Genomic DNA, 71,019 nt, shown 5'->3' on the forward strand with positions numbered 1-71,019 from the left:
GCTATGGTTCGTTACCAGTTCCTTGAGAGGAGCGAACAGCCCCTCCAGTACCGACTAATCTTTGACAGGGAGCGCGTCTTCTATATTACGCTTCCTGCTCCTACCTTCTTTGACTTTCAGGTAAAACGAAGATACTTCATAACCAGAGAGGAGGCAGACGGGTATGAGAGAGCAGGGGAGCCTGCTCACCTCCACATGACAGCTCTCCAAGCGGTAGCGGCCGCAACTCAGTACAATCCCAACTACGACTTTGGATACTATCTAGGCCAGTCGTGGCCCTAGACAACTTAGGCCAAAAGCCTAAGCTTGGGGGAGTATGTATCTCTCACCAACCTTACATTCATCTTCACGCATTCATTCCAGTTGTCAGTGTTCATACATTTTCATCGTATTATCCATCTTAGTTTATTTTTCTTGCTTTCTTCTTGTGTGTTTGAAAAACTTTTAGAAAATCCAAAAAAATAGTTATCGCTTCTTTTTAGTTTCTCTTTCCAAGTTTATTTAGTTGTAGCATTAGAAAGAAAACCCAAAAAGATTTCTCGTTCTTCTTTTGCTTGTTGGGAGCTTTCCCATGTAAATAGTTTTTCTCGTTTTTGTTCTACTTTCTTCAGAAAAACAAAAACTCCAAAAATATTTCACTGTGTTTCTTTAAAATTCTTTTCCTTTTCTTTGGGTCGTAAGGAGAAGACCACAATGAAAATGTTGAGTGGCTCTCATATGCAGATCCCATATTACCTTGTCTTCTCCTTTGAATAAATGTTTGCAGATTCCAGCTTAGTCCAATGCACGCACACTCTTATTATTATTCACACTGTTCGGTCATGCAAGTGAAAGGCAATAACGACAATATATGATGAAATGATTGAGATGGAGAAAAGCTAGTACGAACTCAACCTATTTTGTTTTTGTAAATATGATTAGCTCATCATTCCTGATTCAGCCCATTATGAATGAAACATGTTTGCAATGACAACTAGCGATTATAATTACTCATGCCATGCTTAATTAGCTAGGAGTGGATAATGGTTTATCTTGCGCGCCAACATGCATTTAAAATGCTTATGATGTAGTATGATAGGATGGTATCCTCCTTTGAATGATTCAAATGGCTTGACTTCGCACATGTTCACGCACGTAGTTGAATCAAAATCAACATAGCCTCCACGATATTTATATTCATGGTGATTTATATCCTACTCATGCTTGCACTCAATGTTGGTTAACCTCAATGCATGTTTATGACCGTTGTCGCTCTCTAGTTGGTCGCTCCTCAATCTTTTTGCTAGCCTTATAAGCAAGAATACTGCTTGCGCATCCACTTCCTTAAACCCAAAGTTATTCCCTATGAGTCCACCATACCTACTGATATGTCTCCAATGCATCTATAAATTTTTATTGTTCCATGCTATTATATTAACATTCTTGGATGTTTTACAATCATTTTACAGCAACTTTATATCATTTTTGGGACTAACCTATTGACATAGTGCCCAATGCCAGTTGTTTTTTGCTTGTTTTTTACTTCGCAGAAAGTCAATACCAAACGGAGTCCAAATGAAACGAAACTTTTTGGAGATTTTTTCTGGACCAGAAGACACAGATGGGCCAAAGAAGTACAGAGGGGTGCCCCAAGGGGGGGCACAACCCACCTGGGCGCGCCTGGGAGCCCACGCGTGCCCTGGTGGGTTGTGCCCACCTCGGTGGCCTCCCGCACCGCCTCTTTGCTCTATAAATACCCTGAAAATCCAAACACCCTTGGGGAGTCGACGAAACACAATTGCAGCCGCCGCAAGTTCCAGAAACACCAGATCCAATCTAGACACCATCACGGAGGGGTTCATCAACCTCATTGGTGCCTCTCCGATGATGCGTGAGTAATTCATTGTAGACCTTCGGGTCCGTAGTTAGTAGCTAGGTGGCTTACTCTCTCTCTCTTTTGATTCTCAATACAATGGTCTCTTGGAGATCTATTTGATGTAACTCTTTTTGCGGTGTGTTTGTTGGGATTCAATGAACTTTGAGTTTATGATCAGATTTATTTTATCCATGAAAGTTATTTGAGTTTTGATCTCTTATATGCATGATTTCTTATAGCCTCGTATTTCTTCTTTGAATCTTTGGTTTAGTTAGGCCAACTAGATCGATTTTTCTTGCCATGGGAAGAGGTGCTTTGTGATGGGTTCAATCCTAGTGAGAGAAGGGGACATGACACGTATGTATGATTGCTATTAAGGATAACAAGATGGGGTCTATTCCTACATGAATAGATCTTGTCTACATCATGTCATCGTTCTTATTGCATTACTCTATTTCTCCATGAACTTAATACACTAGATGCATGCTGGATAGCGGTCGATGTGTGGAGTAATAGTAGTAGATGCAGGAAGGAGTCGGTCTACTAATCTTGGACGTGATGCCTATATAATGATCATTGCCTGGATATTGTCATAATTATTTGAAGTTATATCAATTGCCCAACAGTAATTTGTTTGCCCACCGTATGCTATTTTTCTCGAGAGAAGCCACTAGTGAAATCTACGGCCCCCGGGTCTATTCTTTATCATATTTGCCTTTGAGATCTATTTTTATTCGCTTTTATTTTCAGATCTATTATTGCAAAAACCCAAAAATACCTTTCTGAACTTTTCCTTTATTTATTTTATTTTGCTTTATTACGAGATCTATTTATCCAATCTAGTACAAAACAAATCTATCTTTTACCCCGAAGGGATTGACAACCCCTCTTACGCGTCGGGTTGCAAGTATTTGTTCTTTGTGTGCAGGTACCGTTTACATACTGTTGCTTGGTTCTCCTACTGGTTCGATAACCTTGATCTCATCACTGAGGGAAATACCTACCGTAGCTGTGCTGCATCATCCCTTCCTCTTTGGGGAAATACCGACGTAGTTCAAGCCGCATCAAAAGGAATTTCTGGCGCCGTTGCCGGGGAGACATCATCAACATCTATCACATTCCTAATCAAAAATCTCATCTCCTTGCAATTTACATTTTTTTTGCCTTTTGCCTCTCGTTTTCATCTCCCCCGCTTCACAAAAAATGTCGTTTTATTCGCCCTCTTTTTCGTTTGCTATCTCTACTTGTGTTACCATGTGCCTTTTATTTGCTTGCGTCTTTGTTTGCTAAAAAACTATTGATATGGATCCTCATCCACTTGCTAATCTTTTTAAAAGATCCCGTTATGGTGAACCAATTGCTAGTGAATTGAGTGCACTTGATTATCTATATGAAGTTTTGCTTGAAATTGATGAATCTGAAGATTCTGATGAAGTGCTGGAAGAAGAAATTGATAAAGTGATTCATGATATCTTTTTTAATGAAAAGCATGATTGCAATGACGTTATTATAAATTCTATTAATGTCAATTGTGTTAATGACATGCAAAACGCCAAGCTTGGGGATGCTAATTTCGATATGTCCACTACTTATTGCAATGATCATGATCGGGTGATTCTCCTTATGATCTTGAAAATTTATTTAAGCCTCATGATGAATATGGTTGCGATAATATTGAAAGTGGGTTTGGAGGAGTGTCAACTCTAGGTAATAATGATCCCACTACTTTGGAGCATGATCAATCTTATGAAAATTTTGATAAAAGTGGGCTTGGAGAGGTCATGACTTGATTTGATGATCTCACTATTTTGGAAGACTGTCAACTTTGCATGCATTTGGATCTTGAAGAGAATATTTTATGTGATAGTTACATTGTTGAATTTTATTATGATCCTACATGTAATTATTATGAGAGAGGAAATATTGTTGTAGAAATTTTCATGTTACTAAATTACCTCTCGTTATTGTGAGATTGTCAATGTTTTATTCCTCTTCTTTGCATATGTTAGATGTTTCTTGTCTTGATAATTTGTTTGCTTATAAAATTCCTATGCATAGGAAGTATGTTAGACTTAAATGTGTTTATCTTATGTTTTGTGATGCTCTCTTTGTGTTTCAACTCTTATCTTTCATGTGAGCATCATAGAAATCTTATGCCTAGCTAGAGCGTAAAACAATAGCGCTTGTTGGGAGGCAACCCAATGAATAAAATTTGGTTTTGTCTTTTTTCTTTCTATTCTTGAGTGTTTGCACAATTATGCTACTATATGATTATTTTTTTATGTTTCAATTAGTGTTTGTGCCAAGCAAAGCCTTTGGGATCATGTTGGGTGATAGTTGCTTCGATCTTGTTGAAAAACAGAAACTTGGTGCACCGGAAACATAATTGTTTAGAAATTAACTTAGTGCCCAGTGCGAGTTGTTGTTTTTTTACTTGTTTTTGGTTTCGCAGAATATCAGTACCAAATGAAGTCCAAATGCCACAAAACTTTTTGGAGATTTTTTTCTGGACATAAGAGACACTAGAAGCTTCGGGAGAATACTAGACATGGGAGCATGGGCGCACCACCCACCAGGGCGTGCCCTGATTGGTAGTGGGGCCCACGTGGCTCTGTTTGACCTAAATCCACCTCTATAAATACCCTAAAATCAGAAAACCCTCGGGGGAGTCCACAAAACACTTCTTCCACCGCCGCAAGCCTCTTTTCTCGAGAGATACCATCTGGAGGCCTTCTCTGGTACTCTGCCGGGAGGGGGAATCGATCACGGAGGGGTTTGCCCCTCCGATGATGCATGAGTAGTTTGCCACAGACCTACGGGTCCATAGTTAGTAGCTAGATGGCTTCTTCTCTCTCAATGTTTCTCAATGCAATGTTCACCTTATTATTCTTGGAGATCTATTTGATGTAATGACTTTTTGCGATGTGTTTGTTCAGATCCGATGAATTGTGAATTTATGATCAGATCTATCCATGAATATTATTTGATTTTTCTCTGAACTCTTTTATGCATGATTAATATAGCTTCGTATTTCTTCCTTGATTTATTGGTTTGGTTTGGCCAACTAGATTGATTTATCTTGCCATGGGAAGAGGTGCTTTGTAATGAGTTCGATCTTGCGGTGCTCAATCCTAGTCAAAGAAAGGGACATGACATGTATGTGTCGTTGCTATTAAGGATAAAAAGATGGGGTTTATTCATAGTGAGTTTGTCTTGTCTACATCATGTCATCTTGCTATGCATTACTCCGTTTTTTCATGAACTTAATACACTAGATGCATGCTGGATAGCGGTCGATGTGTGGAGTAATAGTAGTAGATGCAGAATCGTTTCGGTATACTAATCTTGGACGTGATGCCTATATTTTTTATCATTGCCTTGGATATCATCATAATTATTTGCTTTTCTATCAATTGCTCAACAGTAATTCGTCTTCCCACCGTATGCTATTTTCTCAAGAGAAGCCTCTAGTGAAAACTATGGCCCCTGGGTCTATCTTTTATCATATAAAAATCCTAAAAATACCTTGCTGGAACTTTATTTTATTTATTATTTTTGTTTAATCTATCTATCAAAACCTATACAATTTAATCTTGCTCGTAATCGTTGAGGGATTGACAACCCCTTTACGCTTTGGGTTGCAAGTATTTGTTGTTTCTGTGCAGGTGTTGTTTACATAGTGTTGCTTGGTTCTCCTTCTGGATTGATAACCTTGGTTTCATAACTGAGGGAAATACTTATCTCTATTGTACTGCATCATCCTCTCCTCTTTGGTGAAATCCCAACGCAGCTCAGAACTAGCAGGAAGAATTTCTGGCGCCGTTGCCGGTGAGACATCATCAACATATATCGAGTACCTTCACATAAACTTTCATCTCCTTTCAATTACTTTATTTGCCATTTTCCTCTCGTTTTCATCTCCCCTACTTCTAAAAAGTACTACAAAAATATTTTCAATTTGCCTTTTTCTTGTTTGATCTTTTATTTGCTTGCGATCTTGTTTGTGTAGTCATAATGTCTCAAGAAAATACAAAGTTATGTGATTTTTCTAATACTAATAATAATGATTAGTACTCCAATTTCTCCTCCCGTCGCTAGTGCGGAGTCTTATGATATTAATGCCGCTTTATTGAATCTTGTTATGAAACAGCAATTTTCTGGTAGTCCTAATGAGGATGTCGGATCCCATCTAAACACATTCGTAGAATTGTGTGATATGCAAAAGAAAAAAGATGTGGACAATGATATTGTGAAATTAAAATTATTTCCATTCTCCTTGCGGTATCGTGCAAAAAATTGGTTTTCATCTTTGCCATGAAATAGTATCGATTCTTGGGATAAGTGCCAAGATGCTTTTATTACTAAGTATTTTCCTGCTGCGAAAATTATTTCCCTTAGCAATAAAATTATGAATTTCAAGCAACTTGAACATGAACATGTTGCACAATCTTAGGGAAGGATGAAACTAATGATAAGAAATTGCCCTACTCATGGTTTAAATTTGTGGATGATCATATAAAAAATTTATGCGAGATTTAATTTTGTCTCTAGAAATCTTTTAGATTCCTCCGCGGGTGGTACTTTTATGGAAATTACTTTGGGTGAAGCCACTAAATTACTTCATAATATCATGGCAAATTATTCACAATGGCATGCCGAAAGAACACCTACTAGTAAAATGGTTAATTATGTTGAAAAGATTAGTACTTTGAGTGATAAAATTGATGCACTTATGAAAATGGTTGCTAGTAAAAATGCTCCTATTGATCTTAATGATGTGCCTTTGTCTACCTTGATTGAGCAAAATAATGATCCCATAGATGTGAGTTTTGTCTCGCAAAACAACTTTAATAATAATGCTTATAGGGGTAATTTCAATCCTAGTCCGTTCCCTGGAAGTTCCTCTAATAATTATGGCAATTCCAATGGTAATTGTTATAGTAGTAATAATAATAATAATAATAATAATAATAGAATAAATTTGCTTTCCTTCCCTCCATTGGGGCTTCAGGGGGTGTTTTGGTAGCATGGAATGGCTCTTTGTTTGAAGGGGAAGTCATTGCCCAAAACAGATTTTCCCTCTCATTGCAATTCACAAATCTAGAATCTAATTAGTCTTGGGTCCTCACAAACGTATATGGCCCTTGTGAAGTGCAAGACAAGATTGAGTTTATTACTTGGTTTCACAATATTCATATGACAATAGATACAGACTGGATACTAATGGGTGATTTCAACTTCATCGGAGCTCCCTCTGACAGGAGCAGACCACGTGGTGATGTTAATGAAATGTTGTTATTTAATGAAGCCATAAGTAATCAGGGTCTGGTGGAACTACCTCTACATGGGAGGAAACTTAGTTGGAGTAATATGCAACAAAGCCCACTTTTGGTTAAGTTGGATTAGTTTTTCACTTCAGCTTCTTGGATGACCTCTTTCCCAAACACAACTATCCTTCCTCTGGCAAAACCTATCTCAGATCACCTTCCATGTGTTATTAAAATAGGTACAGCAATCCCAAAGGCCAAAGTGTTCAGGTTTGAAAATTATTGGCTACAACACTCTGACTTCAAACAAGTAGTAGTTGCTGCTTGGAACACTCCAGTGGGAAATATGGATGTCGCCAACAGTATTAACGCAAAATTCAGGAACCTCAAAAGTGCTCTCAATCAATTGGCTAGGACCCTATCTTGCCTGAAAACTCAAATTGCAGCTGTCAATGAGGTGATATTTCTGCTGGACCTTTTTGAAGTATTTATGGATTTAGGAGATTTTGAGTGGAATTGCATATTAATCCTCAAGGAGCACTTACTCACCCTCCTAAAAAATCAAAAGATTTACTGGAAGCAAAGGGGTAAAAGTAAAAGGATAAAATTTGGTGATGAGAATACAAAAAATAATCACACAAAGGCTACCATTAATCATAGACACAACCATATTGCTCTCATTCAAAATGATGATCAAGTAGATGTCTCAGATCATGCTGGGAAGGCAGCAAACCTACGGGAAGCTTTTAAAAACAGAATGGGGACATCTAAAAAAATTCCATGCATTTTGATTTGGACTCTTTATTTGAACCTATCTGTGATGCTTCAGTATTTCATAACTTGAAACTCCCATTCACAGAAGAGGAAGTTAATGAAGTGGTCAAAGATCTGCGAAATGACAAATCCCCTGGACCAGATGGTTTCAATAATGAGTTCTTCAAGGCTTGCTGGGAGATCATCAAAATTGATGTTTTCAGACTAATCAATGATTTCCATGATGGACAAATTTCTCTGGGGAGCATCAACACATCATACATCACTCTGATTCCTAAAGGGCCAACACCTTTAACAGCAAATGATTAGAGGCCAATATCTCTTTTGAATTGTTGCCTAAAACTCATCACCAAATTATTGGCTAACAGACTCCAGAAAGTGATTCTTTCAATGGTTCATATCAACCAGTATGGCTTCCTCAAGGAAAGAGAAATTCATGATTGTTTAGGATGGGCCTATGAATACTTGCACCAATGTCATAAATCAAAGGAAGAAGTGATTGTTCTAAAATTATATTTTGAGAAAGACTTTGATATAATTGAGCACAAAGCAACCCTAGAAATTCTTAAAGCTAAAGGTTTTGGAGACATGTGGATAAACTGGATTAAAATGCTTTTTACATCTGCTTCTTCTGCTGTCATGTTGAATGGGGTGCCTGGGAAAAATTCTATTGTATCAGTGGAGTAAGGCAGGGTGATCCATTATCTGCACTGTTGTTTGTATTGGCTGCTGACTTGCTCCAATCAATCATAAACAAAGCTATGCAACTTGGGCTTTTATCACCACCACTTCAAGTGAACTCTTGCCTTGATTTCCCCATTGTGTAATATGCTGATGATACTTTGGTTCTCCTTCAGGCTGATGCAAAATAATTACACTGCCTCAAAGCATTCCTTCACACTTTTGCTGAGGCCATAGGACTTAAGGTGGATTATCAAAAATCAAGTCTCATCCCAATCAATATCTCTGATGATAAAGTGGATATATTGCAAGGACATTTCATTGCAAGAAAGGGACTTTCCCTTTTACCTACCTGGGAGTGCCACTAGGACTTCATAAACCTACTGTAGAGAAGTGCTTACCTCTTGTGAACTGGATAGCCAAAAAATGGTGGGACTTTCTTCCTTCACGACTCTTGCTGGCAGAATATTACTAGTCAAATCAGTTCCCAATTCCTTGATTATCTATTTCATGGGATGTCTTGATGTACTAGTGACTATCAAGAATCAGATTATCAAATACTTGAGGCATTGTCTTTGGAGGGGTCCTAACCTTGATGATCACAGACCAGCTATGGTTGCTTGGAACACTGTATGCAAAAGATCAAAGTGGACTTGGGGTGCTAGATATTTTTTAGCAAAATAAAGCTCTACTGCTTAAGAATCTTCACAAATTTTACAACGGACTTAATATTCCATGGTCTAATTTGATTTGGGAATCCCACTACAATGATGGAACACTGCTAGGAAACAATTGGATTGGATCATTCTGGTGGAAAGCAAATCTAAAGCTCATTGAAGATTACAAATCCATGGCCAGATGCAATGTGGGGGATGGCAGGAGTGCTCTTTTCTGGTCTGATATATGGCACAATGCTTGTCTGCAAAACACACTACCTCATTTATTCTCATTTGCCAAGGATCAGCACTATACTGTGAATTCAGTCTTGCAGCTTGAATACTTAGAGGACTTTTTCCACCTACCTCTCTCAACACAAGCATATGAAGAATTTGAAATTCTAGAAGATATTTGTGAAGATTTAAGAAGATCAGAGCTCTTGGACTGCACTGACACATGGAGCTATATATGGGGCAATGAGAAATTCATTGTAGCCAAGGCCTACAAAACAATGATGGGAATAAGAGTGGTGCCCCAACAATTTCAATGGATCTGGAATAGTTCCTGTCAACCAAAACATAAGTTGTTCTTCTGGAGACTGCTGCATGACAGACTAAACACAAGGAACTTGTTAAGAAGGAAAACTTTTCAACTGGAAAATTATAATTGTGCAATTTACAATTGTCAGCAAGAGGAAACACTACAACACCTTTTCTGGACATGTCCCTTTGCCACACAATGCTGGGATCAACTATGTCCTAATAGACAAAACAATGTCTCAGTGTTGGAGGCATTTGCTGGCTTAAAGCAACTGTTGTAAGTCCCTTTCTTCATGGAAATTATCATATGGGCAGCATGGGCTATTTGGATCACTAGAAACAATCTTATCTTCCAAAACATTCAACCCAATTTACAGAGGTGGAAGGACACTTTCAAGGCAGAATTGCACAACCTCAAATTCAGGATTAAGAGAAAGTATGCTAGGGAGTTCATTCAATGGCTAAACTCTATGCATTTGTAATTTATATGGTTCTACTTTTACAACCGTTCTGCCTCTCTTGGCTTAGTCTAGTTTAGATGTATAGTCCCTTTTTCCTTTCTTCTTTCTTTTTCTTTTTCTGGCTTAGCTCAAGCCTTGTAATTTATTCAAACTTTAATAAAAATTGCAGTGGGTTTTTTCCCTACTGTGTATAGTCAAAAAATGCCCTCTGATCTCGAGAATAATATTAAAAAAATTAGTAATGCTCAAAAAGTTTTCAATACTACGTTAGAAGAAAATTTGAGTAAAATTGATGATATGTCTAGGAGCATTGATAAAATTACACATGATGTGGAAAATCTTAAGATCAAAATTTTGCCACCCAAAGTTGATATCAATGAATCAATTAAATCTTTATATGTCTCCATGGATGAGTGTAAGAAGAGAACCACTATGCTAAGAGCTAAACGAGAATTTTTAGAAAAGACAATTCCGCCCGATTTTTTCCATAGTAATGATGAAGATGTTAAAATGATTGGTGTTTCTTATATTGATTCCTTGTTTATTAATATTAAACTTGATGATAAGGGGACTGAACAAGAGTCAACTTTAGTTAGAAGGCGTCCCCATAGTTCGGAGGGCGAAAATCTTGTTGAGAAAATTGATAAAAGTGGGTCTGGAGAGGTAAAAACTTTAAGTAGTGATGTGCCCACTCTCTTGGATTACAAAGACTATAATTATGATAGTTTTCCTTTTATTGAATGTATTTCTTTGTTACAATCCATGCTAAATTCACCCAACACATATGAACAAAATAAGGCTTTTACCAAACATATTGTAGAAGCTATGATGAAAGCCTTAGAAGAAAAGTTAGAATTAGAGATTTCAATTCCTAGAAAAAATATATGATGAATGGGAACCCACCATTAAATTCAAGATCAAAAATTATAAGTGCAACGCTTTATGTGATTTTGGTGGTAGTGTTTCCACAATTCCGAAATCTCTATGTGATATACTAGGTTTGACCAATTTGGAAGAATGTTCTCTTAATTTGCACTTGGCGGATTCTACTATTAAAAAGGCTTTGGGAAGAATTAGTGATGTTCTTATTCTTGCAAATAGGAATTATGTACCCATAGATTTTATTTTACTTCATATTGATTGCAATCCGTCTTGTCCCATAATACTTGGTAGACCGTTTTTACAAACTATAGGTGTCGTGAATGACATGAAACAAGGGAATATTAAATTTCAGTTTTCGTTAAAGAAGGGTATGCAACACTTACCTAGAACTAGAATTAATCCACCATTTGAGTCATTCATGTGGGCAACCTATGGAGCAAAAACCAAAGATGACAACACTTGAAACTACGCATTATGCCTAGCTAGGGGCATAAAATAATAGTGCTTGTTGGGAGGAAACCCAATAGTTATCCTTTAAATTTTGTTTCTTTTATTTTATTTAATATATACACAATTATGCTACTATTATGATTATTCTTTTCATGTCTTAATTAGTGTTTGTGCCAAGTAAAGCCCTTACGATGGTTTGGGTGATAGTTGACTTGATTCTGTTGAAAATAGAAACTTTTGCGCCCAGTTCTGGAATTTTTTAAATTTAACGAAACATGATTTTGATCTGAAATTTTTACACATAATTTATATACCAATTGCCCATGTTTTAATTTTTTTCAGAATTTTTAGAGTTATAGAAGTATGGTCACACTTCAAATTACTACAGACTGTTCTGTTTTTGACAGATTCTGTTTTCGTTGCATTGTGTGCTTATTTTGATGAATCTATGGATTGTATGGGGGGTATAAGCCATGGTAAAGTTAGAATACAGCAGGTATAATGCAATAATAAAATATGAACGCGTTTGCAACAGTACTTAAAGTGGTGATTTGCTTTATTATACTAACGGATCTCACGAAGGTTTTGTTAAGTTTTGTGTGATTGAAGTTTCAAGTTTTGGGTGAGATCACGATGGATGAAGGAATAAGGAGTGGAAAGATCCTAAGATTGGGGATGCCCAAGGCACCCCAAGGTAATATTCAAGGACTCCCAAGCAACTAAGCTTGGGGATGCCCCAGAAAGAATCCCCTCTTTCTTCCAACGACCATCGGTATATTTACTAGGAGCTATATTTTTACTCATCACATATCATGAGTTTTCCTTGGAGCGTCTTGTATTATATGAGTCTTTTCTTGTTTTGATTTTTAGTTTTTCACAATCATCCTTGCTGGACACACCTATTGTAGAGAGCCATAATGATATCATGATTTGTTAGAATTTCTCTATGTGCTTCACTTAAATTTTTTGAGCTAGGCAATTGCTCTAGTGCTTCACTTAAATCTTTTTTAGCACGGTGGTGTTTTAATTTTGAAGAAATATGCTCTCATACTTCACTTAGATTATTTTTTGAGTTAGTAAATTTTAAAGAAATGCATTCTCATGCTTCACTTATATTATTTTGAGTCGGATTTTTTTTTGAAGAAATATATGCTCTCGTGCTTCACTTAAATATTTTTGAGAGTTGATAATAGCAATGGTAATTTGCATAAAATATGAATTTGTTCCCAAAGTGGTAGATATTCAATAGGGATATAATAAAACTTTCATGAAGATCACTGGATATTACAAACTTCATTCCTTGCAATAGTTTTGTGATTTGGAGACAGTGATATGTGAGTCATGTTGGTGAGTAATTATGCTTTAGTAAGAATATTGATGGTAAGGTTTGTGATTCCCTATGAAAGCACGAAAGTCAATAGTTATGCAACAAAGTTACATACTACTTGTGGTGCATTATTCAGTGTTAGTTATGTTTAATGCGTGTTTATGGCCGTTTTCATTTTTTGGGTTCGTCGCTTCTCAATCTATCTGCTAGCCTTCATTTCTACTAAGCGGGAATGCTGCTTGTGCATCCAAATCCCTAAACCAAAGATGTGCCAAATGTGTCCACCATACCTACCTATATGCGGTATTTTTCATGTCGTTCCAAGTAAATTTGTATGTGCCAACTCTAATATTCAAAATGAATTTCCGTTTTGTGTGCCCGTACCGCTCATGAAGCGGCAGGGGGTGGCCAATATTTTCCATGCTAGGTATGTTATGCTCAAGATGAGTGTTTATTCACTTGTGATTGCACGAGAGTGTGGTAGGTAATAGGGATGCCCAGTCTCGAAATGAAAAAAAATTACATATGTTGTTCATAATTAATTCCTTGGAAAGTGTTGGTATGGAAGGCACCCATGCATACGGCTAGCCATGGATTGTGTAAGATGGTGGAAAGGAAATAAACTTCATTTTATGTTTGGGAACCGCCTATGATTTGTCTAGCATGGAAGATATTGGGAATTCTTGGTCGTTTTCGTTGACAGGAAAAGCATGCCTCTCAAAATAATTTTATCTCCCAATTTAAGCTATCAGCTCTGGCACCTCTACAAATCTCTGCTTCCCTCTACGAAGGGCCTTTCTATTTACTTTTATGCAATTTTTATTTTTATTGAGTCTCCATCTTCTCTTATAAAGCACCAACTAGGGAACACTATCGGCATACTTGTGCATTGGATGGAAAATATTTGAGTTTGGAAAATATTGAGAGGCATGGAAAATATAAAGCACCAACTATGTTATGCTCAGGGAACACTATCGGCACCAACTAGCTAATATTTGAGTTTGTTTCATGAATGGATCAATGATTGAGCATAATGGGCTAGGGATAACCTTCTTTAGCGTTGATATTTTGGAAGACATGGTTGCTTGTTGATATGCTTGAGTATTGATTTCTTCATGTCAAATTATAGACTATTGCTTTGAATCATATAAAGTCCAAATATCCATGCTACAAAAGAAAAGAATATGTGATGAACATGTTAGGTAGCATTCCACATAAAAATTGTGTTTTTATCATTTACCTACTCGAGGACGAGCAAGAATTAAGCTTGGGGATGCTTGATACGTCTCCAACGTATCTATAATTTTTGATTGTTCCATGCTATTATATTATCAATCTTGGATGTTTTATATACATTCACAAGCAACTTTATATCATTTTTTGGGACTAACCTATTAACTTAGTGCCAACTGCGAGTTGCTGTTTTTTGCTTGTCTTTGGTTTCGCAGAATATCAGTACCAAATAAAGTCCAAATGCCATGAAACTTTTTCGAGATTTTTTTTCTGGACATAAGAGATGCTAGAAGCTTCGAGAGAAGACCAGACATGGGAGCATGGGCCCACCACCCACCAGGGCATGCCTAGGGGGCAGGCACACCCTGATGGGTGGTGGGGCCCATGTTGCTCCGTTTGACCTAACTCCGCCTCTATAAATACCCTAAAATCAGAAAACCCTCGGGGAGTCCACGAAATACTTTTTCCGCCGTCACAAGCCTCTGTTCTCGAGAGATCCAATCTGGAGGCCTTCTCTGGTACTCCGCCGAAGGGGGAATCAATCACGGAGGGGTTCTTCATCAACCTTGCTGCCCCTCCGATGATGCGTGAGTAGTTTACCACAGACCTATGGGTCCATAGTTAGTAGGTAGATGGCTTCTTCTTTCTCGATGTTTCTCAATACAATGTTCTCCTTGTTGTTCTTGGAGATCCATTTGATGTAATGACTTTTTGCGGTGTGTTTGCTGAGACCGATGAATTGAGAGTTTATGATCAGATCTATCCATGAATATTATTTGAGTTTTCTCTGAACTCTTTTATGCATGATTAATATAGCTTCATATTTCTTCTCCGATTTATTTGTTTGTTTTGGCCAACTAGATTGATTTATCTTGCCATGAGAAGAGGTGCTTTGTAATGGGTTTGATCTTGTGGTGCTCAATCCTAGTGACGGAAAGGGACATGACACATATGTATCATTGCTATTAAGGGTGAAAAGATGGGGTTTATTCATTAGTGAGTTTATCTTGTCTACATCATGTCATCTTGCTTAAAGCATTACTCCATTTTTCATGAACTTAGCTCACAAGTAGCTCTCTCTCTCTCTCGTTCTTGATTTGGCACGATCTTGATGTACCGCGAGCTTTGTTAATATAGTTGGATCATATGGTGTTTTTCGCTCTTTATCTCGTTGTGATGAATTGATTTTTACCTTTGAGGTTTCACTATTATCGGATTGAATACTTGTATGGATCTGAGAACACGAAAACCTACCTCTACTATCCATACTACACTTGTATCACGATCTCTTCGTCGAACTAGTGCACCTATACAATTTTCCATTATATTGGGTGTGTTGGGGACACAAGAAATTTCTTGTATTTGGTTGCATGGTTGTTTGAGAGAGACCATTTTCATCCTACGCCTCACACGGATTGATAAACCTAAGGTCATCCACTTGAGGGAAATTTGCTATTGTCCTACAAAACTCTACGCTTGGAGGCCCAACATGAGTCTACAAGAACAAGTTGTGTAGTAGACATCATAGAGCAATCCTTGAAGTACACGCCAAGTCTTTGGAGGCTTCCATCTTGATCACGCCGAGGTTCACAACTTCGATAGTCCTTCTTTTTAGTGATCGGTGGGCCATAAGCCCGGCCCGTGGACTGCAAGCCGTATGAATTAGTACCCCTTAGTCCAGGACACCGTCACTAATCAAATGGAGTCTGGCAGAACTATTGGTGTTGATCCAGACTTCAGAACCCCTCTTAGAACTGCTAGTAATCACTTTTCTGCTAGTTTACATGCTTGCTCTTTACCTAGTTTCTCTGAAGGTTTGTGGTTTGTAGTTTGTAAAAATAGACAGGGCAAGCACCCTAATACAGTGGTTTCTTCATGAATACTCTCTTGTGGAATGTTAGAGGCATTGTTGCACCTAGTAGGAGACCACTATTAGTTGATAGCATTAATAAGACTCATGCTACAGTGCTAGGATTTAAGGAAACCAAGAACGAGAGTTTCTCTGACTCCTACATGAAATCTCTCATTGGTAGAAGAGATTTTGCTTGCCATGATTTACCATTAAAAGTCTATGCTAGTGGCATCCTAATGGGAGTGAATTTAGATATTTTTGATGTTATCTCTTGGTCTATTTTGAATTCTCTGTTTGCTATACTGTTGGGATGAAGAGAAATGGTAAAGAGTTTAGAATTATTACTGTTTATGGCTCACCTTATGAAGAAGTAAGAGAGGCCTTCCCTTCTGAGTTGCATAAACTTTTCCTAGAAATCTCCCTCCCTACCCTTATAGGTGGTGATTTTAAGCTAGTTGATTGTGCTAGAGAGAAAAGTAATGGAGATATGAACCATAAGTGGAGTGAGAAATTTAGTTCTTGGATTGAAATCTGAAGCCTGCTAGAAATTAAGCTTTCCAACTGGAAATTTAATTGGGAAAATAACCAGGCATATTTGATTATGTCCACAATAGATAGGTTTTTCTATAACACAAATATAGATAAAATATTTCTACTTGCCTCTTGTAAAACTCTACCTAGATGTGGTAGTGGTCATACCCCTTTGATCTCGGAGTCTAGGGTTGATCAACTGCCAAAAAGCAGCAGCTATAAGTTTGAGAAGTGGTGGCTTCTAAGGAAAGATTCCTCTAAATTGGTTACTAAATTCTGGAATGAGCCCACCTCTGTTTCAGTCCCTATGTCCATTTGGCAGGAGAAATTTAGGAAAATTAGGAGAGTTACCAAGGGTTGAAGCTAACTTGAAGAGGTTTAAGAAGATTTTTCTTAGAGGAATATCATAATTTAGATGTCAAATCGGAAACCTCATACCTCAGTGAGGCTGACTTTACCAGATTAAAATCATTCTGAGCTTTAGAAAATCTGGCTTCAAGAAGAAACAAAAGCAAAACAAATATCTATAAATAGAGATATTAAAGAGGGTGATAGGAACAGTGCTTAATTTCATGCAGTAGTTAACCGAAGAAGAAGGAAAACCACTATCCATTCTTTAAATAGTCTTTCTGGTCTTGTTAGTGATATTAAAGATATGTTGAAAGTAGCTGGTGGGTATTATAAAGATCTTTTCAAGTTTGAAATAGAAAAGGTTTTGAGTTGAATACTGAATTCTTTCTCGCTGAAGACATGGTGCAAGACAATGAAAATGAGTTATTGGAGGCACGTTTCTGTGAAGAGGAAGTTAAAAAGGCAGTATTTGACTCTTATTTTGATGGGGCCCCAGGCCTTGATGGAATACCCTTCTTTTTCTACCAACTATTCTGGGATCTGATCAAACTTGACTTGTTGGCTATGTTTGAATATTTCCACAAAGGAGAGCTAGATATCTATAGACTTAATTTTTCCATGCTAGCCCTTATTCCCAAGGAGGCTAAAACCACTTCTATGAAGAAGTTCATGCCTATCAGTCTGCTCAACTGTAACTTTACTTTTTTTACTAAGGTACTTCCAAATAGACTTGCTAGTGTCCTGCAAAGATTAATTGCTGGCAACCAATCTGCATTCCTTAAAGCTAGGTACATATTGGAGAGTGTGGTTCTATGGTTAACCTTTAAAAGGACAAGGGTTGGTGCTTAAACTTATGAGAAAGCATTTGATAAGGTTAACCTTGAATTCCTAGCTGGACTCCTTAGAATTAGAGGGTTTGGAGATAACTGGTTACATTGGATACATCAAATTACACATCATGGCTCAGTTGGAGTCAAGGTGAATAATGTTGAGAGTAATTTTTCATCACTGGTAAAGGGCATATGCAAGGAAACCCTCTTTACCCTCCTATTTAACTTAGTAGTAGATGTCCTGATTAGGATGCTTTCCAAGGTTGCTAATCATCACCTGATTAGAGGGCTTTGCCTTGAGGTTTGCCCCGGAAGCATAATTTGCCTCCAATATGCTGATGATACCATCTTATTTCTAGAGAATGATTCTACTCATGCTCAGAACCTAAAGACGGTGTTGAACTGCTTTGAACAAGTCTCTCGGATGAGAAGCAATTATAGTAAAAGTAAACTTATCCCCATCAACATTGAGGAAGAGTTGGTCAAAATGTTCCTTTATTGTAATGTAGTGAAAGAAAGTTCCCTATTAAATATCTAGGGATCCCTCTAAATCATGATAAACTCGGGAGGGAGGACATTCAACCTCTAATTGACCATTTTTTTTAAAGAATTACTAGTTGGAGACGTAAACCCCTTTCTTATAAAAGCAGACTTATCCTCATCGAAGCCTGTTTAGCCAAGATCCCCATATATTTGTTTTATTTCTTTAAGTTTCCTAAATGCGCAATTGATATGATCAATTCCAAGACAGCACATTGCCTCTGGAATGATTTTGAAGGACATAGGAAACTTCACTTGGAAAATTGCAAATTATTTTGTATGAAGAAATAATTTGGGGGCCTAGGTATCCCAAACCTTCAAGTTGTGAACATCTGCCTTTTGGGTACTTGGGTTAAGAGGTACTATGAGAGTGAAGGGAGACCTTGGAAGAAAATCATATATCATAAGTACACTGGTAAGCCTAACCTTTTTGTCCCAACCTCAAATCCAAATATCTCCAGGTTTTGGAAAGGAATCAGATCCACCAACCAAGCCTTGAAATTTGGATATAGATGGAAAGTAGGTAGGAGATAAGATTAGATTCTAGGAGGATACTTGGTTTGGTTGATCCCCTCTAGATGTGCAATTTTGGTATGTTTGTGCTATTTGTAAGGAGCAGACTAAATGCATTAGTGAGGTTTGAGATGGGCAAGAACTAAAGCTCTCTTTCAGGAGAAACTTTTCTGACAAACTCATGGAACTCTGTCACCAACTAGTAGAGATAGTCTATAGGGTTTCCTATACTGAAGACCTGATGCTTTGATCTGGCAATTGGAGAGTAAAGGTCAACACTCTGCTAGTTTTTTGTACCATGTCCACTATTTTCAGAGGAGTGTAACCAGTTTTTTTCCTTGCAGTGTGGAATCTCAAGGTTCCCCAAAAATTTCATGTTTTCCTCAGACTGCTCTCACACAATAAGTTGATGACAAGTGATAATGGTAGGAAAGACACATAATCAAGCCACTAGATTGTGTGTATTGAAACGAGGAGGAATCTATCTTCCATTTATTTGATTGTGTTGTCACCAGGAACATTTGGCCTTTTGTTAGAGCTTATTTTAAAGTTTTTGTTGGGCATGATTTCAAATCATTAGCTTCTTGATCTCCAACAATAAGAACTCTGCTTTGAATACTGTCAGTCTGACATCGTTTAATGTTTGTGGAAATATATGGACTCGATGATTTTTAACAACACCAAATGGATCTATGTTACTCAGTGTATCGACTGATCTGGAGAACCATCAGGTTCTGGGTAGTCCTGTCCCCAGAGCAACACGGTGTGAAACTGGTGGCTTTTTCAGAAGCTTTGATGGAATTCATTCACAAATTTCTTATGATCCTGGGTTGCTCAAATAGCAGATACAAGACACGCCCGGATCCCTGCTTCCCCGCGACTTTTTGAGTGGGTTCAAGATCTCTGATCACCCTGCCTGCTTCACGCCGATTAAGAAGAGGGACCCAGAGGATGAGAGTGTTGTGTCCAGTCTAGTGTCGACCTTGGACAAGTGCTGGTCTCATCAAGTTGTGTTCGAGCCGCCATTGAAGAATAGAAGGTCTGGCTCGGAGATCGCCTGAATGGCATTGTGATGTGCCCACCCCTCTTTCTTCCTTTTAGAGCATCTACAGCCAGGCACCCCAAAGCCTCATCAACTGCCCGGGCGGGCTGCCTGGTCACTTACCGGTCACAAAATTTTGACCCAGTCGGGCGCCTCAAACAGGCCTCAAATGCCCGGGCTGACCGGCACCCCTCATATCCAGCCCAAATATAGGGCAGATATGGGGGCGCCCAGGAGCACCCGGGTGCGCCCGCCACGTAGGACTAACAATGGGGTCCCATGCGGAATCGCCCGAAAACCCAGTGGTCTGAAGGACGCCTCCTCCGTTGCCATGGTGTGAACGCCACGTGGCGCCGCTTAGGCTCGCCGCCCGAGGCTAAATCCAGCTATTTAAGCCGACCGGCGTCCCCCAACCCTAGCCCATCCACCTCCTCCCTCTCTATGCTACCACCTAAGCCCGTCCGCCTCCTCTCCCCCGCTCTCCTATCCGGCATCGGCATGGTCTGGTGAAAGATCACCACGTACGCTATGCTCACGCCGGAGCGCCGGAGGCAGATCGCGAAGGAGATCCAGGCTAGGTGCGTCGCCCGCATCACTGATGGGCTGCCTCCGGACTTGCCGGAGCCGAAGGAGCAGCAGCCAGTGGAGGACGAGCAAGAGCAGCTGCCGGAGCCGATGGAGGTGGCGGATCTGGAGGAGGACGAGATGGAGCAGCCTGCTCCGAGGTTCAACATGGAGGAGGCGGAGGCGGAGTTCACCATCGCCCAAGCCGCGGAGATGGCGGAGTAGCAGTCCATCCTGGAGTCCATCTAGGATGAGGCCTATGTGGAGGCCAACCGGCAGTTCCTCCGGCAGGAGCATGCGGCGACCGACACGCTCTTCGTCGAACTCGATGCGGAGATAGAGGAGGCCAGAGCGGAGCAGACGAAGGCGCCGAGGAGCCGGAGCTACAGTTGCCGCCCATGTTCCTGGAGCCGGACACAGAGATGGTCGACATCTCTGACGAGGAGTAGTTAGATCATCTACGTAGTATGTAGGTTTTTTCGTTTGCATGCTTTTGTATGGATTTGAGAATCTAGTATGAGGTGTCCGGATACAGTTGTGCTAATTTGAGGAGTGTCCGGTCACTGTCCGCGGACGCGTCCGGGAACGTCCGCAAGCATCTGAGAGTCATATTTGTCATATGTGGTTGTAGATGCTCTTAACTTCATATTATGTTTGTGCTAAAATCCTATGAAGAATTGCACGTATCAACCGGTTCACTCAAAAGTTCAAACTGACGAGAAAAGGTGGGCTACGAATTTATTCGTCTAACACCTAGTTCATGGTAGTGCTCTTTAGTGAGCTGATGTATGAATTATCTGATTTCATTCTGGTAATGAAGCCGACGAGGAATCTCCTAGTTTTTTTTAAAAAAAAAAAACTTTAATGCTCCATGTTGGATGATCATCTATTTGATGCTCCGCGTTGGAGTGCCACCCAAACTTTCGAAAGCGTTGAAAAACTAGCTGGGCACCCTTTTGAGCATACGTACGTACCGGATGAAAAGGCAGAGAGAATCTCAACCCTGAATACTCTCATCTACCACTCCACTCCACCGCGGGTAGAGTGTCTCAAAGTCTGAAGCACACATGGATGCATGCATGCTTTTGTTGACCCTGACGAGTCGGGTCGACTAGTCAAACCTTATCATGCACCCATGCATGCGCGCCCCTCCGACCACTCTTTTCTAGATTCTATAGCTAGCTAGCTAGCTACCTATAGCTAGCTTGCAAGGATCTTCTACCAAAAGGAGTCAGTGTGGCCCAGGCGACCTTCGGTTCCAAACCTGAACATGGTTGAGTAAATTGTTACTGGATAAGATGGTTAAAATTACGAGGAATTTCTCCTGTCAATCGATTTTCAGGGTGAAATGATCAGCGCATAAACCAGAAAGCCAGGTGCATTTTTAAAATTTTACTGAAGAGAATGATCTACATCCAAGGTGACAGTCACGTCGGCGGCTTTCCCACTGATTGGCACAATCAAAGACGCTAGTACGTTGCCGCACCACAGCGCTGTTGGCCCTGCAGCTTTGCTGACAAAGCCATCTTTTCCCTCAAGTGGCACATGACCTCCTTTCCTCAACAAATCTCTCCATCTCTCCCCGCGCGCGCGCGCGTGTGTACAGATTTCACCAATCAGACAAGTAAATACGAACCACCTGACGCTGCACGCAGTCACGCACCACACTGTGCAAGTGTACATGCACGCATACAGTATGCTGCCAAGCCATGCTCCATCTGCACAGCGGCGTGCTGCACGTACGTACTGTCAGGGATTTTTTTCTGGAGGTAAAAAACCTTTCACCAAACTGCTCGTCGCCATGCCATGCATGCATGCATGTCGAGAGATTTAATGCAACATGTGGTGGCTAGCCTCTAGCTCTTCAAGTGTTCACGTGTGGGTCAGTCGGCCGGTCTCATGCATGCAGTGCATGGCCCCTTGCAGCAATATAGCTGGGGAATGAATGCGCATGCAGTGGCTGGCTACTAGTGCATGTGTGGATGCAGTGGTGGTAGATTTCTAGTCTCAGGGGGTTGCCTGTATCGTGTGTCTACACCTGCATGCGCTAGCTAACAAACACATGGTGTGTTTTGGTGCTGAATCTGCCTAGGGCAGATGCATCGTGTAACATTTTGCCAATCTTGAGTAACTTGCTGCTAGGGCTATGGAAATGTTGCCATGTGCTAGTAATTAATTTGATAGAGCATTTTAATAACTTTTATACGAATTAATATTTCAAGCAAAAAACATGGAGTTTGTTAGTATGAGTTTGCCTCCTGGGCTAGAAATAATTGCTTGTCGCGAGGTTTTATTTAGCCATCCATGATGTGTTGGGTTCTGATAGTAGGTTGTAGTGTTACTTTGTTCTCATGGTAGTATGTGTCTCATTCATATAATGAAAATCAAGGTACAGGTCACGTAGACACCAAACTGAAAGGGCATTAAAACACTGGCCCTAGTACGACCTTTATCTCACAATGGCATTTTCTTACCTGGAGGCTGGAGTATGTATGTACACGCACGTTGCGTTCAACATGCAATGATCCACTGGATCTACCTAATTATTTAAACGGTTTTGGAATTTCTCAGACGTCTGTTTCTCATTTGACGCTAATTAAGAACCATTTCTCCAATCTACACACTTAGATCTCTGGAAGAGATAGAAAAAGATCTTGATCGAATGGACACGGATGGTGGTTCGGAAATAACTCTCTTAGGCCTTGTTTGGTTGAGGTGGTTTTTAAAGGGGAATGACAGGGTTTGAGAGGGATTAGATCCCTTACAAGTCAAAATCCTCTTCAATCCCCGAGGATTAAACGAGCAAGGCCTTAATCGTGGACGTGGACCAAGAAATAGTCGGGGATTTGGACATGCGTGGGATACCCATTGAGTATCCAGATCCTAATCACAAAGCTTTGGTTCATAATTTGACTTGCTGCGGACCCCATGCCTGATTTACCCTCAAAAAACAAAAGAGCCAGCAGTGTTGATCATTTCCTCCATCATCACTCACCATTCACCACCACATCGGTCATTACATTCTCCTTTGCATGCGTGTAGCAGCACGAGCACAAGCTGCTGCGCAAGTCTACACATGGCGTATCTTTGATCCCTTCTTTTGCCATCTTTTACTTTCCCCCTTTTTCATTTTTACAGCGTATTCGGCCGGCAGGGCCTCCTTTTTGTTCCTTTCAATTCGTATCTGCTTTAAGTTTTCTTTTTCTCTCTCGGTATACTTTGCGCAATCTCCAAAGGTTTTGAAAGAGGTGCCAATCTGCATGATTAGCTCGACTGAATTACTACTGTATGAAATATTTTTAAATGCTCTTGGATTGGGGAATAAAGATGCACATTGGATCGAGCAAAAGGCGTTAAATCAGCACAACACCTACTAGATCATACAACACTATATCCTTGGTCCGCAAATAGGGTCTTTGCCTGCAGAAAATAGGTGGCGTAGGTGACATACCGTTGATGACAGGCATTGCGTATGGGTTTCACTTCTTAAGCTAATTCTTTTTTTTGCGAGTACTTTTTAAGTTAATTCTAAAAGTAGGGAACTAATTCTGTCTCTTACCCTTAATTTAAATGTTCAAGAAATGAACACATGAATGAAGATATGTGTTCCCGCAAGTTTTTTTTAAGATATGCGGTTTATGTTTTCCATATAATATTGGCAAGACCACAAGAGTAAATTGAAGCAGAAAAATGATGGCAAATAACTGATAGGAGGCATGAATATTATCCATTAATAATATATAAACATTTAATGGTTAAATAGCTGTAGATTTCTCACTAATTCTAAACTTTTGCAATACACATGATAAACAAAGTTTTCCCCTCTCTTTTTTGGGTAAGGTGGCGACGAGCACCACCTTCGATATAAAGAGAAAATGAGTTATACTTACTGTAGATATGGTATACACTGACAAGGCCGGTCAGTTAGCCGTCCGAAGAATAATGGAAGAAGAGAAAATACTTAATATACATTTTTTTGAGAAGACTTCCGATCTATTCATCAACTGTCAAGGTAGTACAAAGAACACCAGAAGTAAAAATTACATTCAAGTCTGTAGACTACCTAGCGACGATTACAAGCACTGGAGCGAGTCGAAGGCACGCCGCCATCATCGCACATCCCTTATCGGAGTCGAGCAAATATTGTTTTAGTATACAGCCGGGAAGTCGACGTGCTAAGGCCCCAGAGGACCAACGCACCAGAACAACAACCGTCACCGATAAAGAGAAGTGTACATCATAAGGATCCAACCTGCAACGAAGATCAGATACAGGCGCATCCACCGAAGACAAACGCCGACTAGATCGCACAAGATCCGCTGGAACACACCTCTACACGCCCTGCAACGACGCTAGAAACATCACAGGAACAGGGGATAGATGGGGAGAATCTGATTCTATCTTCAAAAAGCCGTTGTCGCCTCGTCTTCTTGAGCATGACACAAACCCTGAGAAAACTCAGAAAAATACCTAAAAAGAGAGTCCTCCGCAGGCAAAGGCCGGGACCAACCTCACCTCGATGGTCTAAGGACCACAGGAGACGAGGCGGACCGGCAGCGACGTCGGCGAAAGGCAGGGAAATGAGAGTTTGCACAAGGCAGGAGCGAAGGGGTACGTCCTTGCCTGTTTCTAAGATACATTGTTCATTGACCGCCATCCAGCGGCATCCCCTTACGTTTCTAAACAAAAGACGAATATTGCAAGCTCTATAATTTTATCGAAAGCAAGTACCTAGGTTTACCTACCCCTGAGGGGAGGATGAAGGAGGACCAATTTCAGCCTATCCTGGATAGATTTGGTAAGAGATGCAGCGATTGGTCTGAGAAATTTATGTCTTTTGCAGCAAAAGAAGTTCACGTGAAATCAGTCGTGCAGGCACTTCCAACCTTCACAATGAGTGTATTTTTACTCTCCAAAGGCTTTTGTGACAAATATGAGAAAATGATTAGGAACTTCTGGTGGGGAGACACGGAGGATCAAAGAAAGGTTCATTGGATGTCTTGGGATCGTATGACAAAACCAAAAAGAGCCGGAGGTATTGGTTTCAGAGACTTGCATTTATTCAACCAAGCTCTTTTGGCCAAGCAAGGGTGGAGGCTCCTGCAAAATCCAGATAGTCTGTGTGCAAGAGTCCTAAAATCTAAATACTACCCAAATGGGAATCGGTTGGATACGGTGTTTGCACATGATGCCTCGCCGGTGTGGAGAGCTATTGAGTTTGGCTTGGAACTATTGAAGAAGGGGCTCATTTGGAGGGTGGGTGACGGAAAAAGCATACAAATACAAAGGGATCAATGGATCCCGAGAAAGGAAGGCCTTATGACAGCCGCCTTTGTGAGGCGTTCCCGTATCAGATGGGTCAACCAACTTATGGAGCCAGATAGGAAAGCATGGAATGAAACACTCATCAGACAAATTTTCCACCCGTTCGATGCTGACGAGATCTGCAAGCTCAGCATCCCATCCTCGGAGGTGGGTGATTGCATTGCCTGGCATCATGAGAAAAACGGTGTGTTCTCGGTCAAGAGCGCTTACAAGCTGGCTGCGGCCATGCAGGATCAGTCGGCTCAGAATCCTTCGAGTTCTACTAGGGATCCGTATGACAGAAGCATTTGGGATCTTATTTGGAAGGCAAAAGTCCCTGGGAAGGTCCGTATCTTTGCTTGGAGGATTGCGACTAATACTCTGGCTACCAAGAAAAATAAATGGAAGAGAACCTTGGAAGCGGATGCCACATGCAGCATTTGTGGCAACGGAGAGGAGGACGAGCACCATGCCGTTATTACCTGTACCAAGAGCCGGGCCTTGAGGGCAGAAATGAGAAAGATCTGGGCGCTACCGGCTGAGCATAAACTAAGATACACTGGAATAGATTGGTTACAAGTTGTCCTCGATGCGGAAAATGAGGAGGTGCGCGCCAAGTTACTGTTACTCCTATGGCGATGCTGGCACCATAGGGAAGATTGCATGCGCCATGATGGTAAAGAATCTATCATGGGTTCTGTGATCTTCTTGCAGAAGTACGAGGAGGACTTGAGGTCTGCTGTCAGGACCAATGACAACCAGGGCGACCTCCTGAAGGCGGGAGTGGAGAGGGAAACTCGAACCGCTGGCCCAATTCCCAAAGCAGATAAGTGGTCGGCGCCCAACCGGGGAACGGCCAAAATAAATACCGACGCTGCTTTCAATACTACCACCGGGGAGAGCGCAGCCGGCGCAATTGCCAGGGACTACAGAGGACTGGTCTTTCTTTCTGTCTGCAAAAAGCTGCCGGAGTGTAGCAGTGTTAGTGAGGCTGAGGCCAGAGCTGCCCTGGTTGGGCTCACGTCGATGAGCAAATACTATAATGGGGAGGTGGTACTGGAGATGGATAATCAAGACGTCATTGATGAGTTAAACTCAAAACTCCCCCCCCCCCCCCCACCCTCCCCGGTCGGACCGATATGGACTCATCATGGACATCAAATTTGCGATGAAGAACTTCGCCGCGTGCAGAGTTCAGTATGTGAATCGGAAGTGTAACGAGCTTGCGCACGGCTTGGCAGCTCTATCCAGGAGTACGGGTGACCAACTGGTGATTGCAGATGTTCCACCGAGTCTTCGATCCCTGATGTTGGCAGAATCTTATGCTCCTCCTGAGTAGTCTGTACTACTCTGACCTCAAAATTTTTTTTTTATGAAAATACTAACTCAACGCCGGTGTGTTGCTACTGACACTCAAGCCAACGTGTATGGTCCATTGAGTCGGCTGCTGGGAGATCGATCCAGGAAACGTGCGTGCGGCCGGTCAGTGACGACCGAGTAAAAATGTTGGCACGTGCGGCGGGACATGCATACGTACACAGATCACAGAATCACGGACCTACGCACACTGACGCCCGTAACATGCAAGCAAAGGAAATCCAAGGGCGGGAAAGTTTCCTTGTTTCTTTTTCTTTTTTGAGGGCGGGAAAGTTTGCTGAATGCTCGAAGGAACTTGACAACTTGTGGACTGTAACAGCTAGCTACTGTGGACGTGCTAATTTCTCTGTCAAATAAAATTTTATCTAAGCTCGAATTTATGTGCAACTAGCACTTGTTTAGATTTTTTTTTGAGAAAACTAGTTTAGGAATGTACGTTCAGCTGCATATGTCTTCTTTGAAGATGTATGAATTGCACGATGTATTGATTCGGTGCAATGTGCACGGTATATATAAGTACAAGGTGGGGCCTCTACCTCAATCTATACAACAAACTAGAGAGGTGGGCCTAGTCAATATACATGCACAAAAAACATACACAACACCCCCCCCCCCCCCCCCCCCGCGCGCGCGCAGTCGAAGCGGCACCGCGACTGACGCAAAGACTGGACCGGAACTCCTCAAAAGACGCCGTAGGCAAGCCCTTGGTCATGATATCTGCAAATTGTTGGGAAGTAGGGACGTGTAAAACACGAATATGGCCAAGAGCCACCTTTTCCCGAACAAAGTGAATATCCAACTCAATATGCTTGGTCCGGCGATGATGTACCGGGTTAGCAGAGAGGTAGACCGCCGAGACGTTGTCGCAGTAGATCACCGTGGCACGGTCAACAGGGCAGGAAAGCTCCTGAAGCAGCTGGCGAAGCCACGAACACTCGGCGACGGCGTTGGCCACCGCACGATACTCAGACTCAGCACTGGAACGAGAGACCGTAGGCTGCCGCTTGGACGACCACGAGATAAGTGAGGGTCCAAGGTAGACACAATAGCCCGAAGTGGAACGCCGAGTGTCAGGACAGCCCGCCGAGTCTGCATCGGAGTAGGCGGTGAGGGCGGTGTCGGCGGAGGCGTGAAGCGTGACGCCAAGATCCATAGTGCCACAGACATAGCGGAGAATCCGCTTAACGGCAGCCCAGTGGACGTCTCGAGGAGCATGCATATGAAGACACACCTGCTGCATAGCATACTGGATCTCCGGTCGAGTCAGGATGAGGTACTGAAGAGCACCAACGATAGACCGGTAGAAAGCAGCATCTGAAGCAGGAGAACCATCCGTGGCAGAAAGCTTGGCCTTCGTATCAACAGGTGTAGTGGCGGGCTTGCAGTTCAGCATGCCGGCGCGCTCCAGGAGCTCGTGAGCGTACTTCCGCTGATGAAGGAAGAAGCCATCTGGACGGGGCACCACCTCGACACCGAGGAAGTAGCGCAAAGGACCCAAGTCCTTGATGGCGAACTCAGCGCAAAGACAAGCCCGTGAGCTGACTGAGGAGACCAGCCGTACATGCCGTCAGGATGATGTCGTCGACATAGAGCAGCAAGTAGGCCGTGGCGGAGCCCTGACAATAGACGAAGAGCGAGGCGTCCGAGCGGGTAGAGCGAAACCCAAGCTGGTGGAGAAAACGCCGCGATGCGCTGGTACCAAGCACGCGGAGCCTGCTTGAGTCCATACAAGGACCGTGAGAGCAGGCACACGTGATCAGGAAGCGCCGGGTCAACAAACCCAGTGGACTGTTGGCAAAAGACCTGCTCCTCGAGGTGACCATGGAGGAAGGCGTTGGAGACGTCCATTTGGTGCACCGGCCAAGCACAGGAGACCGCAAGGTGAAGAACCATGCAAATCGTGTCGGGCTTGATGACCGGAGCGAAGGTGTCGGTGAAGTCGATGCCAGCACGCTGTCTGAAGCCCCGAACGACCCAGCGCGCTTTATAGCGATCAAAAGTACCATCAGGACGGAGCTTGTGTTTGAAGACCCACTTCCCGGTAATCACGTTGGCATGCCGGGGACGGGGAACAAGCTGCCACGTCCGATTGCGCAACAGGGCGTCAAACTCCTCTTGCATCGCAGCCATCCAGAGCGGGTCACGAAGAGTGGCTCGGACGGAGGATGGCAATGGCGACGGCTCAGAGGTGGACGCCGCATGGACGTAGTCATCCGCGGTGTAGCGCGAGCTCGGGCAAAAAACGCCCGTACGGGCGCGGGTGACCGGACCGGCCACAGGTGCCGGAGGCGCGGGGGCCTGGGGCGCCGGGGACGCTGGGCGCCGGGGGCGCCGAGGGGGCCGCGGAGGCCAGTGTCGCGGCTGTAGGAGGCGCCGCATGCGAGGGACGCGCCTCAAAGCCAGGGCGGGCCAAGAGAGGCGCGCGAGCGCCCTGGGAGTGGCGTCGAGGAGCCCGCGTCACCGGTGGTGGGAGGAACAGCCGGGGGTACCTGCTGAAACGGAAACACATGCTCATCAAAGTAAACGTGCCGAGAAGTGAACACACGGTGGGAGACGGGATCGTAGCACCGATATCCCTTGGAGTTGGAAGGGTAGCCGATGAAGATGCAAGCGACAGAACGAGGTGCGAGTTTGTGAGGAGCGGAGTCCGCAGTGCTAGCATAGCAAAGGCACCCGAAAATACGCAAATCATCATAAGATGGGGGCGTACCGAAGAGAAGATGGTGAGGTGCATAGTTCCACCGTGGGCGGCAAGGGCGAAGGTTAAGGAGAAGTGAAGCAGTAGCGAGTGCATCCGGCCAGAAATGAGGCGGCACATTAGCATGGAACAGGAGCGTCCGAACGCAGTCGTTCAGAGTGCGAAGGACGCGTTCGGCTCGACAGTTCTGCTGTGAAGTATACGGGCATGTGAGACAAAAAACTGTGCCGTGGTGCGACACAAAAGTGCGGAAAGCAAGATTATTGAACTCTTTTCCATTGTCAATCTGAAGAGCAAGGATGGGACGCCCAAACTACGTGCTGACATAGGAGTAAAAAGCCAACAAAGTGGAGAGTGCATCCGACTTTCATCGTAAAGGAAACGTCCACACGTAGTGAGAATAATCATTAAGAATAATCAGATAATATAAATAGCCCGAATTACTAGGAACCGGAGAGGTCCACACATCGCTATGAATCAACTGAAAAGGAAAAGAAGCTATGGTGGTGGAGTTATTAAACGGAAGGCGAACATGTTTGCCGACACGACAGGCATGGCAGGTGTGATCCTCTATCTTATTACAACTGAAACTGAAACTCCTAAGAATATGACGAAGTGTGACGGGGTTGGGATGACCCAAACGAGCCTGCCAGAGATCGACGCCGGCGGAGAGAGCAACCGGTGCGGTGGTGGAGGTGGACGACGGATGCACTGGATATTGCTCGTCGAGGTTGTCACATCGGTGAAGTACCATCCTGGTTCAAGCGTCCTTGACACAAAAACCAAGCTCGTCAAATTCAACAGTAACAGGATTTTCACGAGTTAAACAACGAACGGAAACAAGATTCTTAATAAGATGAGGTGACACAAATATGTTAGACAAAGTAATAGGCATAGAAGTAGAAGGAAAAGAAGTGTGCCCAACATGTGTGATAGGTAGTGTGGAACCGTCGCCGACAATGATGCGGCGGTCGGTGGTGACACGAGTGAAGGAGGCAAGATTATCAGGATGAGCAAACATGTGAGCCGTAGCCCCGGTGTCCATGTACCAATCACCGCCTCCAGTGTAGTTGTTCGGCGTAGGCGCAACGTGCAGCGCGGCGAGGAGCGCCGGATCCCAAGGTGCCGGCGGCAGGGCCAGCGAGGGCGGCGGCGAGGCCACAGGGAGATCGTAGGCGCCGCTCATCTGCGGCGGTGGGTATCCTCCGTACGGCTGCGGAGCCGCGTAGAACGCCTGGTGCACCGGTGGGCGCGGCACCGGAAGCGTCGGTGCAGGAGCCCGTGGAACCGGCATGGTGTACGCATAGACAACACCGGTCCAGGGGTTGTAGCCGGAGGTCCATGGGGGCGGCACCTGGAGCTGCTGTGGCGCCTGAAACTGCTGCTGCTGCTGGCCAGCTTGCTGCGGCTGCTGCTGCGGACCGCCGCGGCGGCCACCGCGCCGGCCCCCGTGGCGCGTTTCAGCGGGGGGCGCGGGCGGGCCATATGGCAGTGGCAGGAGCCCCGGCTGCTTGGGCGCCGGGAAAGGCGCCTGATGACGCTGCTGGGGTGCCAGGGTAGCGGAAGGCGCCGGAGGCCCGCCGCGGGTGGTGCCGGTGGCGAGGGCGGTGTGGATGGCGCGCGTCTTCACCTGCTTCATCCGCCGCTCCTCCAAGCGGAGGTACGCAACGAACTTGGCGAAGCACGGGTTGGGGATGAGGCTGAGGTTCCCCGCGGCGTTGTCGAAATCCTCGTTGAGCCCGGCGGCGAGCGTGCTGAGGAGGAGGTCATCATTGACCTTGGCGCGATGTCGCGAAGCTCGTCAGTGATAGTCTTAAGGCGGCGACAATAGTCGTCGATGGAGGTGTTGTACTGATGACACCCAAAGAACTCTTGCTACAGAAAAACGCGACGCTGGAGCTTGTTATCGGTGAAGAGCCCGTTCAGCTTGGTCCACACGGCGCAGGCATCATCACCGTCCATCACGACCGTCTGGAAGAGGTCGGGCGTGATGGTGAGGAAAAACCAGCGGATGATCGTGGTGTCGATGGTGGGCCAGTCATGAAACTCGGGAACGAGGCTGGAGTCGACGGTGCCGTCCACGTGGTCCATGAGATGATACTCCCAGAACACGAGGGAGAAATACGTCTTCCACGTGTGGTAGGAGGAATCCGCCTGCGAGAGACGAACCGGCACCCGCTCGAGGATGTTGAGCCTGCGGAGGTCGTTGACGTCGGGAAGGTTGGCATCGGCAAACGGGTTGGAATTGGTGGACACGGATGACGTGCCGGACGACATGACGGGAACGGGACGGCGCGGGCGACTCGGACGGCGGCAGGCGGGAGATGCGGCCGGGCGATCTGGCGAAGCGGGTCGAACGATGCAGCGATCGGGCGATGCAGCAAGCGGCTGGGTCGCGTGCTGGCGGGCGGCTGGATCGCGTGGGGTTGTGGGCGGCTGATGGCGCTAGTGACGCGAGGCAAAGCTGGCAGCTAGCGCTGGGTTGGGGCGCGCGCGAGATAGAGGTCGTGCGGGTGGCCAAGCACGCTGGCTGGGAGGAAGCGCGAGCGGGCGGGTAGGCAAGGAGTTGGGATGCGGCGGCGGCGGCAGCGGAAGCTAGGGTTTTAGAACCTCAAAACTGATACCATGAAGATGTATGAATTGCACGATGTATTGATTCGGTGCAATGTGCACGGTATATATAAGTATAAGGTGGGGCCTCTACCTCAATCTATACAACAAACTAAAGAGGTGGGCCTAGTCAATATACATGCACAAATAACATACTCAATATTCTTTAACAAAATAACTGTATCATCCATTTATTAAGGAGGAGTTTGACATAGGAAAAATGAAAGAAGTGTATAAGCACTACTCTCCCTGGCAGCCGGATCCTCTACCGTGCCTTTGAGCACGGCACGGCTGCCGTGCCTTCTTCGAACGCTCGCGGGCGCATTGGAATGGGCCAGAAACTAGCCAAAACTAATCAGCCCAGCCCAGCCGTTAGTTGTACACACGCCTGAATTATTAACTGTTTAGTTTTGAAAGTCGAAACAATAATTCCGAAGCTCACAATGCCCCGCTAGGCATTCACTCTCTTAGCTACTACAGTTAAACACCACATGATGTAGGAATCCCTTGCTCGATGAGGGTGTTGGTGAAGATGATGGAGGCCGAAAAGGGATTTATAACGTCGGTCCTTGACGACGGAGGGATCCAGGGTGGCGATCCTCGCTGAGGGCCCAGTGCATGCCTAGATCATTTTCATTTTATAGTGTTGGTCATGTATTAATTATACTCCCTCTGTTCCTAAATACTATAAGGCTTTTAAAATATTCCAATATAGACTATATATGAAGCAAAATGAGTGAATCTACACTCTAAAATGTGTTTATATACATTTGTGTGTAGTCTGTATTGAAATCTCTGTCTTATATTTACAACAGATTATAGTTAACTGTTTTAAAGTTAATTATTTAATTAGTTCCGCTAAAATGGCACATTTTCTTTAGCATATTTTTTTAGTAAATTTTGAGCATATTTTTTTGGCAAAACGAAAATTTTGAGCATAGTTTTTTTTCAAGACAAGAGCATAGTTAATCAGTTCAGGCGTGTGTACATCTAACAGTTGGCTGGGCTAATTAGTTTTTAGTAAATTTCTGGCCCATATCAATACATCTGCGAGCGTCGAAGAAGGCACGGCAGACGTGCCGTGCTCAGAGGCACGGTAGAGGAGCCGCCTCCCTCTCCCTGCGTGATATCTCTCGGTTGCGTATTTCCGAACATGTGTTCATGTAGTTACTAGATAAAATGTGTGACTTTTACATATATACTTTACTTTTCATCGGGATATCAAATTCATTTCACTACCCACACCGGACACTAGTAAATTTATCACGACGTATATTGTGTACATTATTTGTTTTTATACTGGGAGTGTAAATTTCTAGGTTCGTGCGCCCAAGGCCGGAAGCCCATGTTGTTGTTCATGAAAATATATACTACATAGGATTTGAGGCACGCGCGCGGGCGGCAAGCTGTCGAGGAAAAACGCCCGTAGCTGCTTTCGTTCGCGTGCTTGTTGGGCCGGCCCACTATGGGGTTCGCGTGCTAGTTTTGGTTCGCTGCTGTTTCTTTCGTTGGTTTTTTCTTCTTCTACTACGTTTTGGTTTTTTCTCTTATTTTTTTCTTCTGGTTTTGTTCCTGGTTTCTTTCTTCTTGTTTTGTTCATGTTTCTTTTGGTTTCTTTTTTCTCCTGTTTGCTTTTCTGTTTTTTGTTTTTTCTCCTGTTTTTCCTCTTCTGGTTTTGGTTTTTCTCCTGTTTTTTCTTTTCTGGTTTTGTTTTTTCAATGAATATACAAATGTTCACTATGTCTTGAATATAAAAATGTTCAGTGTATATTACAAAATGTTCAATGTGTATTCGCAAATTGTTCAACGTATTTAAAACAAATGTTCAGGGCACATCCCAAAATTGTACAGCGTGTATATTCGTATATTTTTTAAAGAAATGTTCATTATGCATTAGGAAAAGTTCATCATATAATACAAAACAGTTCATCATCTATTATTTTAAAATAATCAACCTTGTTTAAGAAAATGTTCAACATATATTACAAAATGTTCAACGTATTTTTACAAAATGTTCACTGTGTATTTTACAAAAAAGATTCAAAGGAATATGTTACTTAAATATTCGCGCCTCGAATCAATCACTACAGATCAACAGTTCGATTGGTTAGCTAGGCTTGTTATGGAAACGGACGTGGCGAGTTCGAGCTCTTACTGACGTCTGAATTTTTGTTTACTTTTTTATTACTTGTCAGGAGCTCGTTTCGTCCTAATGGGCCGGCCCATGCGCTCTGCCTTCAGCGAAGGCGAGATCATTTGCCGCTCGCGCGCGGCAAATAGGACCTCTCATCTCAAGGGACGTCACGCGATCCCTATTCGGCCAGCGACATAGGGCGCATCCCCTAGAATGCCCAATCCAGTTTTTGGGCAGCCCTTGAACCACTTTCTTCGTTTTTTTTTTCATTTTTCTTTTTATTTTATCATTTCTTGTTTTTTCTATTTTTTATTTCATTTTTCTTTTTATTTATTTTTTACTTTTCCTTTCTTTATTTTTCATTTTTACGAACATCTTTCAAATTTATCACTATTTTCTGAAATCATGAATATTTTTTGAAATTATCAATAGTTTTTCAAATTTGTGAACATTATTTAGCAATTTGTGAAATGTTTTTAAAATAATGAATATTTTTCAAATTTATGAACATTTTTTATAATTCGTGAAAAAAATAAATTGTGAACATTTTGGGAATCAGAGAACAGTTTTTCAATTTTAGGAACAATGTTTGAATTCCACGAACATTTTTGTGTGTTGTGAATAGTTTTTTTAATGCATGAACATGTTTTGAAGCAGCACACGTTTTTTTAAACCGATGAAGTTTTTTGAATTTTAGGGATTACTTTTTGAAATTCACAAATAAAATTGTTTTCTGTGATTCCAAATTTCGTGAACATTATTTGAATTCAGGAAATATGATTGATATTTCATGAATTTTTTAAAAAAATGTTAACATATTTGAATATTTTAACATTTTTCAAAATCGTGAAATATTTTTTAATGTGCTAACATTTCATGATTTCTCTAACAGTTTATCAAAATCATGAATATTTTTTTTCTGAATTCACTATCATTTTGTGATTTCATGAACATTCTTTTTCGAAATTCAAAATTGTGTGGAAATCTGTAACTTTTTTTAAATGCTGAATTATTTTTAAAAGGGAAAAAGGAAACATAAAATTATTATTTTTTAAAAACAGGGGGCGTCCCGCCCCGCTCATGGTCGTACAGGTGGCCAATATAGGAGCTCCCCTATTAGACGTGCTTTGCTCGATTGCTTCAATAGAGTGGACCTTTCGCATAGCAGCGACCGACTGGGCCGACCCAATAGCCTGTACGGATACTGTACTACAAAAATACTAGTGAATTTATTAGCGACCTACCCTCTCGATTAGGGTTTCGTTACCTCCGTAGGCGATCACGATCGCCGCCGGGAGGTTTTGCCAATACGCTGATCTCCGACCGGGCCGGTCCCCAAGGCCTGGAGAGAAGGATCCGGCGAACCACTACCAGATCCTGATGGCGGCGGACATGGGTTCGTCGTCGCGATCGGGACTAGGGGAGGAAGCGAAACTTGAGGAGATGCTCAAGAACATGGAACTCTTGGATGAGGAACTTGACGATGTGGTCATTGGGAAGGATCAAGCGAAGCGATTCAAGGAGGATGCCCGGTGGTTGGCGATTGCAAGGGCCAACACGGACATGTCTTTTAGCTCGTCTTCTCTGTTCGATACAATGAAATTCGTCTGGGGTCTGGCGCAAACGCCGAAGTTCAGAGAGGCAGGCTCAAACAGATTCATCTTCCAGATGTTCTGTCTGGGGGATTGGAAGAAGGTAGTCCACGGAGGCCCTTGGCTCTTTCGAAACTACGCAGTGGTGATCGAGGATTACGATGGCAAAACTGATCCGGAGGAATATGCCCTAGATGGGGTGTTTCTATGGGCACAGATCCACAAAGTTCCTGACCTGTACTGTCATCCAGAGGTGGTGGACGAGTTAGCACGCAGAATCGGGAAAGTTAGAGAGGTTCCGCTTCGGCCTACTCTATACTATGAGGGTGACTATGTAAGAGTTAGGGTTAGGGTTCTGACGGCGAAACCTTTGACAAGATTTACCCCTCTTAATGTTGAGGGAGAGGGGAGGAAGATGATGGTGGTGAAATATGAGAAGGTTTCGTTTTTTTGTAAAATCTGTGGAATCATGGGACATGGTTTTGAGGAGTGTGGTAATGGCATATGGGAGGAAAAGGACAAGAAGTGGGGTAGTTGGATGCTTGCAAAACGCAAGACAGTATCATATGCCTAGCCTGCCGATGGGAGATCCTTCTTCCGGGGAGGGCGAGGCAGGGGAGGGACAAGAGGTAGAGGCCGCAGGATGAACCAGGGCAGAGGAGAAACAGAAAGCAACAGAGGTCCTGTTCGTGGAAACGAGCAACAGATGGCAGATGAACAGGGAGATGGGACAGAAGTACTCAAAGATGGGCTGGATACTGCTGAAAACAGGGCTAACAACAAGAGGAATTCAGCTGAAAATGCTCAGAGTGAGGTGGGATCGGTGGATGTCTCAAAGAAGAGAGTGGAAGCGGGTGCTATCATCCCCTTGCAGAAATCGCCGCCTGGTATACCCCCACTGCCTCCGGCGTATGTGTCTCCTCGAAAGACAAACAAGAGGTCAAAGAAGGGGACCGAAGATGCAGAATTTGAAGAACAGGATGAAGGGAACAAGATAAGAAATCTGATATCGGCGAGCTCCTCCGAGGAGTACTGCCGGATGCAATGAGTATCATCAGCTGGAATTGTCGAGGTGCGGGCAAAGCCTCGACAATTCGCGAGCTTAGCGAAATAGCGAAGAAATTTGTCCCTTCCTTGCTTTGTATAGTTGAGACTCAAGTTGACAGAACAAGGGTAGAAAATTTAGCTAGCTCTATAGGTTTTGATAATTGTTATGTTGTTAGTAGTGTTGGTAGAAGTGGAGGCATCGGTTTGTTTTGGAATAATGAAATAGATATTGAAATTTTGGGCTATTCTGATTATCATCTGGATTGTGGCGTGCGTGAGGCAAGTCTTGACCCTTGGAAAATTTCAGTTGTGTATGGGGAAGCTCAAACTCACCTCAGACACCGGACATGGGATACAATGAAAAATATAGCGTCTTTGAGCCCTCTCCCATGGCTATGTATTGGAGATTTTAACGAGGTTTTACGTCCAGAGGAGCACGAGGGGATCGGTCAGCGAAGTAATGCACAAATACAAGGTTTCCGTGATACAATCGATACTTGCATGCTCATGGACATTGGGTTCAAGGGACGTTTCTGGACTTTTGAGAAGCGAGTTTCTGGTGGTTCATTCACCCGTGTTAGACTGGATCGAGCGCTGGGATCTACTGATTGGTGTTCTCTTTTTCCCTTTGCAAGCCTTACTCACTACACGTCGGCAAGCTCTGACCACGGCCCTATACATCTGGAGTTGAACAAGAGTGACGAGATGAGGACAGGGAAGAGCAGGGTTTTTCATTATGAGGTGGCCTGGGAGACACATGAGGGTTTGAAGGAGGAAATCTTGGCCTCGTGGAGTTCAGCTGAGGCGGCAGAGAGGATAGCTGACCTAAAAGAGAAACTTTATAACCTATCTAAAAGCATTGGTGGCTGGGATAGGAGGACTTTTGGGTCGGTTCGAAAGGAGATGAAAACTTTAAAACAGAAGCTTGAAAAATTTCGTAATGAACCTGGCCGCATGGGTCCTAGCTAGGCTGAGAGGAAGTTGAATGAAAGGTTGGTTGAACTCTATCACAGGGAGGAGCTATTATGGCGACAGAGGTCGAGAATAGAGTGGCTAACCTCGGGAGACAAAAATACGAAGTTCTTTCATATGAGGGCGAGCATGAGGCGCAAAAAGAATATGATAAGGGCTTTGATGAACTCTTTGGGTGTTCAGGTGAATGATCCGAAAGAATTGAAGGAGATGGTAACGGAGTTCTATAAGAATTTATATACATATGAAGGGCTATCGGATATGCATTTGGTTATGGATCATGTACCCCGAAAGGTCACCCCGGAGATGAATGTGATGCTAGTTGCTGACTATACTACGGAAGAGGTAAAAAAGGCTTTATTTCAAATGTTTCCCACTAAATCACCAGGGCCTGACGGATTTCCAGCGCATTTTTACCAAAGACATTGGGATGTTTGTGGGGAGGAGGTGACGAAGGCAGTGCTTCACATAGTCACAGGAGAAGAGAGCCCAGAATGCATCAATGATACGTTTTTGGTATTAATCCCGAAGGTATTGAACCCCTCCTTGTTATCTCAGTTCAGACCAATAAGCTTGTGCAACGTCTTGTACAAAATTGCTTCGAAGGTGATTGCAAACAGGTTGAAGCAAATTCTGCCAGATATTATCTCAGAAGAACAATCTGCTTTTATCCTAGGGAGACTTATAACAGATAATATCATTACGGCTTATGAGTGTTTGCACTTTATGAAAAGGAGTAAGGCGAAGGGAAACAACAGTTGTGCCTTGAAACTAGGTATGATGAAGGCCTACGACAGACTTGAGTGGGACTATCTAAAAGCAATGATGGTAAAGTTGGGTTTTGATACACAGTGGGTACTCATAGTGATGAAGATGATCACCTCAGTATCTTTTTCAGTCCTTTTTAATGGAGAACAGTTGCAGCATTTCTGACCTACGAGAGGTATTCGACAGGGAGATCCCATTTCCCCTTATCTTTTCTTGTTAGCAGCGGAGGGCCTTTCGTGCCTTTTGAAATCCGTTCCTCAGTCGTCAGCGTTTGTGGGAGTTCAAGTGGCGCCGACAGCCCCAGTTGTCAACCATTTGCTCTTTGCTGATGATAGCCTGTTGCTTTTCAAGGCTAGTACCGAGGGGGCAAGTGAGGTGTCAAACCTGTTAGATATTTATTGTAATGCTTCGGGACAAAGAGTGAACAACGACAAATCTTCCATTTTTTCAGTAAGGGTTGCCCTCAAGTGATCCGGGAAAGTATCAAAAACTCTCTCAATGTTCATGACGAGCAACTAACAGATAGATACTTGGGCATGCCGACTGATGTAGGTCACTCGAAGAATGGTACTTTCAAATATTTAAGGGACAGAGTATGGGAGAAGATCAAGGGATGGATGGAGAAGTTATTGTCTTATGCTGGAAAGGAGGTGTTAATAAAGGCAGTTGCACAAGCCATCCCAGTTTACTACATGTCCTGTTTTAGGCTGCCTAGAGGAATTTGTGAGAGTATCACATCTATGATACGATAGTTTTGGTGGGGTAGTAAAAGGGGCAAGAGGAAGCCCAGTTGGATTTCATGGGATGTTTGCATAAAGCCGAAATTTGGGAGGGCTTGGTTTTCGAGATATAGAAATTTTCAACTTGTCACTCTTGGCAAGACAAGCATGGAGGATCATCCAGGAGCCTCTGTCTTTGAGTGCAAGAGGTTTGAAGGCAAAATACTTTCCATCAGGTAGCTTTTTGGAGGCCGAGCTGGGTAACAGCCCTTCACAAATTTGGAGGGCCATCATCGATGGAAGAGGAGCTCTTGCTCAAGGATTGATCAGGAGAACTGGGACTGGAGAATCAATTAGAGTTTGGGAGGATAATTGGCTACCACGGCCTGGTATGATGAAGCCGATGGTGTCTTTAGTGGCTGATAAACCAACATGGGTTTCAGAGTTAATTGATAGCACTTCGACCTCTTGGAAGGAAGACAGGGTCCGTTCGGTTTTTCTCCCAGCAGATGCGGATATTATTCTGGGGATTCCAATATGTACAAGGAGAGTGGATGATTTTTGGGCTTGGGGAGAAGATAAAAGAGGCATTTTCTCAGTCAGATCTGTGTACTGTTTTCTGTCAGGTCTGAAAAGAAGCAATGAAGAGCTGTTACAATCTGTTGGTGGCCATTCAAACAACACAGAGGAGGAGAAGGCGTGGACCTCGTTGTGGAACATGAAAATCCCATAAAAAATAAAGACGTTTGTTTGGAGACTGTGCCATGAAACAATCCCCACGAGAGATCTATTACATCATCGTAATATGTCCACCACAAAGATTTGTGCATTCTGCGCAGCAGAGGATAGTTGGAAGCATGCACTGATAGATTGCGTCATGGCTAGAAGTATATGGTCTCTAAGTTTAGAAGAAACAGTGCAAACTATGGTAGATAATTTGTCTATGAATGCGAAGAACTGGATGTTCACGATCCACGACGTGTTATCGCATGAGGAATTCACCCGGGTGGTGGTAACCTTGTGGGCGATATGGCGAGCCCGGAGAAGAGCAGTACATGAAGATATCTTTGAAAGCCTGTTCTCGACGCATTCTTTTGTCAATGCCTTCATTAGAGACATTCAGACTCTGGAAAAGGTTACAACAAAGCAAACAAGGAAGATCCAGGCACGGCCTGCGGTGTGGCTGAGACCACCGGAGGGCTGTGTGAAAATTAACACGGATGCGGCCGTAATGACAGAGGGATCATATGGTACGTCAGCAGCTGTATGCCGTAACCGGGAAGGGAAGTTTCTGGGATCTTTGGTTATCAAGGTCAAGGGCATTACAGCGGCAGCTACTCTGGAGGCACTGGCGATTAGAGAAGGGCAAGCCCTGGCGGAGGATCTATATGTCAACAGAATACATATAGCATCAGATTGCAGGACAGTTGTTGATGACCTCGGGAAGAATGCTATGTCGGAGTATGGAGCTATTGTTCATGAAATTATAGATCGTTCTAGCCTTTTCAATTCTTGTAACATAGTTCATGAGTTTAGGAGCTCGAATTTCGAGGCTCACAATCTTGCTAAGTATGCTTTAAATCTCGGCTTTGGACGCCATGTTTGGTTGAGCCATCCGGGAGAGTTGCACTTTTTACATGTAAACATTCTGGACTCTGAATAAAGCTTGGCGAGATTGTCTCAAAAAAAAAACTAGTGAATTTATCACAAAGCAGATTTTGTACATTATTTGTTTTTATACTTGAAGTATAAATTTCTAGGTCCACGCGCCCAAGGCCGGACGCCCGTGTTGTTGTTCCTGAAAAATACTGACTACGTAGGATTTGAGGCTATCCTAATGGAGGTCCTATTTGACGCGCTATGCCTCAAATAGTCGACCTTTCACATAGCAGCGACCCACTGGGTCGCCCGGCAACATGTATGGATAATATAGTGCAAAAATACAAAAAAAAAACTCAAGATCATGGTGCACGCTGCTAGCCACGGGAACATTGAGGATTATTGTCTACAAAGCCGTAAGATACTTTAAGAACCAATGGCAGCTGCAGATCCGATTTACTTCAACAGTTTCAAATGCAAATATGTTTTTAAAAATAAATACTTTTGGAGCCTGAATCTTATCAATTATCTGAATTAATTTTTAGAAACCAAAACATTTTTTATAAATATAAACATTTTTAAAAATCTACGAACAAAATTTTGAAAACAGAAGTATTTTTGAAATTCTGACCAAATTTGAAAACATGAACAATTTATGAATCTATGAACAAGTTTTAAAATGGGAACATTTTCTAAAGTTCCAATTAAAATTTAAAAACATGAACAATTTTTGAAATATTTGAAAACAGCAATATTTTGGAAGCACCTGAACAATTTGTAAAAAACGTGAAAATTGTTTTTAATTTGTAAACAATATCTCAAAATGACAAAAAAATTAAAATTTTGAACATTTTTATGAAATCACAAACATTTTTTGAAAAAAATATATGAAAAGTTTGAACACGAGACCATTTTTTAAACAAAATTTTGAAAATTTGAACATTTTTTAAAAACGGTGAACGAAATTTGAGAAGCTGAATGCTTTGTAAAAGCATGAATAAAAATTTGAAATTGGAACATTTTTTTGTTATTTCCAAACAAATTTTTAATATTTGAACCGTTTTTTAAAACAAGTGAACATTTTTTAGAAATAAGTTTTTTTTAAATTCCAAAAAATAGGAAAATAAAAAAATATATTGAACAATTTTTAAACATTTAGGACACATTTTGAAGATTTGAACATTTTTTTGAAAATTATTAATGTTTTGAAAAGAAAAAGAAACATAGAAACGGAAAAAAGAGAGAAAGAAATAGAAAATGAAAAAAATTAAAAAAGAAATAGGGAAAAACAGTAAAAGAAAAAAATCACTTCATGCAGGAACCGAAAGGTTCATAAAACGAGAATGAAGGAATAGGTAAAAATGGGTTTGTCCCAAGTGCGCTCTGGTTGTTGATGCATGTTCTATCTGTTGGATCACCAACTAATCCTTCAAGAGATGAATATTGATCGAGTTTCTAAAACTTGGCATGTTTTCCCCATTAGCTAGGCGTGTTCTCGTGTGGCCTGGGTGCCTTCTTATTTATTAAACTCACAATCCACCGCGTATCATTTTGCCTACGAAACAAAATCATGAAAATGATACTAGATACATCCAGCTATAAAACGAGCAACCAAAATCATAAAACAGTGAAACCAGAAAACGAACCAACCAAAACCCTAATAACTCTAATAAACTAGAACTAAATACTTAGTTTCCGTCGTTTCTAACATTTGTTCCCATAGATCCAAACATACACTACTAGCCTAGTACGAAAAGATACAGTATTGGGGTTGCTAGATCTGCACAAAAGTCCTCAAAGAAATGATCCCTAGATTGGACAGAGTCAAAATGACAAATACTCATCCATTAAGATGTACCACCAAATTTGTGAGGGCAAGCAATATCAAGTGTTGTTCAAGGATGTATGGAAAGCATCTAATAGACCCAGACACAAGATCTTTTTCTGGCTTCTCCTACATGATAGAGTCAACACAGGAAACCTCTTAAGGAAGAAAAGTTTTTCCATGGATTGCTATAATTATGTCTTTTGCAATGAGAATGCATAGGAGGTGTTAAGACACCTTTTTTGGGACTAATGTTTTGCACAAGATTGTTGGAGCAGTATCATCCCAAACATGAGGCTGGGAATTTCAATTTTTGATGGCATCCTTCTTGCTCAAAGCTAACTTCATCCTAAGATTGCAATGGATATAATTATCCAAGGAAGCTGGAATATTTGGTTACAAAGGAATGAGAAATTATTCAGACGAGAATTGCCAAGTGTTAATTGCTGGAAATTCAGGCTCAAAGTTGATTTATTGCTACTGCAGCACATGATCAAGTCCAAGTACTTAAACTTCTTAAGGCGGTGAATAAACTCTCATCTAGTATGAGTGTTGTGACAGGAGCACTACATTGGTAATCTGATGATACCACGAGCTGAGATTGGTTAAGTTAGCTTTAGGATTTAGTTTGCTTTCATATTATGTTTTTCCCGATTAATGAAAATTATGGTAGAACTATTGTTCTACGGTTTGTGCTTCCAAAACAAAAGATATAGTATTCCCATGGTCGATTAGAATTTAACAAATTGTCGAGCGGTTTTCAGAATTTGTTTACATAGGTCTAAAATAAATGTTTAGTTTGTTGTCACAATTTGTTTATCTAGTGTAAAAAAACATAGTTATTTATTGTTGGAGTTTTAAAGATATAGAGCTTAGAGCAACTCTACAGAGTAGTCATATACTCATATTGGCAGCCTCTGTATTCATATTTAGCGCGCTTCATATGAATTATGGAGGTTGCCGAGGTGATGCACAAATACAGTGTCGCCATATAGTTGCTTTCATAATCATGGGACCCATGAGGGAATAGGTGGAGCTTTATTCGTCCAGGGAGATGAAAGAACCTTCGGGGGTTCGTTGATCAGATCAGATTAATACGGTAAGACGAAGGTTCAGGAGATGGCCAATAAGATTCCTTCAGTTATCTTCGTTGATCAGATCATATTAATACGATAAGGTGAAGGTTCAGGAGATGACCAATAAGATTCTCATATTAATCGTACTAATATGATCTGATCAACGAACCCCCGAATTGTTAGTAGTGGAGATCAACTTCTTAAGAATGTTAGATGCCCAAGACTCTATATATATGAAGGGTAAGGCACTCCATAAACTATGTCAGAGTGTCATTTCAGCATAAAATCATCGTAATGGCAGTTTTTTTTGCGGGGTCATCGTAATGGCAGTTATTATAGTGATTGGGCATATCATGACTCTGCTAGATGTTTTTACAAAGAGCTCAATATCGAATCCCCTGAGTTCATCCACTTGGCGCCAACAAAAAAAAACATATTGCCGACAGAGAGCACACGACAAAATTAACAAAATCAGAAATATAGCTGCGAAAATTTTCTTGCTTAAGTGCATGCACTGCGCGAAGAGGGAATTAATAATAAAGGAACAAATTGGAAGGAAAAATAGAGGAGGAACTCGAACAGGCAAAGCTGCAGGTGCCATGGCCCCCCAGCCTTGGCTAGTTTTGTGAAGAATTTTTTTTTTAGAGGGCTGAGATTGGATTTTTTTGGGTATTTTATCCCTTGGAAATTGAGTGTTTTGTCCTCAGCCGCCCCCCCCCCCCCCCCCCCCCCCCCCCCCCACCGTCTAGCTCCGCCACTGCGAACACGATCACGGATTGATTCAACTTATAATACATACTTCAAACCCTTAGCAGCGCCGTAGCAGCAACCCAAGCAACATAATCACATACGTTAGCGGTCATCGAATCACAGCGGTCGTGATCTCTAAACCGGCGATCATCGATACGATGGGCTTCCGTGCAGCTGAGACGACGATGAGGAGGGATCCGCCACAGTCTGCCGGCTCCGGGGGGCTGGCGGCGCTATCCGCCAGCCTCGCGCGGGGCATCGCCGGCAGCCCCGTGGACAGCAATCTGGTCTTCTCCCCGCTCTCCATCTACACCGCGCTGGCGCTCGTGGCCGCCGGCGCCCGCGGCGCCACCCTGGACGAGATCCTCCGCGTCCTCGGCGCGCGGTCCCGCGGCGAGCTCGACGAGTTCGTCGCACGTGCGGTGGGTGGCGCGCTGCGTGACCGGACAGACTCGGGCGGCCCGCGCGTGGCGTTCGCGTGCGGCGTCTGGAGCGACCTGGCGTGCCCGCTCAAGCCCGGGTACCTCAAGGCCGTCGTCGACGGCGGGTATAGGGCCGAGGCCTCCACCGTCGACTTCCGCGGCGACCCCGACAGCCCGCGCCAGCTGATCAACGCGTGGGCGGCGCGCGCCACGAGCAACCTGGTCGACTCCGTCCTCGGCCCTGGGTCGGTGACCGAGTCCACCCGCGTCGTGCTCGGCAACGCCGTGTACTTCAAGGGCAAGTGGGACCAGCCCTTCGACGAGAGGAACACCGCCGACGCGCCGTTCCGCCGGCTCGGCGGCGCCCACCCCGTCGACGTGCCCTTCATGCAGAGCTGGGATGAGCAGTTCGTGGCCGTGCACGACGGGTTCAAGGTGCTCAAGCTTCGGTACAAGATGGCGGACGCGTTCCTGACGCGTGATCCTAAGAAGCCCGCCCCGTTCTTTCCTCAGCGTGCTCCACTCCTCCGTCCTGACCGATTCTCTAATGCCGCTTCACCTTCCCGCCATGGTTCCTACGGCCGCGCCGGTCCGTATCCATGCTCGTACGGCGACATTAACACGTCATCGACCGCGTCCCCCAACAACAACATGAACAACTTTACCTCCAACTCCACACAGTTTTCCTTGTGCATCTTCCTCCCGGGCGCCGACGACGACCTGCGCAGCATGGTCGACGCGATCGCTTCACGGCCGGGCTTCCTGCACGACCACCTGCCTCGCCGGAAGGTCGAGGTCGGCGAGTTCCGTGTGCCCAGGTTCAAGCTGTCCTTCCACGACAGCGTGGTCGACGTCCTCAAGGAGTTGGGCCTCAGCCTGCCGTTCAGCCCGCTGGGCGACCTGTCCGACATGACGGGGCCCGACGACTCCGGCTTCGGAATGGTCGTGGACGAAGTCGTCCACAAGGCGGTCATCGAGGTGAACGAGGAGGGCACGGAGGCCGTGGCTGTCACCATGGTTACTGACCGGTACGGCTGCGCGGCCAGGTGCAGTCCGCCGCGGCGGGTGGATTTCGTCGCTGACCATCCGTTTGCCTACTTCATCGTGGAGGAGGAGACCGGCGCCGTCGTCTTTGCCGGCCATGTCGTTGACCCCTCGAAGGAAAGTTAGCATTGTAGGCAGAATTTCAAATACAGTGCGTTTGAGATGATGGCCAAATTTTGCAATTATTTTAGCATTTCAAAAGCGCCTACAAAAATTCTTCGACTGAAAACAGTTAGGATTCAGTTCTTCAATTCAGTGGTCTTTTAATTTGTACAGTTATTTAGCATTTCAAAAGCGCCTTTAATTTTGTACAATAAGCTTTGCAGCCTTTGAACCCTTGTCCATATTTGACGTCGGCTAGCCTAAGGCGGTGAGTTCGTTGCTTAAAAATGCATGTTATAGTAAGGAGAATTTTTAGGTTGTATAGGTTGTGTTGCCAATTTGCAACCATGTGTACGTTTTTACTGTACAAATGGTTGGCATGTTGCAGTGATCATGGATATCTTTTGTACTCCTTCCGTTCCTAAATATTTGTTTTTTTAGAGATTTCAGCAAGTGACTATATACGGAGCAAAATGAGTGAATCTACACTCTAAAACATGTCTATATACATCCGTATGTGGTAGTCCATTTGAAATCTCTAAAAAGACAAATATTTAGGAACGGAGGGAGTAATTGTCATGTTCATGCTGCAAAGTTGTTTTCGTGTTGTTGCATGCGTTGGATTAGTTCTATGGTACATCCGTGCGATGATTCCCTTACCGACTATTTGCAACCAATGAGTTTGTCGCATAGATAAGAAATATTCCATGGTGTGTTCTATATGTTCAAACATTTTTGCATGTTTTTAAAATCCTAAAATCTAAAAAGCGGCCGGCCACCAACTAACAGACACGGGCGGCTGATTCCTGGCCGTTCGATTGCGCCAGCGATCGCGCCCAGATCCGCCAGGTGCCACATGGTCTGGATTGGCCCCGCACCGCGGTCGTGGGCGGTTGTCCATATCCGGACGTGGGCAGGCCCACCTGTAAGCGGTAGAGGAGGGGAGTAGTGGGGGTCGTGGGCGGCGGTTTTCGAAATGTGTGCCTGAAATCCCTCGCCGCAGCGTGCTCTCTCCCCATTCCGTCTTCGTCTTCCTCCTCGCAATCCTCTCCACCGAACGGGGCGTCGCGGCGGAGTGCTCAGATTGGCGGCGGCTTGCGGGTGGTTCTCCTCGCGGGGGAATCGCTGGTGCTCCTCGCCGTCGGAGGTATGCTCGCCCTCCACTTCTACATGCTTCTCCTCCCTCTCTCTATCTCGCGGAGCACGGATGATGCCGAAATGTGAGGGGAATGCTCTCTAGGGTTCGGGAACGGCGCGAACTACCCCCGCTTATCCTCGATTTTGGTCACGTTGAGTTCCCTTCTCCTATCTCGTAGCACGCGCCCAACGGTGGTCGGGATCTACAAGGAGGCGTAGTTCACGGCATGGGGGTGGCTGGCCAGGGTCAACGTGTAGTTGGCCAGGGTACGCGGTAGTCGTTAGGTAGAAGGGATGCATGTCCACGGCGCCGTTGCGCGATTTTAGGGCGATTTGGCTGTTTAGTTCATGTTTCGTTCAATTTTGCAGAGGTTTGAGATATGTTCATGATTCTTAGTCATTCTGCAAGTTGTATTAGATGTGCGCAATGTTGTGTGCAATGCATTGGCTGATTTTGTAGTTGGTATTCAGTAATTTAAGTGGTTAGTTGCACAAAATTCTCCTCAGTTGGCTGCGTCCATATAGTACTTGGCTGTCTATATGCTCTGCAGTTGCAGTAGTTGTTTTGGTCAGTTGGCTCACTGTTTGTACTAGTTAGTTGTCTATACGGTGTTCAGTTGCACAAGTTGCCTGCTCAGTTGGCTGCATCACTTTTTACTAGTTGGTTGTTCATATGTTATACATTTTGTGCTAGTTGTTGTACTTAGTTGGCTTTGCTGTTTCCCCCTCTGCTGTGTGCAACTAGGGACTCTTGTTTGTGCAATTTAGCACCAATGCTTGCCGGTTTTCCAATACAGTCTACCCAATCCACCAGCCTTGTGGTGGCTGTGGTGGTTCATGTGTTTTCTCCTGCTTTGTGCAACTAGGGCCCCTTGATTGTGCAAATTAGTACCAATGCTTGCCAATTTTCCAATTTAATTTTTCTCAATGTGCAAGTCTTTGTTGTGGATGTGGTTGTTTTCATGTGTTTCCCCTCATATGCAACTAGGGACGCTTATTTTTGCAAATTAGCACTAATGGTTGCTAATTTTTCAATATAGTATACCCAATTGTTTTGCTGGATTTTTTGCTTTGCATTTTTTTGCTTGTTCCAGTTTGCACAAGTTATCTTACTGAGCTTGTTGCCTTTAGTTAACTATTTTCTGCCTAGTTATTACTTGTCACAGTTGGCAAGTAATACCTAGGCAGAAAATAGTTAGTTGGCTTATATGCTATCCAGTTTGCACAAGGTTTACTGCCCAGTTGGCTGCATCATTGTAGTAGTTGGTTGTCCACATGTTTTTTGGTTTTTTGCATTTTGTGTCCTGCTTATGTGTAGATGTCTGCAGATCAAAGCAATCTTCTATGATTTCTCTAGTTTGTTTCCGCATCTTCTAACTATGTTTTCTTTTGTTGTATTTCCTCCCGCAGGGCAAAAATGGTTATAATAGGAGGAGATGCGGATGGCAATGAAGAAGATGTATTTTTTTCACTTTTTCTGTGTTTTTGAGTTGTTTTCAACTTATGCACGTATGCTAATGTCCTTTTTTCATGTTTTCTTTTTGGGTTGCTTAATCAGCGTTCTGGAAGTCAGTCGCTTCGCCGGAACTCGAAGCGTCCTGCTAATCGCCAGCCACGACCTGCGCGGAGTGTTGAGCAGGCAGAGGATGTTGAGGTAAGTGGCATGTTGATGACACAAGCCCACTTTTCGGTTTTGTTTGGGTCATATAACATTTTTTTTATTTTTTTCCATGCTCATGTTTTTTATTTTTTCTTAGGATGCTGATCAGTTCCGTGTTGTAAAGCGGTCTAGACGTGCAGCACTTGGAAAGGGAGTTGAGTCATCTTCTAGGGTAAGTAAATTCTCGAATATAAGTGTTTCTCGCTTTTTAGACGCTGATGAAATTATGCAGCAGTTCTCACCACTATTTTTGTTTTTAGTTTGTCAATAACAACCTTTGTAGTTGACATCTCTAGTCATCTTGATCTAAATACAGTTGACATTAGTTGGCATTAGTTGGCATCTTGTAGTTGACAAGTTGGTTTCTTTATAGTTGACATCACTGGTCATTTTTTTGTGCAGGCAGCAGTTGCTGGAGGAGCTGTCGCATCTTCCGCAACAGATGCTGAGGTATGTGGTTTTTTTGTGTTTATGAGCTATTGAACAGTTCCTTGCAAACCTTTTTTTAGTTGTTGTTATCTTGTTGCAATATCATTTCTTATTGTTGCACATCCGCTAGAACTTTTTATAGTTGCCAGGTATCGTATATTTCTTTAGTTTTTTTTTGAAGGTTGCACACTGGCAGTCTTCCGTTGTCCTCATGATCTTTATTAGTTGCACAAATACATCATATTAGTTGGTGATCCATTTTATGAATATATAGCTTTTTCCAATACTGAATCCAAATGATGATTGCTAGATTTTTTTTCATTCTTGTTTTTTCTCTTGTTTTTAATGTTTCCTTAATGTTTTTATATTCTCATCAACAGGCCAGCAGTGAAGGAGTTGAGGTGGCTGCAGGGGAAGATGTGGAGTGACCATCACAAGCGGGCAGGATAAGGGCATCACCAGCGCGGTTTGCAAATTTCAACGCCTCTCTAACCCCACTACAGAAGTCAGAGCTAGTTTCGAGGTTGTTCGGGGGGCTATTGAACTTATCAGACACACTTCCAGCGGACCTCACTAAGTTCCTGGTGCAGTCCTACCAACCACAGACCTCTGAAATGGTTTTCCGAGGAAGGGGAAGGATCCGTGTCGATGCTGACAATGTTCGGAGGGTATTTGATCTCCCAAACAGGGGTCAAAAAGTCAGATATTTAGTTGACAAGGATGCCACTAGGAGATTCAGACAGGCTTTCAACATAACTGGAAATTCTCATCCCCAGATCACTACATGGTTCAAGATGATTCAGGATATGGCTGGAAGAACGGATGACACATTCTTTATGGCCTGGCTTGCGGTTGCCTTTAGCACTTTTCTAGCACCAACCACGGCCTTGAAGCTCAGCCCAAAGTGCTACGGACTTGTGCTAGATCATCAAATGCTCAAGAACACAAACATCTGCCTCTTTGTAGCAGAACACATTAATGAAGCTTTCCGGAACATGGACTAGGAGAAGCAAACTGTCTGCTGTTGCTTGTATCACTTGATGGTTAGTGAAAACGACCACTTCCATCTGTTCTTGTTCTTTTTGTGCAGTTATAGTTTGCTCAAATACTCATAATAATAACTGAACTTGGCTTTTCTTTTGTTGGGTCTGGTGAAGATACTATACCTTGATGCGCTTGTCCATGACATCCCAGTAAGCAATTGCGCGATACGATCGAATGCATGGGATAGTACTCTAATTGCCAAGGTGATCAAGAAGGATACCATCTCTCCTGGTGTGTTCGGCAAATTACAAGTGAGTTCTCTTTGTTTTTTCCAACAGTTTCTTCTTTTTATGTTCTTTTGATGTCTGGTCACTTTTTTGGAAATTGCACAAAAAACTGTCATCAGTTGGCACAACAATGCATGTAGTTGCACAGCTTGTACCTTTAAGTTTGGCATCTGCACACATGTTCATTTTAAATTGGCACACCATCTTTTTTAAGTTGCACAGTTTTACTAATCTTGTTGCACAGATGTGTGGCATCAGTTGGTAGAAACTTTTTTTTAGGTGCCATGTGGGCTGCGCAGTTCTTGTGTCTTTGTTCAGTTGCATATATGTATAGTCGAATTGTCTACCCCAGTATCTTGTTGTAGTTGCACAGGTTATAATGTTTGGTTTCGTTCAACACACAAATCTGTTTTGATAACCTTGTTCTTTTCTTTTTCTCTTTTTTTTACATCAGCTTAAAGAGGAGTATAGAGGCACGGAGCAGACACCACTGTTTGGTGGAATTTTGCAAGCGGAAGCATTCGTGGCATCCAAGTTACCAATAACCTACAATCCGCAGGTTAGTGTTTTGCATACAGAAATTTGTACCACTTACCAACATTTTCTTTTGGCTGGGATGTATGTTCAGTTGGACATGTATAACTTTTGTAGTTGCGAGAATACAAGATTCTGTTGGCTGTGATGTATGTTCAGTTGCACATATAAGCTTCTGTAGTTGCACATGTTCTTTTGGACAGTCAAAGTGTTCGTTTACAACCATTGACATCAACTTGGTAGAATGCATGTTTTTAGTTTGTGCCACAGTGCATGTGTAGTTGGCTAGAATCATGTTTTTAGTTGGCCAGAAAGTGTGTATTAGTCGGTTTTTGCTTATCACATCATGGTCAGTTACAGACATTTTACTTTTTAATTTTTTTTGTAACTGAATCAGTACTGAATCTTTTTTTGTGTTGATGCAGAAAAAGGAAAAGATTGCGAAAGTGGTCAATGACCTGTGCAAGGCTGTAACTGAACAGGTTGGCACCTTCATTGAAGCAGTTGCCAAGATCGATGACGAGGAACCGGATATTGATCCTTACGTACAACAGCCATCAATGCAAACCGGGGCGTCACGCCGTGCTCCAAAAAGAAAGAGACGGGGGTCAACTATACAAGAAGAAGAAGAGTTTGTTGAGGATGAGTCAGAAGAAGATGAGGAAATGGAAGCAGCGATAGATGTTGACGATGACGAGGACACAGATGCAGATGAATCAGAGGAGGAGGACAAGGATGAGGATGACAATGAAGAAGATGCAGAGGAGGAAGAGGAGGAGGAGGAGGAGGAGGACAAACAAGAAGAGGACAAAGGAGAGGAGGAGGACAAGGAAGAAGATAGTGAGGCGGAGGAGGAGGAAGAAGAAGGTGAGGCCAAAGAGGGGGACGGGGACAAAGGTGCAGCAGTTGATGGCAGTGAGAGGGGAGAAGACAAAGGCGCAACAGTTGATGGTAGTGAGAGGGAATAAGACGACGATGAAGAAGACGAGGATGGTTATGGTGATGATAAAGGGGGATCCAATGGAGGCAGCAACAGCAGCGATGATGATGATGACAACGCCCCTGGTTCTGGTGGTACAGACGGCAACACATCCAGGAGGACTAGCACTTCTGCCACCCCTGCCAGCAGCAGCAATTCATTGAGTAGAAGGAGCACACTACAGATGTTAATTGACAAAACTTGCTGGAAAGACAAGGATTTGCCTAAGTCAAAGAAAAATGACGAAGCAGAGTCTCAGGGCAGCATTGATATGTTCAAGCTCTGCAACTTGAAGCCAGCTTTGCCAACCACCTTTCCTGTGCCAGATTTTAGCGACCAAGATATGTGTGAGAAGATCAACTTTGCCATTGACAAGAGCCTGTTCTTATCATGTGATGCTGAAAAGAATCAAATTGACATGGAGGAAGCAGGAAAGGGTCTTGACTGGGTTCATTCAAAGGAAAAATACAAGGAATATTTGAAGCAGCTTCCAGACCTAAGCTCCGCCAAGAGCAAGGCAACATCCATGGCAAACCCTCACGTGGTCCAGAAGCGTAAAGCAGTTTCAATGAAGAAGAATCTGCAGTTGCCTCAAACCAAGGAGAAGATGGTGAGTGCAGATGCTGAAGTAAATATGGTCAAGGAAGCTGTGCTTCAAACTGATATGCCAACTGTAGTGAGCAGAGAGCCAACCACCATCACAGGAGTTCAACAGATCAAGGGGAAGACTCCCCTTTCAACAGTCCCACCAAAACCACCTAAGCAGCAAAAGATTGTCAAGTTTTCCAGGGGCACAAAGGGGGAACAGGCCACAAAAGGTTTGGGGTTCAGAGACGAGAGAGAACTGCGAGCCGCAACCATTGATGCAGGGGTGCCAAGTTCTGCTAGGTTGCTGCCAACTCAGACTGGAAAGATGCCAACTACAGATACCAGTGTGCCAACTGATGTGTCAGTTAGCAGCGTGGTCACAGTCAAAACCACCACAGTTGCTCAGGAAGGCACCACTGCAACTGCAAGCCCCAAGGTGCCTACTCATAGAGATGCTTCAATGCCAAACACAAAAGGAGGTGATCCTACTACCAAATTGCCGTCCCCAAGAGCCAGCACACAGCAGCCAAGCAAGCCTGCATCACCAAGAGCTGACTTTCAGCAACCATTAACACAAGAGGAGGTGTTCAACATTATAAGTAGGTGCAAGCCTCCAAGGCCGCCAACTACAACACTATTGCGAACCAAGTCAGTGAACGATGCACCCGTGTTTGTGCCGCAAGGAGATGCCCTGGTCCTTGAACCCATACGAAGATCAAAGTCTTATCATGGTGACGGGTTCTGCGATGCACCATCTTTTGACCTCGGCATAGATGGTGATGCTCCAGCACCTGCTCCAGCAGCAGAAACAGCGGAAGCCAGTGTGATTTGTATTGATGAGTGTGAGTTGGACCCAGCAGCTGTGAATGAAGGATGTGCTACTGCTGATGCTGGCAAGGCAATAGCTCAAGAGCTAGATGTTGGATCACCAGAGAATTGCCACACCCCGATATGCGCAGAACCAAAAGCTAGCACGAGCAGTTCTTCGGGACCACCTATTGCACAAAGACAGAGGAGGGTAATAAGGCCCGCGGCATCTCAAAGGTCTCCATTCATTGACTACAACAAGAAGAAGACTTTCAGCTCCAATGAGGCAGTGAACAAGCTTTACGCTGCCCTCTTGTATTGGGCCAGGCATCACGAAGGAGCAAATGATGAAGCTACCAGGTAAACTAACTCCCCACAGCCTACATACATATCTTTTTCAGTTGCACAGGACCAGCCACTTAGTTGCACAGAAAGCATAGCATGTTGCACAGAACAGGGCTTTTAGTTGCACACTGTTCTGTTTTCAATTTCATGCACTTTTTTTGCTGCTGTGACCCTTCGAGCTAACTTGTCTTTTTATTGCTTTCAAAAAAAATCAGCCCTGAGTTAATCAGGTATGGTGCTTTCTACATTTCTTTAAAGGAGTTAGTTGATTCGATGAAGACGGTTCAATGGCTGTCAAAAATTGTTATTGAGACTGGAATCTTACACATCATGGATAACTTACCTGAAGGGTCAAAGAAGGTTGTTATGCCACTGAGGTTTTCTGTAAGTTTTTCCAAAACCTTCTTTACCCTCATCTTTGTTCTGTAGCACTTTTTTTGTTGACCAATTGAGGGAGGCCTTTCATCTACTAAGGAGTTTGAGCCATGCTTTATAATCTCTGCAGATGAATTTACAGCAAGGGATCCACAACGTGAATGAGATAAACAAGAAGTTTGATTACAAGAACCGTCTCGACAGGAAAGACTTGGTGAGTGCTGTGCCCACATGGTCCATCTCTTTTAGTTGGCACCCACAGCATGTTCAGTTGCACATGACACATCTGTTAGTTGGCACATAATTGTTGCAACCTGTTTTTAACTTGACCAAGTCTTTTACTATTTTTCTTAGCTACAGCCTGTATCTGTGTCTGAAATCGTTCACGCTTGCAGGTCATGCTGCCAGTGCTCGAGTGCGCTGATGTAACCGATAAGGTGGGAGGGAGGCATTATTGGGTCTTCAATGTCAACTTGAGGGACGGACGCTTCGAAGTTCTTGACTCAAACAGGACGCTGGACAACATTGAGCTGATGACCACCGCCTCTACCATCGCGGGGGCAGTACGCCAGCTATGGAGGAAGCATTACCCAAAGTTCAGCATCGAGCACTTCCAGATTATTGACATTGACGTACCGAAGCAGCTTGGCAAGTAAGACAATAAGCATGGCATTCTTCTCAATTTCTTACCATCATTTTGTAGTTTTTAAATTTTTCTACATGTGCAATCTTTAGTTTTTTAAGACACAGTACTAGTCTGCAATCTGTTTATCATTTTTATGAGTTTCTAATGGATTATCTAGCCAGTTGCAGAGTGGCACGTAAGTAGTTCTACACTGGCACATAAGCAGTTGCACAGTGGCACATAAGCAGTTGCACAGTAGAACATAAACAGTTGCACAGTAGAACATAAGCAGTTGCACAGAGTGCATTATCTTTATTGGTTTTAATTTTATGTGACAAATTTTCTTTCTTGTCCATCGCAGTAATGAGTGTGGGCTGTTCGCACTGCTTAACGCCACCGAGTGGAACGGTAGCCAACTGCCCAACTACGAACCCAAGGAAGTACTCAACATCAGGAAGAAGCTGACATATGATTGGGTCACCAGCGTGCACAACACCGCCCCATGGAGGAAGTTGCTGAGATATGACAAGGACTAGGTCAGTACTCTTTTTCTTTCTCTGCTCCATGGAGGAAGTTGCTGGTTTGCACAATTTTTAAGCAGATTTTGTAGTTGCACACTAGTAGTAATTCCGTTTGCAACTCAATATCATCACTTTTGTTGATACATTAGGAGCACTGGACATACAATTGTTCAACAACTAAATATTTAACCAGTTGCCAACAAAGGCACAAATAGCAACCTTTTTTACACAGTGCATGAACTAATTCAAGGAGCATAAATTAGATAAAGATAAATCATAGATGCTGAATGTGTCCACTTGGTCCCAACATTGCTAAAAAAACATCATTCTTTTCCTTTTTTGTCTCAAAGTTACAAACGATGAAACAGAATCACGGTAGCCTGAGTGGACACACACCAGCAGTGTGCTCTGTAGATTGGCACTGGCTGCATTTGTTTTTCTTCTTTGGGTGTAGCTCCAGCGCCGATTTGTACCGTCGACTCTTTGCCCTACCCTTTGTAGTAGACCTTGGAGGATCCCTGGGCACAAAATCATCAGAAGCTTGTGCAGGGGATGCAGCCTCCAACGGGGCAATAGGACCATCACGATCACCTGTGTAATAATCATATAAAAAATTTAGTATTTTTTGGTTGTGCAACCAGCACTGATGTTCTCTGCAACCACACAACCCATGCTGTGCAACTAACTGGTTGATGTGTGCAAGTTAAGTTGAAAAAAAACACCTGTAGTAGCACGGCCCGTCATGGTACTTGGATTGTAATCGCCTATGGGCAGAACAGGAAAAACAAGTTAGATTTTTAGCTTGATCCTCAAACTAACACAGCGCACGCAACTAGGCAGCATGTTCTGTGCAACTGGGCACTATGATATGTGCAACTGAAGTCACACACCCTAGTTTTGTTGGGAGTTGGGGAAGGTATTTTACCTGGGTGATGAGCCCCCTGAGTCCTGCCTGTAGGTCCATTGGGAGTAGCACGCAGGGCACTGCTAGTTGGGCCAGGCGGGGGAGGAGGTCTTTGAGGGTTGGCATCACCTATAGCCAGAACAGGACAAACAAGTTAGTTGTGTTATCTTTGATGCTCGAACTAACACAGCGTGCGCAACTAGGTAGCCTGTTTCTATGCAACTGAGCACGATGATGTGTGCAACTGGAGTTATAGACCTAGTTTGATGGGGAGTTGGGGCAGGTAATTACCTGGACGATGAGCCCCCTGAGTGCTGCCTGTAGGGCCATTGGGAGGAGCACGCGGGGGAGGAGGTGGCATAGGATGCCGTGTACAGCCAGGAGGTGGAGGAGGTCCTTGAGGGTTGACATCACCTATATCCAGAACAGGAAAAACAAGTTAGTTGTGTTATCTTGATGCTTGAACTAACACAGCATGCGCAACTAGGCAGCCTGTTCTGTGCAACTAGCCACCATGATGTGTGCAACTGGGCACAATGATGTGTGCAACTGAAGTTACACACCTAGTTAGATCAGGAGTTGGGACAGGTAATTACCTGGATAATGAGCCCCCTGATTGCTGCCTGGAGGTGGAGGAGGTCCTCGAGGGTTGCCATCATCTGATGGCCCCGTGGCAGCAGTTGATTTTTTCTTTTTCTTGGACTTGTTCAGGTGGCCGATCTCGGTACGTGCTGCGCGCATATGCTTGTATACAATAGCTTGTGCTGGATCAGAACCACTCGCAAACTTTGCTAGTTTCCGAAAATCGTATATCATGTTCCTCTCGCTTATCTGCTTCTTTGATTGAGGAGGCATTTCATCCGGTTGCTCATAACCAGTCCCTGGCGCACTAGGTACAGCAGTAGGTGTCCACCGTCTTAGCGGGTACCTTTCCGGTATGACATCAACTCCAATATGGGTGAACACCTTGAGGATGTGGCAACAGAGGATGCTGTCCTTGTCCATTTTATAGCACTCACACAAATAGGAACCCTCCTCCACCCTTGCCTGCACCAAGTAGTTTAGAGAACCATATTTGGCAACAAATTCCTGGTTCAGTCTGAGCTCAAATATATCAGCACCAACTTGGAATGCATTATAATGTCCAATCAGCTCAAACTCTTCTCTGAACTTGTGGTAAAGGTCCCTAGTATAGGTTTTGTAAGCTTGCTTCTCTATTGGGAAGTTGGACCATGGCTCAATCTCAAGGTGTTCTATCCTGTAATCATTGCAGCCTTCCTTGGCAAGGATGTGGTTCTGGATTTTTTCATATTGCTTGACGAAGTTCAGCATTGAGTTGTGTGGGTTCACATATCTTTTCAGGACGGCGTTGAACCCCTCACTACGCTGTGTAGACTGTAGGAACGGGAAGAACCTGTGTTTGAAGTAGCACGGCACCCAAGTTGACCTGGATTCGTACAACTTCTCAAAGTGCGTGTGTGTCATAGCCTCGTACTTCATCATTAACCCAGCCCAATTCTGCTCAAACTCGTCTATAGTGAAGCTGAAGTCAACACACTTGGTGAAATCATCAGAGAGTCCTGGATTCCGGCACAGCAGCCAACCAACTTTTTCCTGAGCCTTTTTCATGATGTGCCATCGACAACAGCGGTGCACGGTGGTTGGAAAGATGCTCTGTATTGACTGCCTCATTGCACCATCCTGATCGGTGATGAAGTTGTCAGGAGATTTGCCATCCATAGCCTCTAGGAATGCTCCAAAGACTCAATCAAAGCTCGATGCTAACTCCTGCCTCACAAACGCGCAACCCAGCATGAAAGATTGGCCATGTCGGTTTATTCCTAGGAAGGGCGCGAACAGCATATTGTACATGTTGGTCATGTAGGTGGTGTCAAACGATATGCAATCGTGATAAGCCTCCGCATAAGCTTTTCGAGCTAAGCCATCCACCCAAAATATGTTGACAACTCTGTCCTCTTCATCATATTTCACCTTATAGAAGAAGTCTAGATCGGTTTTTTGTATATCCTTGAAGTGTGCAATTGTCTCAATCAGATCACCCTCCTTTGTGTCATCTCTACGGAAACTTGTACAAAGATTTGTTATTGCCTTTGGTCCGAATGGCACCATCATCTCAGATCCATAGAACTCTGCCATTACATGCATCATACGTCCTGCATAATACAAAAACAAACAGTATGCGCACATCCAGCTGCATAGTAATAGGACATGTGTTGGCACAAAAGATAATCGCAGGAAATGGACACCTAGATGCACCTTTTTAAAAACACTTTTGCACTTTTTGCATACAGGACATTGTGTAGTTGCACAGTAAAGACAATCTAGTTGCACAACAAGCACCAAAAGTGATATACAAACAGCATGGGAAGTTGGACACCAGTTGCACAATTAAGTCATTTCAGTTGCACAGTAGTACCATAACAGTTGCACACTGGACTGCCTAGAGGAAAACTTAATTCTTTAAGGGATATAAAAAACACCACACCTGTAGTCAAGTTGCAGTTATACAAGATGCGCAGAAACTCCTTTTCATCAGGTGAGATGCCTTGGTGGGATCTCAAGTATTTGGACAATGAAGGTTTGTTCACGAGCGGATGATTGTGGTCACGAACAAAGTGCGTCACCTCCCATCGCCCATCTATCAGCTTCACCAACATTTTCGCTTTGCACTGAGTCTGCTTTATTGTCTCGCGTTTGCGCTTCTTCTTCTTCTTACTAGTACCAGCCTCCTCTTCAGCAAATATTGGAGGTTCTTCTTCCATCTCCTCATCACTGCAAACAGATTTTGGATCTAGAATAGGGTCCAGGACAGGAGGAGCCTCAGCTCCTCCATCATCAGCTTTGGGCTTCTTGAACTTGTTGCAGCAAAACTGTTGTTTTATCAATTCATTGGTGCGGGGTGTCCGTCTAGATGTGTTCATCTTGATAGAGAAACCCATCCGTAGTGCGTAGCTGTTGTAGTGATCCTTAGCAATTTGAAGGTTGTCAAACCTCATGCCAACATAGGGTTCCATAGGTTGAGAACCAGCCTCATCCTCTCCTTCTCCTTGCACAGCTCCGTCAACAGCCCCAGCTCCTAGCTCAGTCCTGGTTGGACCAGGAACATTTGCCTCGGTTCCCATGTCATCTAGAGTATGGCTCTCTGACTGCAAAGACACCACTACAGGAGCACCACGGTCTGATGACTGGCCTGCCACATTGTCATGGCCCATAGGGTTACCATCATGACTTGCCTGCGTGTAGTAAACAGATCGACCATTTTCTGTCCATTTTCCTTGTCGTATGCTGGGTTGCTGCTGATCCGTATCATGAGGAAGCTCATTGAGATCAGGAGGCAACTCATTGAGATCAAGCATTTTTTTCCTTTTTTGGATGCTACCACACACTCCCTGCACATATTAAAAAGTAGAAATTGATGTCCTCTGTTGGTAACCACAGAAAAGAGTGTTTCAAACAACCTAAAAACTTAGTAAATAGGCAGTTGCACACCATTTTGTGACAATCTTAGTTCCAAAAGCAACATGACTGTAGCATAATCTTTATTATAACAGTTATGAATTTTTTTGTTTGCACAGAGTTGTTATGTTAGTTGCATAGTTTGCAGTAAATAGCTGGCAAGAGCATGGCTTCTTTTTACTACAGAGTTTTCTGACTTTTTCCCTTTGTTTTGTTGCAATGATCTGTAGGTTTTCTGTGTTGGCAAGGAGCTGTTTTAGATTTTTCTGCACATAATTTGATGTTACATTTGAGACGGAAAATCCAGGTGAAAGAAGAAAGAAGAATTGGAGGACAGATTATAGTTATATATTTTCATCGCCGTTATGTTTTTAGTTCCGGTATATTGAACATATTTTTACACTATAGCTTTGCAATAGGTGTGGGACTAGAATATATGTGTGGGACAAGATTATATGCGTGAATATGTTAATATGGTTTGTGTCTTCATTAGCCATGGACAAAAGTTCTTATGTTTTTGCTGTCGCACTACAGATTTCTGGTTTCGCTAGAATAGACGTCTCAATTGCCAGGATGCATTTTTCCACTTGGCCAGCATACATATTCAGTTGGACATTCAATGTTTTTAGTTGGCTAGAATAGATGTCTCAGTTGGCCAGGTTGCATTTATTTCAGTTTTTGGCCAACATGCATGTTCAGTTGGACAGTTAATGTATTCAGTTGGCTAGAATAGATGTCTTAGTTGGCCAGGATACATTTTCTCAGTTTTGGCCAACATGCATGTTTAGTTGGCCAGAAAACATGTTTTTATTTGCACATATACTACAGTTTTGGCTAGCATGCATGCCGAGTACACGTGGGGTACAATGCATGTTTTAGTTTTGGCTAGCATGCATGCCGAGTTGCCAAAATATAGGTTCAGTTGGCTGGGATGCATGTTCATTTGCACATTTATGAATTTTTCGTTGCACATATCTATTGGACAGTCAATTTGTTCATTTGTAAACAATAACTACAAGTTGGTAGAATGCATGTTTAGTTTTTGGCTACAATGCTTGTTGAGTTGGCTTTAATCATGTTTTAATTGGCTAGAGAACTGGTTTTTAGTTGGCTTGTTTAACACATCCAGGTGGGAGAAACTTGTTTGGCATGCATCAAGTAGTTTTTGGCTTGTTTAACACATCCAGCAGTAACATCAAGTAGGCTGGTGTGATGTGCCAGATTCACCTCTTTTTTGAAGCAGCTTCTCCATGGATTTGTCCTAGATCCATGGAGAAGGGGGTTTACATATGCCTACATATATGCAGTAGAAGAAAGGGGGAAGTGAAGAGGGGCAGAGGGGGCTTACCTACTTGATGTTACTGCCTGGTATGGCTCTGACCACCCTGCCCTTAGATCTTCTTTTTTGAAGCAGCTCCTTCTTCTACTTTGGGGCTCCCATGGCGGCTGTGTAGGAGGAGGAAGAAGGGTTGGGGGGCGATTCTGTTGGATCTCCTTCTGGCGTGCGAGCGGGCGTGGGGGGCGAGCGGGCGTGGGTGCGAGCTGGGGACAGCTGGCCACGTGGGGCGGTTTGCGATTCTGTTGGTGGCCGCTCGATCGGTCTGTTTTGGTGGCCGGTCGATCGGCCGGGTTGGTGGCCCTTCCTTTTCTGTTTTGCGGGGAACATGGGGTTTCCTTTTTCAGCCGGCCACTCGGTTGCACTAGTGGGCAGCAGTCCGCCCACTAGACGCGTCTAAAAATACGAGGAAAAAATGTTGTGACATTGTTTATTTTTGGACCCCCCCTTAGCTGACGGCCTCCGGGAGGGTTGGCATTTGCGAACGATTTTGATGGCATTTTTAATTTGAGGGAATGACGGTTTCTTCACAGTGACATAGTTTATGTCAGAGAAGTCAATTTTCATTTCTTAACTGCCATAGATTGATCTTGTAAGTGCATCTAGTGCCCCTTAGTGATTTTGGTGCATTGAAGACTTATAGGCTAAGGGACTAATGTGTTTATGAGTGTACACAGGTCTATAAGTCTATGAGGAGTTTGATATTTACAGAGGAAGTCGACCCCTAAAAATGAAGTTCTTCGACTGAAGACTTTGGATTTCTGAAGACTTTCTGAAGACTTTGAAAGTGAAGAAATTGGTGTGACCTTGAAGACTTGGTATTCATTCGAGGATCATGAAGCGTGAAGACTTTTGTTTTCGTAGTTTCATTTTCTCTTTCTTGAGTCATAGGAAACACCGTACTGTTAAAGGGGGTCGAGGAAATACTAAGGAAAAATTTCCACGTGATGCTCAACTCAAAATCCTACACCTACCAATCCCTTCGAGTGAAGCCATTGGAAATCTCATACAGTTCAGTCATATTCTTCAGTGACAGAGACGAAGTTCTTCTGGTCTCTGAGGAATTTATTCTGACCGAGGAGTTAGGAATTCGCCAGTGCGGATTGCCTACACAGTGAGGAACATGATAGCCCTGAGGAATTTGATACTCAAATTTCCGACCGTTGCTGTGCTACGCGCCAGTTGTCCCAAAATATCTACCCTCCTAACGGTCATATTATTGAAGGGCATTTATGTCTTGTAAGTGCATCTAGTGCCCCTTAGTGATTTTGGTGTGTTGAAGACTTATAGGTTAAGGGACTAATGCATTTATGAGTGTACACAGGTCTATAAGTCTATGAGGAGTTTGATATTTACAGAGAAAGTCGACCCCTAAAAATGAAGTTCTTCGACTAAAGACTTTGGATTCCTGAAGACTTTCTGAAGACTTTGAAAGTGAAGAAATTGGTGTGACCTTGAAGACTTGGTATTCATTCAAGGAACATGAAGCGTGAAGACTTTTGTTTTCGTAGTTTTATTTTCTCTTTCTTGAGTCATAGGAAACACCGTACTGTTAAAGGGGGTCGAGGAAATACTAAGGAAAAATTTCCATGTGATGCTCAACTCAAAATCCTACACCTACCAATCCCTTCGAGTGAAGCCATTGGAAATCTCATATAGTTCAGTCATATTCTTCAGTGACAGAGACGAAGTTCTTCTGGTCTCTGAGGAATTTGTTCTGACTGAGGAGTTAGGAATTCGCCAGTGCGGATTGCCTACACAATGAGGAACATGATAGCCCTGAGGAATTTGAGCCTAAAATTTCCGACCGTTGTTGTGCTACGCGCCAGCTATCCCAAAATATCTACCCACCTAACGGTCATATCATTGAAGGGCATTTATGTCTTATCATGTCGGGCTGCTCCCTAGGCTATAAATAGCCGCCCCTACAACCACTAGCTGGTTGGATGTTCCGAGAGAAACTGACACTTGTCATTTGAGAGCATCCCATCCTCCGAGGACTTTGAGCGAAAATCATCGAGTGAGGAAAACCCAAACCCACACACCTACAAACCCAAAGTGATTGAGCATCACTGAAGAGATTGATCCTGCGTGGATCCGACGCTTGTTACCTCTGAAGAATGTGCTTCTTCCAGACGGTTAGGCGTCATGGTCTAGAGCATCCAAGAGGAATTGTGGATCACCGAGTGACCGAGTTTGTGATGGTTCGGAAGTCACCTGAAGACTTACCACGAGTGATTGGGCGAGGTCTGTGTGACCTTAGCTCAAGGAGAATACGGTGAGGACTGTGTGTCCGGGACTGTGTGTCCTCAGGTTTATATACCTAGCCGCTCCAACCAGATGTACAACTGAGACAGCAGTTGGAACTGGTCTACCAAATCATTGTCTTCACCAAGCCTACTGGTTCTATTTCCTCAACTCTTTCATTTCCTCATAACTGTGTTGTGTGCTTGTTCATATCTGTTTGAAGACTTTGACTGAAGACTTTCTCAATTTCCTCAGTTCAATTTCTTCAGTCTGTTTGTCTTCATCCTGTGTTTACGCTTTCTGTACTCTGTGCTTGTCTTCATTTCATCATGATGACCATGCTTGTGTTCTGCTATGTTTACTTTTGAGTACTTATTCCGCTGCAAGTAGTTCTTCACTAAGGAATTTCCCCACCCGCAAATTCCTCAGTGAAGAATTCATAAAAATCGCCTATTCACCCCCCCTAGTCGATATAACGCACTTTCAATTGGTATTAGAGCAAGGTACTCCCTTGTTCTATGTGATTTTGGTTTAACGGCCTGGAGTTTTAGTTATGTCGACCGCAGGTATGATCAAGGTCTTTGCTGGGTGTCCTACCTTCGATGGGACGGACTACCCCTACTGGAAGAATAAGATGTGAATGCATCTTGAGGCAATTGATAACGATCTCTGGTATGTTGTGGAAAATGGTGTTCCCTCAATCACACCTTCTCTGAATGCTGCTGATGTGAAGAGATTCAAGCAACTCAATTCTCAAGCGAAGAATATCATATGTGACCATCTGAGCAAAGGACAGTATGGAAGAGTGAGTGCTTTGGAATCTGCTAAGCTTATCTGGGATAGGCTGTCCAAAGTGAATGAAGGAGTTTCAACACAGCATGACTCTCGAGTTGATGTTCTTCGCAATCTCTTCAACCGCTTCAAAAGACTCGACAATGAAAATGTTCAACAAACCTTCGATCGCCTCACTGACATCTCAAATGAGCTTCAAGCGCTTGGTGCCACTGACATCACCGACCATGAGGTGGTGAAGAAATTGCTGAGATCGCTTGATTCCTCATTTGATACTCTGGCATTGATGATACAAGAACGTGCTGATTACAAGTCACTTGATCCCGCTGATATCCTCGAGAGGCTAAATACTCATGAGTTTCAGCTTGGTGAAAAGAGAGATCTCTATGGTTCGAGCTATGGCAGATCACGTGCACTGAAGGCCAAGGCAGTTTCTGAGTCTGAAGATGAAGACTTTGGCAGCAGCCTTGGTGATCCTGAAGAACCGAGCTATGAACTAGCACTGCTCGTGAACAAATTCCAGAAGTTCTCAAGACGTGGTCGCTTTGGAAAACCCTCGAGGAGCAATGATTCCTCATCCAGTGACTACAAGAAGAGGCTTTGTCACAAATGCAAGAAACCTGGACACTACATTCAAGATTGTCCTCAGTGGGAAAAGGAATCAAAGAAGAAGAAATACAAGGATTACAGTTGTGATGATGCGAAGAAAAAGAAGAAATCCTCAAAGTCTTCATCATCAAAATCCTCAAAGTCTTCATCTCACAAGAAGAGCAGCTCCAAGAAGGCTCGGGCATTCATTGGCAAGGAAATGGACTCTGAGGTTGAATCTGAAGAAAATGAGGAAGATGAGGCATCTGAGGAGTCCGAATCCGGTGTGGCGAGCCTAGCACTCGCTACTGCATTCGTCAGCAAGTCTATCTTCAACTATGAAGAAAATGACCTCACCAACAAGGCTGATGAAGGCAATGATGACTACGCTCCCACCTATTGCTTCATGGCAAAGGGTGCCAAGGTACTCAAATATACCTCCTCTGAATCAAGTGAGAATGAATCTGATGAAAACCTCAAGCCCAACTATTCTAAACTTGCTAAGATTGCTGTGAAACAACAAAGGGCTTTTGAAAAGGTTCAAAACATGCTAGACAAAAGTGATGATATGTTGGGTGAAGAAATGGATCGCACTAAAACCTTGACTGAAAATCTTCAGAGACTTCAGTCTAGGTTTGACAACCTTCAAGGTCATCATAACACTCTCTTATCTGATCATGAGAAGCTTTCTTATGAATTTCTTCAGAGAAAGCAAGATCTTGAAAAGCTAAGAGTGAGTTATGAAGATCTTCAGAAGGAGCGCGATTCATTACTTGCTCAACAAATCAGCGCTTCTCAGGAAGAATTTGTTCCTCCATGTTTGAAATGCATTGAACGTGAATCTGCTAATTCTTCACCTGAATGTTCAAATGCTTCTAATGCTACAAATTCTTCAACTGTCTCTGCTATCACTAATTCCTCATCTAAGGACATTGCTAGTATCACTGATGATGCAGAGCTGAAGGAATTGTACATGTCAGGCATGTACAAAAGCCTCAAAGGGCATCAGACTCTTTGTGATGTGCTTAAAAAGCAGATCCTCAACAGGAACCCTAGGAAAGAGGGTATTGCCTTTGAGAGGAAACTCAATGCTGATGGTACATATTGGAAGCTTGAGCAGTACCCCAAAACCTCATGGGTTGCTGCAAAGGACCTCCAGTTGATCCATCCAATTTATCTGGCTTTACATGTGAATCTCCTCATTCTTCTGATGAGTCATTTGACTCCAACTATAAACTGTTCAAAAATCAGAATGGTGAAGTATTTGCTAGATATGTTGGCACTAACTGCAGGAACGGTTCCCCTATGAAGAAAATATGGGTTCCCAAAAGGTGCCTTGAAAGTCTTCAGGTGAATGTCCTCATGACACCACCTGTGAAGAATAGGAACCCCAGATCAAATTCTTCATATGGATCCAAGTCCTCATACGGACCAAATTCCTCAGGTGGATCAAATTCCTCAAAAGGATCAAAATCCTCATATGAATATCATCGTGCTAACAACTCTGTTTCACAGGGAAGAGCCAAGGGCTATGAATATGAGCATTATTCTTCTAACCATTATGTTCATAAGTCCTCGAAGAACTTCTCTGCTTATTCATATGCTTACCCTAACCCCTCCTATGTGAAACAAAATGGACTGCCTTCTATGCCACCTTCTCGTATGGAGCTCGCAGAGTGATGAACTCTTTGCCACCCCTTCAGATGTGGGTGGTGAAGAAAAAGAACTTATGTCTTCTGCAGGGTCAGGTCTCCAGACGTGCTCAAACGTCTGAAGAATTTGCTGGAGACCTGAAAATTGCATGAAAGGACGCAGTCTAATCATGAAGAACTGAACTTTCATTTCTCACATCCTCATACTGCTTTATCTGTTGCATTGCTTGATGAAATTGATCTGATGAATTGTGATGTCATATTCTTCACTGATGAAGTATATGAAGTTCGTAAGTTGCACTAATTCATCTGCAGGATGATCAACCCAAAGCCACTGAGTGGGTCCTCGATAGTGGATGTACAAATCACATGACTGGTGACAAGAATCTATTGATGGATGCTCCCTTATCACCATCGCATCTAAAGCATATCATCTTCGCTGACAAAGGCAGAAGTCAGGTATTGGGTCTAGGTAAGGTTGTGATCTCAAAGGATCAACACATGGACAAAGTCATGCTTGTCGAGTCCTTAGGATACAACCTCATGTCTGTCTCAATGCTTTGTGATCTTGATATGGTTGTTGTCTTTGGCAAGTATCGTTGTGTTGTGATCATGGAAGCTGACAATTCCAAAGTCTTCGAAGGCTTTAGGAGAGGAGACTTGTATATTGTTGATTTCTCTACAGGACCACAACCAGCCGTGTGTCTACTTGCAAAAGCTTCAGAAGGCTGGCTATGGCATCGACGACTTGGTCATGCAGGCATGAGGAATTTGCACACGCTTGCGAAGAAGAAGCATGCCATTGGCATTGAGAATGTCAAATTCCTCAAGGATCACTTATGCGGAGCCTGTGAAGCTGGGAAGATGACAAAGGCTAAGCATCCAGCGAAGACTATCATGACCACTACTCGACCATTTGAATTGCTTCATATGGATCTCTTCGGTCCTAACCATTATTCTGCAGTTTCAAATGATGCGTCTCAATATGGCTTTGTTATTGTTGATGATTACTCTCGTTACCCATGGGTACACATTGTTACTTACAAACATGAAGCGCAGGAAGTCTTCAAACGATTTTTCTCGAGGGCTTCAACCAACTTTGGTGTGAAGATCAAGCACATCAGAAGTGATAATGGAACTGAGTTCAAGAATTCTGGTCTTGATGACTATCTTGATGAACTTGGCATTACTCATGAGTTATCTGCTCCTTATACTCCTCAGTAGAATGGCGTCGTGGAGCGCAAGAACAGGACTCTTGCAGAGATGGCTCGCACTATGCTTGATGAATACAAAACGCCTCGTCGTTTCTTGATTGATGCAATTGATACTGCGTGCCACATCATCAACAGAGTATATCTTCACAAATTCTTCAAGAAGACTGCCTATGAACTCCTCACTGACAAGAAACCCAATGTGAGTTATTTCAAAGTCTTCGGTGCTAAATGCTGGATTAGAGATCCTCATCACAACTCAAAATTTGCACCAGAAGCACATGAAGGTTTTATGCTTGGTTACGGAAAGGACTCGCACACCTATAGAGTCTCCAACAACGTTCTTCATAAGGTTGTTGAAACTGTAGATGTGCAGTTTGATGAAACTAATGGATCGCAAAGAGAGCACCTACCTTCTGTGATAGATGAACCATCACCTGAGGAAACTATCAAGTTCAAGGCTACTGAGGATGTCATTCCGACCGAAGAATCTGCTAAAGAATTCATTCCAGAACGTGAAGAACGTCGAGCTAATGCACCTGAAGAAAATGGCGCTAAAGAAAATGCTGATCAAATTCCTCGACGACAACCAGCTCATCCTCGCATTGCAAAAGAAGTGCAAGTTGAAAAGATCATCGATGACATTGAAGCACCAGGTCCTCTCACACGCTCAAGAGCTTCACATTTATCTAACTTTTGTGGGAACTATGCTTTTGTCTCTATTACAGAGCCCACTAAGGTAGATGAAGCATTTATGGAGCCTGAGTGGATTCAAGCTATGCAAGAAGAATTACATCAGTTCGAGCTCAACAACGTCTGGGAACTGGTCAAACGTCCAGATCCTCGCAAGCACAATATCATTGGCACAAAGTGGATCTACCACAACAAGCAAGATGAAAATGGCCTTGTGGTGAGGAATAAGGCACGGCTTGTAGCTCAAGGCTACACACAGGTTGAAGGAATTGATTTCGATGAAACTTTTGCACCCGTTGCTAGATTTGAGGCTATTCGCATATTACTTGCTTATGCTAACCATCATGATATCACTTTATATCAAATGGATGTGAAAAGTGCATTCCTCAATGGTAAGCTTGAGGAAGAAGTATATGTTGCTCAACCCCCAGGTTTTGAAGATCCAAAGCATCCTGACAAAGTCTTCAGACTCAGTAAGGCCCTCTATGGCCTCAAGCAGGCCCCTCGGGCGTGGTATAATACTTTGAAGGAATTCCTCATGAAGAAAGGCTTCAAACCCGGTTCACTCGACCCTACTCTTTTCACTAAATCTTATGATGGTAAACTGTTTGTGTGCCAAATATATGTTGATGATATTATCTTTGGCTGTACTGACCAACGTTATAGTGATGAATTTGCCTATATGATGAGTGAAGAATATCAAATGTCTATGATGGGAGAATTGGAATTCTTCTTAGGTCTTCAAATTCGTCAACAGCGCAATGGCATATTCATATCTCAGGAGAAATACCTCAAGGATGTATTGAGGAAATTCGGCATGCAAGATTGCAAAGGCGTCAAAATTCCTATGCCCACAAATGGCCATCTGTGCACTGATGAAAATGGTTTTGACTTCGATCATAAGGTATACCGCTCCATGATTGGTTCTTTATTGTACTTATGTGCATCTAGGCCAGATATAATGCTTAGTGTTTGCATGTGTGCCCAATTTCAAGCTACACCGAAGGAATCACACCATAAGGCTGTGAAACATATTATTCGATATCGAGCTCACACACCAACACTTGGATTATGGTACCCCAAGGGCTCGACTTTTGATCTCATTGGATATTCTGACTCTGACTATGCTGGTGATCGTGTGGACCGCAAGTCAACATCTGGTACATGTCATTTCCTCGGACAATCTTTGGTATGTTGGTCCTCGAAGAAACAGAACTGCGTATCACTGTCTACTGCTGAAGCTGAGTACATTGCCGCTGGTTCTTGCTGTGCTCAATTGTTGTGGATGAAGCAAACTCTCAAGGACTACGACGTCAACGTGAATAATGTGCCTCTCTTCTGTGACAATGAGAGTGCCATCAAGATTGCTCACAACCCAGTTCAGCACTCGAAGACAAAGCACATTCAGATTCGTCATCATTTTCTTTGTGATCATGTGTTCCAGGGCGACATTTCTATTGAGCATGTGAAGACTGAAGAACAGCTAGCCGATATCTTCACAAAGCCCTTGGATGAGAAGAGATTTAGCAAGTTGCGGTGTGAGCTAAATATCTTAAAATCTTCGAATGTTCTTTGAAAAGGACACTCATCCTAACACTTACGCAAAATTGATGACTTAGATATGCAACACATGAAGAAATTTTTTTTATTCAATCAATGAAGAATAACACTCTAAGTGTGAAGAAATTAACGAAGAATTTGATTCTCAGAACCCTACGACAATTGTACGCGGTGTCTGAAATCATCATTCTTTTACGGTGGGTCACGCCACCACCAAAGTTGAAAATTTTCAATTTGAGTTTTTCCTCAGTTTTTGAAATTCCACAGTTGTTCATTTTCTTCAACTTTGCATTGTCTTCACCTTTTCCGTCATTTTTCTTCATTGGCTATATATATATATATATATATATATATATATATATATATATATATATATATATATATATATATATATATATATATATATATATATATATATGAGCTTATGTCCTCTACATCATTCACTTATTGCTATTTCTTCAAGTTGCTATTTCTGCTAAGTGAATGTGATTGGACCCTTCCCTCTCTATGCTAAACTCAACCCAATCTATTCACAAATTCTTCATGTGCGTTCTATTTGAAACTCGTTCAAAATCTTCACTGTGTCCTTGTCAGCTGAAGAATTTGCGAACGGAACTTTTAACTTATCTTATCCAAAAATTTCGGCTTTGCCGCTCAAACCGTTCCGCATCCCACGAAAACACTTATCTATTCACCCACGATCTCCACTTCTCAGTACGTGGGTGACACATGTCAAGCGAATGAGAAGGGTCAGGGGCACGTTCGTCCAAATTCTTCGGGCGAACAGTTTTTCACCATGGCTATAAATACCCCTCCCCTTCATCACTTCTCTTTTACTCCGCTCGACCTCTCTCCAGCTCAAGCGTCTCAAACCCTAGCGCTACAGCTACTTCATCGTTG

At 43.3% G+C, this 71,019-nt stretch overlaps 6 protein-coding genes across 6 annotated transcripts; 2 read left to right on the plus strand and 4 right to left on the minus strand.

Annotated features, from left to right (window-relative positions):
• Positions 1–30,488: 30,488 nt before the first annotated feature.
• Positions 30,489–32,005, minus strand: LOC109779842 (uncharacterized). Its single transcript, XM_020338463.1, has 2 exons — positions 31,616–32,005; positions 30,489–31,505 (listed from the first exon to the last, which is right to left on the minus strand). The coding sequence occupies exons 1-2, from the start codon at positions 32,003–32,005 to the stop codon at positions 30,489–30,491; spliced, it is 1,407 nt and encodes a 468-aa protein (XP_020194052.1).
• Positions 32,006–37,618: 5,613 nt separating this feature from the next.
• On the plus strand, positions 37,619–38,080 carry LOC141021661 (uncharacterized). The gene has a single exon (XM_073497513.1). The coding sequence runs from the start codon at positions 37,619–37,621 to the stop codon at positions 38,078–38,080; it is 462 nt and encodes a 153-aa protein (XP_073353614.1).
• A 6,898-nt stretch (positions 38,081–44,978) lies between these two features.
• LOC141021662 (putative serpin-Z8) lies at positions 44,979–46,469 on the plus strand. The gene has a single exon (XM_073497514.1). The coding sequence runs from the start codon at positions 44,979–44,981 to the stop codon at positions 46,410–46,412; it is 1,434 nt and encodes a 477-aa protein (XP_073353615.1). The 3' UTR covers positions 46,413–46,469.
• Positions 46,470–55,908: 9,439 nt separating this feature from the next.
• Positions 55,909–57,675, minus strand: LOC123493514 (uncharacterized). Its single transcript, XM_073497340.1, has 5 exons — positions 57,160–57,675; positions 56,855–56,977; positions 56,585–56,692; positions 56,382–56,423; positions 55,909–56,250 (listed from the first exon to the last, which is right to left on the minus strand). The coding sequence occupies exons 1-5, from the start codon at positions 57,566–57,568 to the stop codon at positions 56,030–56,032; spliced, it is 903 nt and encodes a 300-aa protein (XP_073353441.1). The 5' UTR covers positions 57,569–57,675; the 3' UTR covers positions 55,909–56,029.
• Positions 57,579–58,303, minus strand: LOC109779840 (protein FAR1-RELATED SEQUENCE 5-like). Its single transcript, XM_073497515.1, has 2 exons — positions 57,685–58,303; positions 57,579–57,610 (listed from the first exon to the last, which is right to left on the minus strand). Exons 1-2 carry the CDS (start codon positions 58,301–58,303, stop codon positions 57,579–57,581), a joined length of 651 nt encoding a protein of 216 aa, XP_073353616.1.
• Positions 58,304–58,327: 24 nt separating this feature from the next.
• Positions 58,328–61,524, minus strand: LOC109779839 (protein FAR1-RELATED SEQUENCE 5-like). The gene is made up of 3 exons (XM_020338460.4): positions 61,389–61,524; positions 59,070–59,973; positions 58,328–58,737 (listed from the first exon to the last, which is right to left on the minus strand). Exons 2-3 carry the CDS (start codon positions 59,938–59,940, stop codon positions 58,328–58,330), a joined length of 1,281 nt encoding a protein of 426 aa, XP_020194049.2. The 5' UTR covers positions 59,941–59,973; positions 61,389–61,524.
• Between the last annotated feature and the right edge of the window lie 9,495 nt (positions 61,525–71,019).

This window comes from Aegilops tauschii, chromosome 4, assembly GCF_002575655.3.
Source record: "Aegilops tauschii subsp. strangulata cultivar AL8/78 chromosome 4, Aet v6.0, whole genome shotgun sequence".
NCBI lineage: Eukaryota > Viridiplantae > Streptophyta > Magnoliopsida > Poales > Poaceae > Aegilops > Aegilops tauschii.

Bases quoted from the DNA above. Each gene is read 5' to 3' on its own strand.
- LOC109779842 (XM_020338463.1), bottom strand. From the start codon at position 32,005: ATGTCGTCCGGCACGTCATCCGTGTCCACCAATTCCAACCCGTTTGCC. The intron at 31,506-31,615 runs GTTTTTCTGTAG...CATCGCGCCAAG, and splicing joins ATAACAAGCTCCAGCGTCGC to GTCAATGATGACCTCCTCCT.
- LOC141021661 (XM_073497513.1), top strand. From the start codon at position 37,619: ATGGACATTGGGTTCAAGGGACGTTTCTGGACTTTTGAGAAGCGAGTT.
- LOC141021662 (XM_073497514.1), top strand. From the start codon at position 44,979: ATGGGCTTCCGTGCAGCTGAGACGACGATGAGGAGGGATCCGCCACAG.
- LOC123493514 (XM_073497340.1), bottom strand. From the start codon at position 57,568: ATGGACAAGGACAGCATCCTCTGTTGCCACATCCTCAAGGTGTTCACC. The intron at 56,693-56,854 runs GTAATTACCTGC...TTCTGGCTATAG, and splicing joins TCAGGGGGCTCATCGTCCAG to GTGATGCCAACCCTCAAAGA. The intron at 56,424-56,584 runs GTAAAATACCTT...TTCTGCCCATAG, and splicing joins TCAGGGGGCTCATCACCCAG to GCGATTACAATCCAAGTACC.
- LOC109779840 (XM_073497515.1), bottom strand. From the start codon at position 58,303: ATGGATGGCAAATCTCCTGACAACTTCATCACCGATCAGGATGGTGCA. The intron at 57,611-57,684 runs GTGCTGATATAT...TACTTGGTGCAG, and splicing joins TTATAATGCATTCCAAGTTG to GCAAGGGTGGAGGAGGGTTC.
- LOC109779839 (XM_020338460.4), bottom strand. From the start codon at position 59,940: ATGCTTGATCTCAATGAGTTGCCTCCTGATCTCAATGAGCTTCCTCAT. The intron at 58,738-59,069 runs GTGTGGTGTTTT...TGTATTATGCAG, and splicing joins TAACTGCAACTTGACTACAG to GACGTATGATGCATGTAATG.